The 56583-nt window shown below is 32.4% G+C and overlaps 4 protein-coding genes and 1 long non-coding RNA gene across 6 annotated transcripts; 2 read left to right on the plus strand and 3 right to left on the minus strand.

Annotated features, from left to right (window-relative positions):
- Window positions 1-4444: 4444 nt before the first annotated feature.
- LOC120274487 (putative F-box protein At1g19160) lies at window positions 4445-6878 on the minus strand. Of its 2 annotated transcripts, none has more exons than XM_039281030.1 (2): window positions 6733-6878; window positions 4445-5662 (listed from the first exon to the last, which is right to left on the minus strand). In XM_039281030.1, exon 2 carries the CDS (start codon window positions 5645-5647, stop codon window positions 4580-4582), a length of 1068 nt encoding a protein of 355 aa, XP_039136964.1. In that variant the 5' UTR covers window positions 5648-5662; window positions 6733-6878; the 3' UTR covers window positions 4445-4579. The 2 variants fall into 2 exon arrangements, with proteins under 2 accessions (XP_039136964.1, XP_039136965.1); XM_039281031.1 differs by having other exon boundaries at window positions 6728-6878.
- Window positions 6879-7771: 893 nt separating this feature from the next.
- On the minus strand, window positions 7772-8674 carry LOC120274940. Its single transcript, XM_039281476.1, has one exon. It carries the CDS (start codon window positions 8672-8674, stop codon window positions 7772-7774), a length of 903 nt encoding a protein of 300 aa, XP_039137410.1.
- Window positions 8675-21119: 12445 nt separating this feature from the next.
- On the minus strand, window positions 21120-22485 carry LOC120274941. The gene is made up of 3 exons (XM_039281477.1): window positions 22165-22485; window positions 21983-22090; window positions 21120-21575 (listed from the first exon to the last, which is right to left on the minus strand). The coding sequence occupies exons 1-3, from the start codon at window positions 22483-22485 to the stop codon at window positions 21120-21122; spliced, it is 885 nt and encodes a 294-aa protein (XP_039137411.1).
- A 5076-nt stretch (window positions 22486-27561) lies between these two features.
- LOC120274559 lies at window positions 27562-29871 on the plus strand. The gene is made up of 3 exons (XR_005540949.1): window positions 27562-27618; window positions 28519-28563; window positions 29826-29871. It is a non-coding gene; the product is annotated as an uncharacterized LOC120274559 (long non-coding RNA).
- Window positions 29872-43437: 13566 nt separating this feature from the next.
- LOC120274942 lies at window positions 43438-48750 on the plus strand. Its single transcript, XM_039281478.1, has 6 exons — window positions 43438-43996; window positions 44086-44230; window positions 46981-47074; window positions 47167-47217; window positions 47598-47807; window positions 48463-48750. Exons 1-6 carry the CDS (start codon window positions 43471-43473, stop codon window positions 48466-48468), a joined length of 1032 nt encoding a protein of 343 aa, XP_039137412.1. The 5' UTR covers window positions 43438-43470; the 3' UTR covers window positions 48469-48750.
- The last annotated feature ends 7833 nt before the right edge of the window (window positions 48751-56583 follow it).

Consider the following 56583-nt stretch of genomic DNA (forward strand, 5'->3'; position numbering starts at 1 on the left):
AGATATCATGCTAAATATGAAGAATTATATAAATATAACCATTTTTTATTTCAAGATTTAATTTATTTTTTTAAATAAATTAATAATATACTTTAAAGATAAATTATATCGAGAAAAATACTTGCCCGTTTTGCCAATTTGGTCTCTTCTTGTATTTTCAGTGTCTCACCTCTGGTGAGAGACTTCTGATTTCTCATTTTCTTTTCTTGTTTGTGTTCGTTGTTTGTCTTTTTATTTCAATAAATATGTGATTTATCCACTTTTTATTAAAAAAAATAAAAAAATTACTTGCATATCTTATCTAAATGGATAATTGCTAATATATTCTCATAAGTATTTTATTTTTTTTATTTTTATAAAACATTAGTAGAAATTCATTTTTTTAATTTTTTTATTTCTAAGATGTATAAAGAGAAAGACGAATAATAATTTTAATTTTTATATAAATTTTTAATTAGCTTTTAATCTGAAAAATAAATACATAAATATCACTTTTATGAGAAAAAAATATTGCTCAAAAAGATTACCGAATAGTTTTTATGTCAGCATCCACGTCATCATTTCTTTATCTTTTCTTTTTAAAAAAAAAAATTTAAATTTTTTTATTATCTAAATTTTAAATTTAAACATTTAATCGTAAGTGATAAACCAAAAACTCCCTCCACCCAAAGTGTTTTAGGGTTTAGTATTTATTATTTACAGTTTAAGTTTTAGATATGGTTTTTTAATATTTTTTTTTAAATTTAAGCATTTAAGGATTTTTAAGATTTAAATTTGAAGTTTATATAAAAAATATTGATGTGGATAATGATATGGATGACAAGACATCAAATTATTAGGAAAATCTATTCGCTAAAAATAATATCGCTCAGAAAACAAAAAAAAAAACCACCATGTTGTCCAAGAGAGACAAAAATAATAATATCATTGATGTCACTTTTTCTTAAAACTTAATTAATGACAATTTTTTTTGAAACCCCACCATGTTGTGCATGAAGGCCAGATACTATCATTGTTTCTGGCGTGACTTCGAGGTGGTTCACAGAGCCGAGAGTATCATCCAAGGCTTCAATGCTTGTCACTCACACCATCTTTACAGCATTGGGGAGAATTAGGTGCATCTTTATTGTCCCTTGAGATCTTTGATTTCTGTGATTGATTTATAGGACTATAATTGTTCAATTCATAGTTGTCACTTTTATTGAAACTTCATTAATGATACTGATACTGATACCTAGAGTGGGTAGCTCTAGATGCACATAGATATTTCTAAAGTACTTCTCCTTGTTGAGACAACTATCCTTTTGGATCATTGCTATCAACATATTTTGATCCAAATAGATCACCCAGCCATCAAGATTGTATGGGCACATTTGGGATTTGGCACAGAATGGAATTCACTTTGCAAAGGAAGAGCTATTTAGTTATTATTATCTAGGAAATAGTACTAATCTTATCCCAATAGAACAAGCCAGGGGTAAATTTTTAGAGTGGGTACTGAACTTTGCTCTCATTTCAATTTGATCACTAACTTTCAATTTCTTTAAAAATGGCACTTAGTTTTGATTTCATTTCATCGGCATGATAATTGGGACATTTCAGTAAGTTTCTGGTGACATGGATGCTGGAATGCTTGATGTGGAACACTCCACACAAGCGGGTGACGTTGTATGTGGCCATCCATATCAACATTTTGGCATCTACGTCACCAGAAACTCACTAGAAAACCTCAATTAATGTGCCGGTGAAATGAAATTAAAATTTAGTGCTCATTTTAATACAAATTGAAAGTTGATGCTCAAATTGAAATAAAGGCAATGTTTAGTGCCCACTCGAAAAATTTATCCCACTTCTAGATATTCAGTTTTTGTGCTTGTAGATTTCTACTGCTATAGCCTAGAAGTCCTTCAACTAATTCTTTTCTATTTAATCAAATCTAGATTACTAGCCTGACCTTTCTTTATCAGGATAAATTTTTAGGTGGGTACCATACTATTGTCATTTTTCATTTTGAGCATCAAACTTTAATTTATATTATTTTGGTCACTCAACTTTAATTTAAGTTCACCAAGAGTGTACTAAGAAAATTACTGGGAGAATTTGATGACATGTACGCTAGATTTTCCATGTTAACACTTGTTTGTCCCTCCATATGTGTATACCCGAATATGCACATTTGGCCACTCTTATTGACACAACATATGCCATATCAGCTCGTCGAACTGATAAATAAGATTAGTTACATGGATCTCTTTGATGATATGACATATCCATATATGCAGATGACGTGTGAACTGATGTTGAAATGACAAATTTGGAATATATGTCATCAAATTCTCTTCGGAATCTTTTTGGTACACTCTCGGTGAACACAAGTTAAAATTGGGTAATCAAAATAATACAAATTAAAGTTCGATGCTCAAAATGAAAAATAATTATAGAATGGTATCCACTCAAAATATTTACCCTTAGAAAGTGAGACCCATGAAGAGGAAGGAGCCTATAAGTAAGAACTAATTTTCAATAAGGGGCCCAGTGGCGGAACAGAACTTATTGGTAGAGGGGGCTGAAGTCAAAGTGTATCTGACTACTATGGTTGTCATGATGAATCTGACTAAAAAACAACTATGTTCAACCAGAAAATTTAGGGGTCGTTTAGTATTATTATCAAATCTTTATTTTTATTGCCAATTCCAAAAATTGAAAACAAAACAGAAAAAACACGTTTGACAAACTATTTTTGTTTCCAAAAATTTTAAAAACAACATCCATGTTTTCAAAAAAAGTGGAAACACAATTTTTATGCTTTCAACTATTTTAAAAATGTTTTCAAAATATTAATTTAACCCATTAAACACATTAATTATAATCTCTTTCTTATAGCCATTAATGATTTAGACAAACGTGCCAATTAATCTTCCATAATTTTTACCTTTGAATTTTTTTTTTTTATCTTAGAAGTCATTTTCTCTCATTTCTTTTTTGATATTTATCTCTAATTTTTTTTGAAGATAGTTATGAAATTTGAAATAAAAATGGTTAGAGATTTTAAATTTTCTTCCAAAATTTCCTTCAATTTTTTTCTTTTTAAATCTTTTCTAATTATCACAAAACATCTATATATATATAATGTGTTTTTTTGTCAATAATATAAATTTATAAAAATTTGACATATCGTTATTTTTATATTTTTTATAAATATATATATATATATATATATAAAAATTTGTTTACTAATACAACTTAATTTTGTGTGCTAATATAAAAAATTTATAAAAATTATAAAAATATAAATTAAGAAAATAATAAATTTTTTTACAATATATATAGTTTTTTGTGCTTTTGTGTTTTTTGTTTTCGGAAACATACGACTTTTATATCCAAACATGTTTTTGTTTTTGAAAAATTGGCAACAAACAAAAAAAAACAAAAACAAAAACAAAAACAATGCCAAACAACCCCTAAACAATCATTCATTCACTCTAACACTGTATATTATTAAATTAACCATGCCACATTATCAACTTAATTTTTTTTAAAATTATTAAATCATTTTTATAAATTTTATTAATGTTATTCAAAAAAATATTGAAAATTTGAAATTTCAATGCCACATTATCAACTTAATTTTTTCCTTAAATTTTTATAAAATTTAAAATTTCAGCAATTTTTTGAAATAAGAAAACTAGGTTTTTAATTAGTAAAAGTATCAAAAACTTAACATTGCAACCCATGATGAACTTAATTTTTTTAATTATTAAATTGTTTTTATAAATTTTATTAATATTATTCATAAACTTTTATTGAAAATTGAAATTTCAATGCCACATTATCAATTTAATTTCAGCAATTTTTTGAAAATAAGAAAACTTGTTTTAATTAGGAAAAACATCAAAAGCTCAACATGGTAAATACAAACAAAACATTATCAAACATTAATATATATATATATATATATATATATATATTACATACTGTTGATCACTAAAGAAGCAATTGAAGAAAAACTACAAATGAGACCAGAGAAAGATCAAAAGAAGATGGGCTGCATTCACATAGGCAGAATCTAGCTTATAGTTAAGGCCCTTCTTAGAGAAGGTATAAACAGTTCTGTAAAACTGAGAATCATGGATAATCATTTTACTACCAAATACTGAAAGGGTTCCTTGTTAGGCATGTTTTTAGGAAATTTGAATAATCAAAAGCTGATCTTTAGTATATATCCTAAATATGCCATAAATATGCCATTAATTTCTTATGATTTGGTCACAAACTCTAACATGTTGCCACCGTCACAATGGTCAAGCAGTTAAGGCATTGACTCCCATACAGAAGGTCAATAGTTTGATTTTCTTCTAATTTTTGGTGGTTTTTGCACATTATCACAAAAGAAAAAAAAAATGTAACATATTGTGAGCCCCATCTATTTGAATGGAAAAATTAATAAAACTCTTCATAAACACACAAAATTATTAATGAACAAGTCTGAAACAAGGCTACATACAGTAGAAAAATAAAACCAGAGGCACAAAAGAAATGCAATGTGTCCAACAAATACATACACAAAATAAAGACACAATCAAGGACCAAATTTATTCTCCAAAACATCCTCACCAAAAAAGGGAGAGAAAACAAAGAACCATTGCATGCTCCTCTGCCTCATTTCACAAACCTCCTCCAACTCACCATTGCTCATCTTGTAAGACATGATCTTATTGAGCATTCTCAGGAAAACAATATCCATCTCTGGATGAAAAGCCACAACATTAAACCCAACCTCCAGAACAACACTATGCTTCAACACCCATTCACCACTCTCATAATCCTTCAGCATCCAAATGTTCATCTCTTTGTTATTTCTCTTATCAGCATAATGCAAGCTCCCTGTTGAATTCCCAAGTAATCCATTCCTTATCAGTGGTGTGATCACAGGCATCTCAATCCTCCTACAAACCATGCTGTCAAGATCAATGGCAACCATATGTTTCCTACCAGCAACCATATGAATTATGCCATTCAAGTAAACTCTTCGACGGTGTCGGAGAAAGCTGATATCAGGTTCAGTAGGCACTTGAAACTTTTCCCAGCTGCCAGTTTGAGAAGAGAACTTCTCCAGCTCAAGACATGAAGATCCTCTGTTCGTTTGGATTCTAACTAGTTTGAAGTGAAGAGAAAACTTCGGATCAAAAACTAGGAATAGAGAGTTGAAGTGGGGTAGCTTTATATTAGTAAGTAAAGTCCAGCTTCGAGCCACAGGATTGCAGACAAAGATATCGGAAGACGGTGAACCCCGAAGCCGGCAAAAGAGCAAACCATTGCAGGAGTCTAGGATTTGGAAGTTACCAAGATAAGGAAGGAAGCTGAGGGTGGTGTCCATGAAGCCATGGTTGCAGCTTGGTATGGAGATGTAGTCATTGTTGATCTTATAGTAACCATTGTTGGGATCTAGATATCTGAAATGGTAGAAGAGACCGGCCATGGTTGGTGGAAGCAGAGCTCGGAAGTAAGCATCAGAAATGAGAAAGTGCCATGCTTTGGAGATTACCATGAACTTGCATAAAGATTTGGGAGGTAACCGAATGAGGATGTTGATCAGTATATCATCCGTCAACCTGTTCGCAGCATGAGACTTCTTTGGAACCTCCATTGTTTCTCTGCTTTGCTGGATGTTTTAAGGTTTTGATTACTTATAAAGATTGTAACGTTGAAAATGTATTAATTATAAAATTGAACCTTGGAGGATGATCAAAGGAGAAAAATTTATAAAGAAAAATGTTGCGTGTGAGTGTGAATAAGTACTAATTGTTTGAATTGGTGTGTTTGTCAGCTAAGTAAAATACAAGATGCATCAGTCTCTGAGCAGGCATGGGGAAATTGAATAAAATGTTTATATTTGATTTTCTCCGCCATGAATGTTATTAGAGAAGTTGGAATATGTATACTGCCAGCTAGCAAGTAACAGCGATGGCAAAATCTAATTAAGAAATGCGAGTGAATTATAAGTAAGAAGATGCATGCACTCAACAAGGAAAAACATAAATAATCCGGGCCGGAAAGGCAACAGTACACATACATGTGTGTGTAAAACATAATAGAATCAAGGGATAGATATCGATATATATACTTCTATAAGTTCAAAACATTTATAACAGTAATCCAACTCATTCTAGACTATCCAAATAATTTGGAAGTCTAACTCATCGCACTAGCACCGCTAGGGTTTGAGTTCTCACTAGTCTTCAGCGACAAATCTGTGCCCTTGATCGAGGTTTCCACTCCTAGGAACAACAAAACTAACCAAAGAAACTAAGAAAACCAACTTCAAATAAACCCAACTTAACTCGAGCATTCGAGGACCATGCATGCTAGCTCCAAACCTCATCTAATCCCAACCTAACTCTCAAGAGTGATAAAAGAAGTACCAACCGATAACGTCGAAGTTTTGCATTAAAAAAAATACATCTGTACATCTACGATATTTGGGGGGAAACAAGAACAACACACATCCTAGTCACTTGGAAGATCAAACCACCCAAAATTCACATTCAAAACTCAACAATTAGAAACCACGAAACTAGGTTTTAATCATACATATACAAGCATGGAATGAAATTGAATTATATGCTTGAAACACAAAGGAAAATTTTCAAGGAACTTAAAAAACTTAACAAATTTCAAGTGAACCAAGAAATTAAAAGAATATTAAGAAGAAGAATAAGGAGAATACCTCACCTATTGAGTTTGAGACAAAAACCTTCAATTCCTAGCCCTCTACTAGAAGAGAAGGAAGAAGATTGGGGGAAAAAATGAAAACATAGAGAAGATGATGGAGAACATGAAGGAAGAAGTGGAGAGGAAGAAGAAGACCATTGGTTGAAGAGGAAAAACAAATGGGTAAGAATGGCACTAACTTAAGCTTTTCAGTTATTTTAAGGATGAAGTAATGGTAAATGACTATTTTATCCATCTTAAGGAAAAAATTTTGGCAAAAAAAGAATATTTTCTGGCTCATAAAACCTCAAGTAGAATAATGAGGGTCTTTCTAGTATTCTACTAGAATTTCTCATGAGCCAATTTAAATAGGGCTAAAAAAAAGAAAATTCAATTTTTAAGGTAAAATCAAAAGACCGAAATTATTATGAATGATACTATACAAAACTTTCCATACTAAAACCCTAAAATTTTTAACCCTAATAATCGGATCATAAATCAGGTATCACGAGCACTACCTCTTTCTCCTCCTCCTCTCTCGCCATCCGCTCCTCCACCATGTAGCAATTAGTTCTTAAGTTAGTAAGTTGGACACTGTGTCCAATAGTGTCCATAGCTTATCGATGTCGAATACAGGTGCGGTATCGGTACGTCAAGCTCAACGGTGTATCCATATTTTATAACAAATATGGAAGTGTGACAGTTAAGGTGGCTTAACGATCTTGATAAATAAATTTTTTTTGCTATGCACCTTTGGAAAGATGAAAACACCTTTTTTTTCTTTAAAAAAAAAAAAATCTATAGCAAGACTAACATACAGTACTGATAAACTTAATATATATATATTATTCATAAACAATACTAGTCGTGGTTTCTCATTAAATTTTTTTTCATACATGCATACATACATGCACATGACAGTCATATAAAAATATTAATTAGGACAATGCTAAATCCAACAAAAATTAAGATAATCGGGGATACTTTGAGCTAAATAAATCACGATAAGAACAATTAATATGTCAGAAATAATACAGAAAACAAAGACATGACATGATGATCATGCATCTCTTTTATTCTCCAGATAATCCTTCCCGTTGTAGGGAGAAAATACACAAAGCGAGCAAAATCCCCATCCCCAGTCTTTCAAGTCACAAACCTCCTTCAACTCACCATTCTTCATGTTGTAAGACTTGAGTTTTTTTCCATAAATGGTTTGCTTTCTCAGAAAAATAACATCCTTGTCTGGATGAACCTCCATAATACTATAAAAAAACTCCATGACAACTCTATGCTTCAATACCCACTCTCCTTTTTCATAATCCTCAAGCATCCATACACTTATCTCCTTTATCCCCCCTACCTGTTCCATTGCCATAGCACAATGCAATCTCCCCTGGGATTTACCAAGGACGTCACTACCGATCATCATCCCTGACATTTTAATCCTTCTACAAACCAAACTCTCAAGATCAATACCGAGTATATAATTCTGACTGGAAACCATATGAAAAACACCATTCAAGTAAACTTTACCACCATTTCGACGAAAGTAATAATCTGCAGGTTCAGTAGACACTCGATGATAAGTCCAAGTGAGTGTTCTCGACGAGTACTTTGCAAACTTAAGGCAGTAATTCCTGTCATTTAGTTCGAGTCGAAGCAGAGTAAAATGAAAGGAAACATGTGGATCAAATGCGAGGAACAGAGATGAGTTACCATCTAAATTTATATTTTGAACACAAGTCCAGCTTTTAGCAACTGGGTTACAAACATAATAATTTGTTGCATGGTATTCATACCGACGAGCTAGTATGAGACCATTGCAGCTGCCACGGGTATCAAGGTCTTTACCGACGAATCTGAGAGCGGTGTCAATGGAAGCATTGATGGAGTCTGAGACAGAAATGTATGCTTGTGGGTCGTCTGTTGGATCCATAAAAAGAGTGTAAAAACCAGCCATGGGTAATAATGGTAATGAAGCTTTGAAGAAGGGTTGTTCCATTAGAAGAAGCCAAGCTTTGGAGACGGAACGGAATCTGTAGATTGATATTAGCGGAAGATAATAAAAGATGGTGATTAGTACATCGTTTGAGCACTCACATGAATGATTTCGTTTCTTTGTTGAGTTCATTTCTGTTGAACACACTCTTTTAGTTTATTAACATTAGGTTTTCTTCAAGATGATGGTGTTTTTGCCTAGAAGAAAAATATGTTTATAGTTGGCCTTTTTTTTTTAATTTTTTTTCTTTTAAATATCATAATTTATCTATTTTTAAAATAAATAAGTAAATATTGTATTTTAGAGATAAATAACTTAATCAAGATATATATTCGTAGTTGATATAAGAAATTACAAAATAACTATTCTTATCTTCTCATGTTCAAGAGAGTGCCTATGATTTTATCTCAAATAGGGTGAAAAAGAGTTATTCACCAGTGAAACAAGAGATATTTTTATCGAAATTTCTTTTTGTTATTGTGTTTATTTTTGTCTCTGCCCAATAATCTTTTAGGTTATTGGCACTGAATTTTTCTGTAAATGTTTATGTTCTTATCGAGAAGAAGAGATATCATGGTAAATATGAAGAATTATATAATTATAACCGTTTTTGAGTTCAAGATTTATTTATTTATTATATAAATAAATAATATACTTTAAAGTAAAATAACTTAATCAATATATATATATGTATATATATATTCATAGTTGATATAATATATAACAAAGTAACTAATTTTATCTTCTCACGTCTAATGATTTTATCTCGTATGAAAAAAAGTTGTTCAATTGTTAAACAAGCTATTTTATTAATTTAACTCATTCTAATAATTCCAAACAGTTTTATCGGGGCGTTTTGCGTAAAATATATAAATTATATAGAGAAAATTACTTGTATACCATATCCAAATGGATAATTGCTAATATATTCTCATAAATATTTTTTTTATTTATGTTCATAAAATATTAGTAGAAATTGTTTTTTAATTTTTATTTTTAAGATGTATAAAGAGAAAGACGGATAATAATGTTAGTTCAAGCATACACAAACCAAACAAAAAGGAGTAACCCAGTTCGGAAGAGGTGAAAATATATGAGTACAAACACGCTCACAAACAAAGATCACTACTCTCTCTAGATTGTCTTGTGCACCGACACTCTCTAGCTCCGGTTACACTTACAATCTACGAGCAAGGTAGCTTATATAGACGCCTCAACGTCCAAAATATAGTACATACCTCTTTTAGAATCTCTGCGGCTACTAATTTAAAAACCTTCCGAAATTAGCTGTTGCAAAGTTGCAACATGGCCCTGACTGCTGACTTGACTGAGTTCTGGTTACGTTGCGGATGACCTCAAGACCCATCAACCTCCCGGTCATGCTTAGTACGAGTCGATGCAACCAAATCTCCCGATCCCGACTGCCGGCAACTAGCCTACCTACTCAGTTCCTCATCACGCTGTCCCCTCGCAAGGGGCGCACGTCCTTATGCGTCTTCATGAAACTTGCCAAACTTAGTCTTCAATCTTCCAAGTTTGGTCTTCAAAGATTCTCCAAACTTGATCTTCAATTCACCTAAGTTTGGTCCTCAAATCTTCCCAATAATATATCTTCAATCAATCAATTCAATCATCAAGGATTCTTCAAATCATATCTCCTTCATTCATACCATGAATAGATATTTTTTCAAATAAGCTCTACCATATTTAGTCTTCAATCCTATCTCTCTAAGTATGGTCTTGATATGATCTTGTCTTCAAGTTGAACAAGTTACCAAGAATAATACCACCAAGATCTGAAAGATATTTGGCCCCATGTTGTAGACTTACTAAACATAGCTCCACCATGTTTAAGATGATTTGTCTTGCAAGCCAAGTCTCCATGCCATGTCACCATGCTTTCCATGTCATCAATTATGCCTTGTCATCATGGTTGCCACGTCATCTTGTCTTGCTGTCAAATCATGCCAATAAATAGTGCGGTTGCACTAACAAATAATTTTTAATTAACTTTCTAATTAAAAAAACATAAATACCACTTTTATAAGAAAAAAAAACTCACCATGTCATGTAAGCCAGACAAAAATAATAATGAATTATATAAGGGTGTATGTGAAAACAAGCACCAACCCTGTGCAAGCTTTAGATGAAGTCATCTCTGTCACTGGACTCGCTGACAAACCGACTGCGTCCAACAGGGCTGACCCCACCAGGTGCAAGGCCTCAAAACCTGATTTAAAGTAGACCAATATGACAAACCAACTATAAGGAAACATAAAAATGATACAAGAAGTACAAATACAGGTTTAAAAAAAAAATTCAAAAAAATGACAACCCCTAAACATCACTAGTCTTAAGCACAACAACCTTAGAGTCCAATACTTGAAAAGATAGAAGAAGAGAGGCTGAGTAACTCTGTTACTTAGTAAGTGGGGTGAAAACAGGTGGAAAACTTTCAAATACTATTAAATACAAAAGAAGCTTATGCATACCTTGTAAAACCAAATACAAGTACGAATACGTAAACATAAGTTTCAAATGCACAACTTTGAAAACACTTCTCAACATCGTCATTAACCAAAATATGAAATCCAGAAATACAAATCTTGTAAATATAGAAACTTCAAGACATGATTTCAAACAAAATATTTTCAAATTTACAAGTCATTTATTTATCCTCAGTAACCTTAGCTAGAGATATGATAGGTCATTTTAATTACCCTTGGTGACCCGAGATAGAAATATCATATGGTAGTTTATTATATCACCAAACGGACACGGTGCAGATGACTGTTAATTATTTCACCGAACAAACACGATGCGAAGCTGTAATTTCATTTTTCTAACAAGGTCAATGATTAACCCCCACTGACAGGGCTGAGTATAGTTCATTTGGAGACTAAAACATTTAGATACAAAATATTTGCATCGACTTTAGAATTTCTCAAGTTCACAAATACCTAGATTTACGGACAAGATCCCACTTTAGGGAAAATAACTAGATAAACAAAAATTAAATATAGAATTGAATAAATAAATTACCAAATCATTAATAAATACCGATCACTCTCTAGAATCAAGAGTAAAACCAATATATAGCCGAATGAAATAACAGAATAGGTAAATGCACCCTCCAACACATAATTATATGATTGATAAAAATCCACAATTTGAACTATTCCAATACATATAACCTCAAGATTCTCATTATCAAGCTTGATTACATGCATCCATCTACCTCACACCCATCAATCCTGCTTATCAACCTAAATACACATACAAGCCAAGGTAAAGATATGATCCAAGATAAACACTTAACTTATTATATATCTTCCTCATTGAAGATTTCAATCGACGCTAGTACAATATAATTGCAATTACCTCATTCACAAAATCACCAATACGTCCCTCTATTTTCCTTCACAAATATTTCCCAATGAACACAAGTTCTACAACCCCCTTACAACCCAAGTTTGCCAACATATGCAAAATATCTACCTTAAACACCCAATATTTAAGTTTAAATCCCTTACTATTACCTCATTATCATTAACATTTTTAATGACCCAATCCTCTCCAACATGCACATCTTCATCACATTCTTCTTTAATTTATACAACCATAATAATTCCTCTAGCCACACCTTCAGTTCATTAATGACATCATTTTCACCACCCAACTGACAATCACATGGTCATTGCTTACAATTAATTCTCAAAGTATTATATCAAACACTTGGGATGCATTATTCACACATGAGTTCCAACATAACCAATCATGACCGATTTACATATATACACCAATCCTCTAGCATTTCCTTCCACGTACCCTAATCAACCATTCTCTCCATCTAATACATGAGATCTGCATAATCATCTTGTCATAGATAACAATAAATATAACTCTCAAAGATTTTAAGTTTTAAAACACCAATTCGACAATAAATATACAGTGAACAAAGTGAACTTATGGCAAGTAAATTAATAAATACCCAGAAATACACATAACAAAAACCTTGGATGTCAAATAAATCATCAATTACATTCATGTATTTGTTCTTCCAAAACTCCTTCCAATGAATAAAATTTATAAGCAACCCAATACATTTCAAGGTTGTCAACATATATAAGGTGCTCAACCTCAAACACCCAATAACAATACTTAGCATTCACATCCATCCTAATTGCTCTAAACACACTTCCACTCCACTAACATCTTCTTTTATCATCATTTCTCACAATTAATTGATCATTGCTCACACATTGCTCTCAAAAGTATTATATCAAACACTTTGCATGTGTCAACCCAAATTTTATCTCATAGGTTCTAACATAACTCATGGATATATGACCCTGCTTTAATTTACACTCATTACTCTCTAAGCATTGTTCCTCAACCCAAATCAACATTTCACCATATTTAGTACATAAGATCCATATTCTTTCTTACATAATTCACAATAAATCTAACTCCCAAGGTCTTCAATTTTCATAAATCAAAACTAACATCAATCATGGTGTTTGCTATACAACACAAAATGAATCTTGGCAAGTAGAATAATAATGTACCAAAATATATAAATAAAACCTTTAATATCAAATAAAAATCATTAAATAAATTCATGGAGATCTCCCAATTAAACTTGGTATGATACTCTAACAAGACAAAACAAGAGTTCCAACATCATCATGCAAAATCATCTCAAAAGCAAGCCAATACATCATACAAGAGTTAAAAGAGACCAACAAGGGTTATAGCCCACTTATATTAGAATCTTCTTTTCTTCTCCTTCTTACTCCTATTGACCTAAAGAAAACAAGAGAGAAAACAAAGAGATGAAAGATCCAAAGTTCACTAGGGTTAAGATAAATAAATAAACTTTGAAATTTAACTAACCACAATTTTGCTTTCCTACAATCATCAAGGTGAAAAGGATGAACAAAGAGGGAGCTAGGGTTTGCAGTTTGGAATGAAAGGGAAATGGAAAAGAAGGGCTGAAGTTTTCAAGAAATTCTAGGGATGATACAGTACCCATTACTATAGTGCAAGTAAAAACTACAGTGTTGGCTAAAATACTACAGTAACGGACATAAAAAACTGGGTTATAACAGGGTATACATTACGAGCTAGTATGAGACCATTGCAGCATCCTTTGGTTTCGAGGTTTTTACCGACAAATCTGAGAGTGGTGTCAATGGATGCATTGATAGAGTCTGAGACAGAAATGTATGCTTTGGAGTTGTATGTTGGATCCTTAAAAAGGGTGTAAAAACCAGCCATGGGTAATAATGGCAATGAAGCTTTGAAGAAGGGTTGTTCCATTAGAAAGAGCCAAGATTTGGAGACGGAACGGAATCTGTAGATTGATCTTAGCGGAAGATGAGAGAAGATGTTGATCAGTACATCGTTTGAGCACTTGCATGAAAGATTTCTTTTATTTGTTACGTTCATTCCGCTTGAATAATTTTTTGGTCTGTTAACACTAAATTTTTTTTCAGAATAATGGTGTTTTTGCCTAGAGGAAGAATATCACGGAAAAAGATATATTTATAGTTGCCAGATTTATTTATTTAATTAAATAAATAAATTATGAAACAAAAAAAAAATTTATCATGGTTGATATAAAATATAACAAAATAACAACTTTTATCTTCTCACTACCAATAGAGTGCCTATGATTTGATCTCAAGCAGTATGATAAAAAGTTGTTCACCAGTGAAACAAGCTATTTTTTTTTTTTTTAATTTAACTCATTTAAATAGTTCTAAGTAGTTTTATGGGTGTGTTTTGCATATCTTATCCAAATGGATAATTACTAATATATTCTCATGAAAATTTTATTTTTATTTATCTTTGTAAAATATTAGTAGAAATTTTTTTTAGATGTATAAAGAGAAAGATGGATAATAATTTAATTTTATATAAATTTTTTAATTAACTTATAATCTGAAAAATAAATACATAAACACCACTTTTATAAGAAAAAAAAAACACACTTGAGTGTGCAAGCGAAACAAAAATAATAATAATAAATTAATAAGGGTGTGTATGAAAAACAAGCACAAACCGAAACCCTAAAACCGGTTTGTTGTTCGAGCTTGAGAACGATGGGCTGGTCATCTCCTCGCCGGCGATCCCTGGATGCCCTTCGGCCAACCGAAACCCTAGACCTCCCTCATGGCCTCTCCCTCACTCCTCGCTTCAAGCTCCTCTTCACCCTCTTCGGCACAGACCCTGCCGTGTGGCCAATTGATGAGTGGAAGCTCAAGCAAGCTCTCATCTCTTTAATTGAAGTCATCTCGTCTTAGGTTTAGAACTAGATTATTCCCTAATCTTCTGCTATCACAATTTGACGCGTATTAACCAACCACAAATAAAAACATTAAAACATAGTTGTGATAGGGAAGTATGGCTGTAAACGAGCCAATACTTGCATTAAAAGCTCGAAGGCTCGGCTCGTCGTTAAGTTAAATGAGCGATTTTCAAGCCCGATTATTAAACTCGTAAAATAAACGAGCCGAGCCTGAACAACATCAAACTCGGCTCGTTAAAGCTCGTGAGTAGACTCATTTATATAAATCATTAAAAACTCATTTATATGGATCGTTAAAACCTCGTTTATATGCTCATTTATATGAATCGTTAAAAGCCCGTTTATATGAATCGTTAAAAACTAGTTTTTATGAATTGTTAAAGAACTTGTATAATGTATCAATTAAACTTGTTTATAAGAATCGTTAAAAGAATTGTTTATCATTTCGTTAATAGCAGATTTATAAAAATCATTAAGGGATTTATTTATAGTATCAATGTATCATATACATTTACATGTTTATTTATAAAAATTTATGAATAAAATTATTTATAGTATTATTATCGAGCATATATATGATAATAATATTATAAAAACTATAAACTAGTTTTATTTTCCACTAGACTTTTTGAAATGATTCCCGAGCTCGAGCCGCATTAAACAAGCCTCAATGATATTTTATTTAATATAAAAATTAAAATTAAAAAAATTATCGAGCTTAAACGAGCCCAAGCCTTTAATTTTTTTAACGGGGTAGAGTCCGAGCCTCATTAATAAAACTCGAAATAAGCTCGACTAGAGCTCGAGCTTGAACATAGCCAAGCTCGGCTCGGCTTGGCTCGTTTACAACCCTAAGGAGAAGATAAAAAAATACCCTACTTCTGAAATCAGGAAAGATGATCCGCTCCTCCCTCCCACTCCTTGACCACCGGAATAAGCTAGTTTTCTCTCATTTGTTTTTCATTAATGAATAATAAATCAATAATAATAATAATAATAATAATAATAATAATAATAATAATAATAATAATAATAATAAAGAAACGGCTACTTTATCCATAGTAGCCATTTCTTTTCAGTTTTAAACTTTCTTTAAAATATCCCCAAGAAGCAATAATTATTTGTATAATATATTTATTAATAATATATTAGTGAATGACATGATTACAAATAAATATTGTTAACTAAAAATTTTGTAAAATTTATATTTTAACCAAAAACCTCAATTCATTGTAAAAAAAAATATCTTGAATTAGAAACTGAATTGTGTTGTATTTTTAAATGCTTAGAATTAATTGAAAGTTATCTACAAAATTTAGAAATAAATTTAAATATATGGATATTGATAATAATGGTTAAAGATATATGTTATAGATATATCTATTTATGGAATTATTATTTAATAAAAATTTAATATGTTATATATCTTTATGTAAAATTTTAATACACATATAATATTATTTGACATTCTAAGTATTTCTTGAGAAATAATTAGAAAACAAATAAGCAACTTAATTATATTTGTGTATAAATAATCAGTAAATTTAAATATTTATATATTTTTCCTAATTATATTTTTTCATGAAAATACTATTATAAATATTAATAGGTTTTATATAAATATAAAATTTTACAAAAAAAAAAAATGTAAACTTCTTTTGAAAAATAATATATTAAAATCCTTTCAAGCTATATATATATATATATATTAGATATGTTTGGCCCAATCCTGTGTTGGTTTGTAATCCATACAAGGTTCTCTAGTTGGCTGCTTTACACTGTTGTTACATCGGGACCTATGAGTGTTGGACAGCTTGGATTTAACCCATTGGAGGCGCGTGACATCTCTGCCACTATCTGCATGGAGATTGGTGATGCTGGCACAGGAGAAGACTTTGCCTTTATATCCTGCATCTTCTATTGGATACTGTTTTATTCGTGTCTTTTCATTAGTACTTTGACTGAGTTAAGTTTAGCTTTAGTTTTCTACCTTTATTGCTGTAATATATTAGTAGTAGCTGGTCTTTTGTTTTTTATATATGCTATGAAAAAGGGAACTGTGAGTGTGCTTAGCTCTCCCTTTTATTTGTGTAACCTTGCTCTTCTGTAAAAGTCTTTTATAGTGTGTGAAGATTGTTGTATTCGGGGTGATCAACTTTGTTCACGGAACTTGGGATTGCGGAGACCTCCCTTGGTTCGATCTCAACATCCTGCAGAAGAAAGTTTGTAGGTTGGAGGCCGCTGCAAGTGGTTGTGGACTTTCTAGTCACACCAGATAGATCTCATGGAAGAGAATGTTGGAATGGAATTGAAAGACATTACTGTCCCACCATCACTGGTAGAACTCTTTCTCCCTCATTTTCCCACCAATCTATGCAGTTATCCCTCAATTATTTGATGGTTCCCGTTTTGAAAACTCTGAGGATTTGAATGCAGGTTGGAATGTGCTTTTTGGTTTGATAGCTGCTTTCTATGTGTTTATGGTCCCAACACAGTAAGGTAGAAGAGAGTTTCAATGTCAAGGTATACCCAAAAAACCCACCATGATTTCTTGTAGTGAAACCCTACAAATTTTTGTCTTGTTCACTAGTGCCTGGTTCGTAATTATATTGTGTTCTAAATCTTTTTAAATGATTACATCAACAGATTATTTTAAATTTAAGATCAATGGATTGAAGTTTTTTTGTTTTTGTGTGTGTAATTTTTAGTAAGACCAGTGGATTTATGACGCACCAAAATATTGACATTGTGTACATAAATTACCATGTTTAACACATCCTCTATATTGTATGTTCAATTTGACTTGCTGCAGGTTGTCTTGGGACAATTTTCATTCCAGTTTTTGAAATTGCTTCTCATTATTGTTTTGGTTATATTTTATCAACTAAGTGATGCTTTAATATTTTTTTTAGTCAATTCATGATTTAATTTACCATCGCTATCATGTTGAAAACTCAAAATTATCAACTTGCTTGTTAGAACTAAGTCCATAGCAAGCATCTTTTCTTGAAATTTTCTTGATGGCGTAGGATACTTCCTACTAATAGTTTGATTAATTTATTTTACAGGTGTTGCTCATTGTAGTTTTATAGGTATTCTTTTGTATGCTTGAAAAACTCTACCCCACACACTTGCTCGATGAATTTAATTTAAATATGAAACAACAATCTTTTTTTCTTAGATCTATCATTGCTATATATTTGCTATGTGATTAAGTTATTAATGCCTTAAACACATCAAATTTATTTCATGCATCTTATTTCTCCTTTTGGCAGATTATTATGACAGTAATTTTATTTTATTTTTTTTAACTCAAATATCATTTATTTAGCCTTGAGAGTGATTCTCATCTCAATTTATAGATATACTGTGAGGTGCATTGATCATCATTACTTGTGTACATCTTATGTAAACTAGGTGTATTTGTCAGGTCTCTAAGTACCTATCATTTATTTAACATTTATTTAACCTTGAGAGTTTTTCACTTCTTAAAGTTTTCATCTTTATATGTAAATTAAGTCGATGGATAAATTGTTGTATTAATTGTTTATGTATGGTCGGTTTTATATGTATCATCCTTGTTGTGAGTTTATATTTGCAAGCCATAGTCTTTTTTCCTAAGCAGTGTAATTAAAGTTTTATTATAGCCGTATATTTTACTATAAATATGATACAATATATCTAATCAATCTGTTTGTCTCCTTGCATGCCTTGGATAAATGGTCACTATATAATTAATATTTTTATAATTTGGTTGTTCACTAGTACAGTGTCAATTGATAACTAGATTTAAGTCATGTAAAGATGTGAGTTTATATTACATGGCAAGCTCATAAACTAAATTGGAGTGTGTTTTTCTTTTAATATCCATGTTTTTTGGTTATTCTATGAAAGCTTCATGTTCATTAAAATTTTGTGGCAGATTCTAATTAAGTCTCAAAACTTTTGGAAACTAGTGATCATCAGTACTGTTCACCATTGGATAGTCTAATGGTATGACATCAAAGTGTAAGGGGGAGGTCATGGGTTCAAATCTCTTCCCCAACAGTACTGTTCATACAATGTTCACCCGGGATTTCTATACTATTCTCATACTATACATATCATCTGACATCCCGGGTTCAAGATCTTTGTTTAAGATCGTTTATATTCATAAAAAAAGCACTTTGTCAGTCTATTATTCAATAGTGATCATCATGTTAATCACGCATCATTTTTCAAGTTAAAATCAAGCAGACTAAGCCAAAGAGCTTGGTGGATATTTAGGCATAAACGAGGCGCTCGTGCGGGTGGTATTTATCAGCAGCTTTTTCATCCGATAGAAAAGGCAGCATTAGTTCAACTACATTTTATAATACTCTTGATGTTGATTAAGTTGATGACTTGTGATATTATTGTTTATTACGAGTATTTTTTAGATACGAACATTGTGTATATAAATTAATTTATTAATTAAAATAGCCTTAGTATAGATTAAAAAATAATAATTATTGTTTTATTTTTTATATGTGATGAGATTAAAAGATAAATTAATTAATATGTTTCAAATACTATTTATTTGTGATATGAATAAAAACTGGATTCTTAGAAATAGTAAAATTTTATTTTAAATCCCTTTTAAAATGAGGCATTAAATTTTTACTGTGAAATGTAAATATTACAAAATTATTCATAACATTGCTCATTTTGTTGATACAAAGGTTACTACAAAGCCGAATAAATAATTTAATAGTCAATTATAAAATAGCATAGATGATGTGAATTATAGAATGAAATTTATTTAGATATAAATTTATCAAATGCTAATATCATATGATAAAATAAACTCTACAAACACTTCGTTTTCTTAACAACATATTAATTCCAACCACTCAGTCACACCACCTAGCATATATTGTGCTACTGTTTTGGCCAAGTAGCACTAAAATATTCCAAACATACTGCGCCCACTAATACACTAATAAGACTTGAAAAAAACAACACAATCAATATCGAAAAAGAGATAGGAGTAATACTGCTGATAGGTGCATACGTCAATCGTATCTGCATCATACCAAACAATATCACAAACACTACAAGAAAACAGTCACATCACTGACGGAATTTTCCGTCACTGATGATCAACAGCGACGGAACTGTCCGTTGGAAACGTTTGTCGGAAAATTTTGTGTCGCTGATGATATTCCGTCGGAAATATTCTTTTCCGTGGGTGATGCTAGAGTATCACCGACGGAATATTCTGTTAGTGAATTCAAAATAAAAACTGAAATTAATGATAAGAAAATACATATCACCGACGGAATTCAGTCGCGGATATACTCACTTCACCCACGGAATTTCGTTGGTAAAGATCTTTAACACCAACGAAACTCGGTCACTGATGTGGTGTATTACCCACGGAATTCCGTCATTAAAAAATTATCACCCACGGAAATCTATATTTGAGTCTCTTCACCACCAAATGAATTCCGTCACTGATAGTGTATATCACCGACAGAATTCCGTCATAGATATACTCACTTCACCTACGGAATTCCATCGGTAATGATCTTTAACACCAACGAAATTCCGTCACTGATGTTGTGTATTACCCACAAAATTCCGTCAATAAATAATTATCACCCACGGTATTAGGTATTTAGTCTCTTCACCACCAAACAAATTTTGTCACTGGTAGTGTATATCACCGACGGAATTCCGTCACTGATACTCGCTTCACCCACGGAATTTCGTCAGGAAAGTCCTTTTAACACCAACGGAATTTTGTCACTGATGTGGTGTATTACCCACGGATTTTTGTCACTAAAAGAATATCACCCACGGAATCAGTCCCTTTACATCCAAATGAATTCCGTCACTAAAGCTCTTATATTATATTATTAATTATATTTATCCTGCTTGATTTCCCTGAACCAATACATATAAGAAAATTCATATGGCAAACACACAATATTAAATACTGTCAACATGTAATTAATTTCCCGTACCATACTTAGTGTACATACATCACTGATAATTAACAAGTCTTAACAAGTACTAAGCATAAAAAAGAAACAGTACCATATGTATAGCATATATTAATCTGTTTAATATTCAAAGTGGTGGTCCACCAGTGTCTTTATCATGCGAGGTAGGCTGAGAAGGTCCTATTGAAGCATTTGTAAACATACGCGCAGGATTAAACATATCCATCATTTGTTCAAGATACTTCTTGATATCCGCCGTATCACTCGCTTGCTTCTCTACTTTATCCTCTAAGTTGATCATTCTGTCTTTCACAAGAGTCACTTCTTCACGTAAATTGTCAATTTCAATTGGAGTTTGTTCACGTTCATGATTCGGACGACTACAAGCCGAGTATGATGCATCTCCAGCATTGATGGAAGTAGATATGAAATTCTTACCACGTGGCGTGATTCCAAACCCATAGAAATGAGTGCGTGTAGTACCTTGCCCTCCAATTGCATCACACCAAACTTCTGGGTCAAACTCATGATGATTGGCTTCATCAGGACCATACTTTTGACTCATTGAAGAAGTATAAGATTCCTATAAAAAAATAACAAACCAATTAGATCAACATATACATCAAAATTAATTTATAAACTAGCTAGTTGCAATTTCATCAATATACATATCAATGATCCTACATTATAACATGACAATAAAAAGTTGACAACAAAAAAAAATTGTGATGTAATAATCCCCATACAAGAAGCATATTCAGTTTTTTGGCACAAGAAGCATGCACAAATAGAAATACATGCAATTGTAAGAAAACATATGTAAATTCTCCTATATGGCCATGATGGAAAGCACACCATGATAGAATTCTATAAATACTATCTCTAAAAAAAAAGTAACACATTTATTCTCCAATAAAGTGAAAAGAAATATTAAGAACATAGACAACCACATAAGAAAAGAAGTGCATATTATCAAAGGCATACACTTACACAGACATTCTTGGACTTATGATCAACAAAATCACCTTGACCTTTCTCACGTTTGTGGGTGCGGTTGAACAATTCTCCATAGGTTGGTTTTCGGTTTAGTTGTTTTTCCTACATGACAATATTAAATAAGAGATTATAAAGACACGTGCTAGTAAAATTTAAAATATGAATTATGTACATACCATCCTCTCCGCATGAACCATAAAAGGAATTGATCCACCGGTATGCTTGGTGATGCTTCCATCTTTCTCAGTCATCCTATTTCGCTTGCCATTAATTGATCGATTTTTCCATGCATCAGTAGTCCACACATCACTAACCAATCGATCCCAAATGTCCAGTTGAATCCAACCTACATTGTAACCTTTGCACTTTGAAATTTCACTAACACCAAAATGTCTCATTGCCCGCTTCCTTTCTTCTTCCAACATACCACGCAACCGTTCCTTGCACGTAGTCTCCCAAATTGCTCTCACAACTTTTGCTTTCTCACTAGGCCACATAAATTTTCCCTACCGAATAAGACATGGGTAAAAATTTCACCATTAGATTATCATATTGCAGAAGTAGAACAAGACATTTCAGAATATCATAGAGTGTGAATTGGGCTATAAGATTAAAAAATAATATAATAATAATAATGTCAAAAGACCGTAATATTAAGAAATATAACAAGACATTTCAATCATTTTACTGTGTTCCTGATTTAGAGCTATGAATTCCACCCCTCTCATATAGTTAACTATAGTTTATTTTTAGAGTTATCTTAATGAATTTTTCATATCTATCCACATTACTTGGTAAGTATCTTCAAGTGATCATGTATATACAATTGGAAAAGAAAACTAAACAAGCTCGAAATTCATGCATGAGATCATCGTTTATTTGTCCAAGTATCTTTTACATGCATGTTTGATAATTAAATCTTCAACTATAGAAATCATATTACCAAGCCATAATCTTTTTAAACAATAAATACCCAAAAATAAACTGATGCGATTGGGATTAGAGTACTCTATTCTTTTTTATACAACCACAACTAAACAATTAGCTAATTTCTTTAACAGGGCAATAAACAATAACAGAGTCCCCAACCAATTATACTCCTGCAATAACAAGAAGTTAAACATAGGAGTTGCACTTCATGATATGAAAACATTGTTAATGTAAGCGCATGGATTATGTTATGTGTATAGCTTAAATACACATATGATTTACACCTTATTAAAATACCAAACAAGAGCATAAATCCTACGGCTAAATACAAGAAACACTTCAATGGCAGTAATAATATTGGATGTCGTCGTAACAAAAGCTCCTGCTCTGGGTGGCTTTCTTAGCTACTAGTATGTTGAAAGCAACCCATAGTGACTCACCCAGCAACAATGAAGATATAGAAAACATCAACCCCACTATCTCATAGGAGACAATAACATTGTAAATCCTTTCATCTGGGCTTGTTCCTTGTTCACCAACTCGCGTTGGGTTATTGATTCCAAATGACAATCCAATTATCAATATTCCAATGCATACAGGAACAATGCAACGAATGACATCAAAAGAACAAAATAAGCAATAATACCTAAATACTACAAAAAAATAATTTTAATTATAAAACAATCAGTGTATGATAATTTAATACAATTGATTAAGAATATATTTAAAAAGGTAAAATAACCTATTTGGTACCTCTAATATAGTCAGTCTGCCACTTTGGTCCTTCTAATATAATTTATCCCTAGGAGATCCCTATATTTTAATTTTTAAAAAATGTAAGTCCTCATAAATGCCTCTTAAAGACAAATTATATTAAAGAGAGGGATTTATATTTCTCAAAAATTAAAATACAGAGACAAATCATATTAAAGGGACCAAAGTGACAGACTGACTATATTAGAGGGACTAAATAGGGTATTTTACCATTTAAAAAATGAAGTTAAGAATGACTAAGAAAAGTTAAATTTTTATTTTTATTTTTTGAAAGAAATAAAAAACAATTGGTAAGGAAAAAAATATAACTATTCAAATCCTTATTTAAAAATAAAACACTTGAAACCCACATTCCCAAATATTTTTTTTCCATTATTCTAGCCCCAAAATTGCAAATCATCTCAAACTAATAAATAATATTATATAATTTTAAAATTTTATTTAACATAATATTATATACAAATATTGAAGTAAGTTCTTATAAAATGTGATATTTATTTATATTTACCAAAAGAAATTGATTTTGATTTATTAATGAATATTTTTATTTTATAACCAAGGATATAATTAGAATTTTTGTAAATCAAAATTCTTAAACAAGAATGCTATATTAGAGACTGATGTTATATTTTTATTACAAGGATGGCATGCACTTCACGTCACATCCTCTCCATTTTCGTGCTTCTTTAGCTACAAGGAAATGAAACCCTAACTTCTTCTCTCTAAAAGCCATAAACCCTCACTTTCTCTCTCTTAACAGAAAAGGGCAATATCCACCGGTCTGATCGGCAAGGGAGGATGCAATAAAAATGCTAAGGTTGTTACCGGAAGCCGGCAATGATGAGAAATGAGGATAAGGAGGTGCTGGTGTATCTAATGATGACGAGGTCAATGAGTGGATCAGTTGGTAACAGGAGGGATGAGCGGTGGCAGGGGCGCACCCACATGGGCGACAGCCCGAGCTGGTTGGCCAGAAAACTTTAGAAGAACCGTGTCCGATGAAGGTTAAGCCTAAGAAATTTTGTATGCATATTTATGTTTACTAATATTTTGTTTGTATTTAGCTAATATATAATGAGCATGTGCTTGAGTCGTTTGTGGGAGTTGGATAATAGGAACCCACCATGGTTCAAATTCAAGAGTTTGCAATATTAGGTTTTTAATAATTTTAGTACTTAAAAACAAGTTTTTTTTAAAAAAAATTGTGGAAATTTTAAAAATTATAAAAAAACAATGTTCTAACTTTATAATTTTTTAATAATTAAGAAAAAAATAAATTGAAAATGTGGCATGACTAAATGTAAAAAATTTTAGTAATGAAAATTTTTTCTAAATTAAAACCTACTAAAATTTTAAGGTTTAATAAAATTTTAGAAATTGTTCAAAATATCCCTAACAATGATAATAGTTGATTTCAACGCATTTATCGATGAGTTATGGTTCTGCCACTGGTTAGGGTTGAACTGAGGAGAGGTCATGGTTGGGCTAAGAACGCCGGAAAATTAAAGGGTGCCGAATATGAGAACATTGACTTTTATTTAAGCCTAGAATAAACTAAATTCTTGGGTCTGCCACTGACCGGCGGTGCTGCCCAGTCGGTGTAGACTGTGGGTGCTTCGAGTGCTACACTAGCTTCTGGCCTCGTTAGGACTGTTTACCAAATCATGAGCTCATTCATTAGGTGATCAAAGCTTTCCAAGAGCACGTTGCAACTTGCAAGCAAGCTCGGAGGGCACAGGCGTGGGTCCCAGTCGGAGAGATTTGGCTGAGGATGAGAAGGGGAAGAGAGCTAAAGAGAAGAAGAAGGAGAAGAAGCTGAAGAAGATCGATGGAGGGACGTGATCGTTGAAATGGCAGTGAGCTTAGGGGATGGGATGGGTCCTCTTTGGTAGCGAGCGAAGAAGAGAAGGATGGCGGTAACAAGGTGGTGGCGCCGGTGATGATCGGAACAGAGAGGGAGAAGACGGTGGATGATGGGAAGAGAAAGGGATAGGCGGCCGTGATGGTGATGTTTATCACATTTATAGAATGAGAGAGAAAGTGATGGAGAGAGTGTGTGTGTGTGTGTGTGGCACGGATGACAGTTGAATGTACCATAGTTAAAACAATATAAATCCTATTAGGTGACAATTGAATTTCTTTGTGTCCTTTTTTACTGTTTTTTGCAAGTTTTCTTGTAAATAACTAGGCATCATAAGTACTGGAGTCCATCAAATCATTGTTCCTACATTTGTTATTATATTACTTGTTCGTAGATTTATATATTCCTAATTAAATCCATTGTTTTCAATCTTCTCTTACTTTTTGAGAACTTATCTCCTTACATTCTTTAAGGGGCCGTTTGGTTGGATGTAATTCTAAATGCAGTGGATTTCTAGTTACATGTAATTAAAAACATTTGGTTTTCAAAATACAGTGCAGTCAAATCTTGTGTTTGGTTTGATATAACTGAAATTACTGTATTAGAAAATTTTATGTTTGTTTGAAATGATTTGTAAATCTGTAATTGGAAAATGCATGTGTATATGTGTGTATATATGCATATATGTATACAAGTATATATATATATATATATATATATATATGTATAAATATATGTATATATGTGTATATATGCATGTATGTACATGAGTATATATATATATATCTGTATAAGTACATGTATATGTGTGTGTGTATGTGTATATACATATACGTGTATAAGTATATATATGTATATGTATATATGTATATACATATACATATATACATATATGTTTGTGCATATATACATATACATATATGGGTATATATATGTATGTGTAAAACTATGTATATGAGTATATATATATATGTATATATGTATGAGTATGTGTATATATGTATATGAATATATATAAGTATATATATATATATGTATAAGTATATATACATATATGTATATAAGTATGTATATATGTGTAAAAATACCTGTATATGTTTATATAAATGTATACATGTATATGTATGTGTATGTGTATGGATGCATGTATGTATATATAAATTGATTTTCAACTCCCAAGATTTGGTATTACGCCCAATTTGGGCGTAAAACCAAGTACACCAAAAAAGCTATTGTAATGTAATCCGAATTACATCAGGGTTTGCAAATGCACTCAAACAAACAATGAATTTCATAAAGTAAAGTATTTGGTTTTACATGTAAAACCAAATACTCCCAAACAAACACACCATAAGTCACATTAGTATGCTCTATAATTCATTGTTATAGGGCGGAGAATGTATAACTTCCATACTTGCAAAACAGTAAAAAAATTTCCCAGTTAAGAAAATGCCCTGAAGTCAAGTAAGATTGGACATTTTGTGGTTTATGTATTATTAAAAATAAATAAGAAAATTTTTCCCAGTTAAGAAATAACTCAATGGTATAATACCAAAGTATAAGGAGGAGGTCATGAGTTCAAAATCCCTCCCCCGACAGTACTGTTCACCCTACTGTTCATCCGGGATTCTTATACTATTCTCATATTGTATATATACTGTACATCCGGGTTTTAGTACTGTTTGGTACTGTTTATATTCATATAAAAATGGCGCTTTCATGAACTTGATGTATTCAGAAATTATTTTATATTATTTTTACCTTAATTCCAAAGCCATAGTTTATTCATTTTATAAATATATATATATATGAACACTGTAAATAATAATTTTTGAATATTCTGTGGTACCTCATGCATTTCTCGTGATTGGCTTTTTGGTCTTATTGAAATAATCTGTTTTCTCCCTGCTGAAAGATTTTCTGAATGTAAAACAAAGAGGAACTCAGATAAGGAAATGTTAGCATGCCAAATTTCATCTTTATAGGAGTGATTGGGGCAGAAGTACAAGCAACCATGAAATGGTTGTGAGCCACCAAATGCCTTTAGCATATTTCATAATTGAATGTAAGAACATGTTGAAGGAATCATGAAGTCCTGGTCACATTTACCTCTTTTTGTGCTGATTTGTATCATAACTTATATCAGTGTTGATGTATAAACTTGCCATCCTGATTTAATGAAAGTAGACACTTGATAGAGCTTACTTGATGTCATGAAAACCTTTATTAAGGTTTTTATCTAAAATTTTGGGATATCTATTGTTTTTTGTTTGTTGCATATTTCTCTCTTCTTTGGTCAGGAATTCTTCTACTTCAAATCTTTTATATCATATCTTTTGTTGTGTGGTTTTTTTTTCAAAGAAGTCAGGTTAGTGATAATACTAAGAAAAAGAGAACTTATTGTTCTTCCAATTTGACAATCAGATTTGGGGATTTTTTTGGGTTGTTGAACTTATTGGAGGTAAAGAAAGATTCTCCTACAACCGGTCTCAAGATCTGGGGATTTCTTTGTTTGTTTACTGACGCCATTGGAGATATATATATGTTGGATTGATCTTTCCTAGATGATCTTATGTGTTTTTATCTTCTTTTTTTTGTTTTCCTTTTCTAGGTAATTTGAGGTATTGGGTAAGTTGGTGATGAAATTTAGGCTACCTCGTTTGTATTTGGTTTGATTGATTGGAGAAGTATTAGGGGCTGATGTTTCTTTGAATTTTTAGATTGGTAAGATTCAATTTTAATCCTGAATTTATTGGTTGTTATTTTGGATATTTGTTTTCATTATAAACCTATCTGCTTCTTTCTAGCTAATGGTCATTCTGTCTACATTAAAAGTCTCTAATGGCATCCAAGTTAGAAGCCACATGGTCACTTAATTAACCTCCTTTTATGGATTGGTAGATTTCCTTCCTAGCTTTCTTTTTGGTGTTCTACTGATCTGAATGTTTTGATCAATGGACTTCAGGTCATTGAACAACGTCTCGCTGAATTGTTTGGTTATTGTGAAAAAGTAAGATATTTTATATTTTGATATGTATATTGTGAAGTGCATAATCAACGACTATATTCTGATTTAGAGCTATTTTTTCAGTTCGTGATCTTTTCAATTATCTGGTCTAACAAAATTCTGCAAGTTTTGGTGTCAAATTAGTATGAATGGATTTTAAGAACTAGTGAGAGAAGTGCTGTTCAAATGTAATATTTTAGTTGTTTAAGTTTAGTGTATCTTTTCAAAGTTAGTGATGTTGTAGCTCTCAAGCAAAGTAAAAAAAGAATGGTAATTTTATGTGATTTTATGCATTGCCTGTTTTCTACAAGGAAGGAGCCACACACAGACTAAAGGTTAGCAAGTGAGACATTAAGACCCTCATTTTCAATGTACAGGTACAACTTGAACAAGTACAACTTAAACTTTATTTGGACCAAATCTGGCCATTGAAGAATTTCTAGTGATTAAGACATTTTCAAAGTGTGAAAGTTGGAACAAGAATAAAATGATACAGTAAATGAGGATTAGGTGACAAAATAAAATGATGAGTATACTATTTTATTTGTATTTTTTTGTTTTCTCTTGTCCTTTTAGGCCTTAGAAATTCAGGACTCAAGAATACTCTGTTTTCATCCCATAGTAGTAGAATTTGAGGTCTATAGTTTACATCATTAATTGGTTTAGAAATTGATTGTTGCATCTGTGTGTTTATGCTATCTGTGCTACTCACAATGGATTAGGCATTTTCTTTTTTCTTATCTGTATGCTCCATGTGTTCTATTTCTGTCTAATTAGATATTGATTGTGAGTTTGTGTTTATTTCAATGAAGAGAGAATGACCTTTTTTGTTGATTTATAAGAAATTTTTGCGATGTCGGAATATGGAATTTATGTCAATTAATTAATTGCAGTGAATATTGATGCTTAGTTTAGCTTGTTGATATGGAATAATATAGTTGGTCTATTAATATAGTATGGCTCAAATTGGTTGTTCCTGTGGTATTGTTCATTCATACCACTGACCTCTGTCAGTTGTTTATCTAATTAAGCAAGGCCACCTTGTTGAATTAAAATGGTTTAAGGTTATGGTGGGAGTTGGTAAAATCTTGAAAGCTGTGATAACTAGTCAAATTTCCAGAGCCTGAGATTTTTGTGAAAAACTGCGATAATTTTGTGACACTAAAATGCTTAGAATTGTCATTTAGTTCTTCTGCAGAAATTTACTTTGTTTTTTTTTATTTTTTCTTTAATCCAAGCACACTAAGCAATCAAAATTTCTGCAGTTAATTGCAGTCAATGCAGAGAACACATGCCATTCACAAGCACTCCTACAACAATCTCTGCAAATTGGGTAAATAAAACTCAACTCCAAATTAATCAAATTCATGCATAATCCTCAATTTCTTTTCTTTTTTTTTTCTTATTTGAATTAATTCCAACAGCTGAAATGAAGCTCTAATTTACCCTCCACTATTTTTGTCCTGTAATGAGAGGTTGAATTATCTCATGGAAGTCAATTTCATAAAACAGAAAGATACAAAGTTTATATTTCTCCATTGTGAAGTTCTTCATAGTTTGCTCAATCTAACCCCAATTTTTTAACTGGTTCTAAGTGAGCAAAAGCTGCCTTCACTAGATTGCCTGAGGTTAGATGGTTATTCATCAGTTATATTTATGGGATAAAATATGACTATACTAGTTCTCGGATACCACCACTGTGGTATTTAACTTGTTATAAATTATTTTCCTCTTTACTATTAATTATTTTTGTGGAGTTTTTTAAGTATTGTTTGGAATGATACAAAATCAAATGAAGATGGATGGAATCGCTAATTTGCTTGTTTGTTCTCTGGTTCCCATTTTAATTCTTTCCTTTACTCAGTATGGAATTCAGTGGTTTGCTAATAATTGTTTCCACTATGTTTGCTTTTTTTTTTTCCATTATGAATTTGTTATTTAGATATATATATATATATATATATATATATATATATGATGAGCTCATCGAGCTTGTAACCATGGAACTTGGCCTACGGTTGTTACACATTTATCCCTGTAGTAATCTCTGTGTTATGTTTGTTATTATATTTTTGGTTTAATTACCGTATAAGTCCTTATAATAGTGTACTTTATGCATTTTTAGTCTTTTTAATACTTTTATATATAATTAAGTCTTCATATTTGGTTGAGTTGAGTCGTTTTAGTCCACGGTAATATTTTTAGGTATAATTAAGTCTTTGCATTTTACACTTATCAATCTACACCGCGGACTAGAATGACCCAACTTGACTAAATATAAGGACTTAATTGTACCTAAAAATATTGTAAGGATTAAAAGGGCAGAAAGTACACAATTGCAAGGACCTGTACAATATTTAAACCTATATTTTTCTTAGAGTAATGAATAGTGATCTCTCAATTTAGGAAATAAAGGCAAACAAAAGTTTGGACTCTTCTAATGAGGAAGACATTGGATTTACTCATTGAAACTGAAAAGAAATCAGGTTTTGTTGCTGTTTTCCTTCGGAAGTTCACTTTTTCTAGATTTTAAATTCTTTGCATTGTTTTTCTGCATTCATATGGTTGGATATCTTAATGTATATATGTCTTGGATGTCAGCATGGTTTTTTATAATCTTAATAATGAATTGATAGCTGATCTCTCCGGAGTTGTACATTGCATGACAAATTCACTTTTGTAGAGTCTAGTGTATGAGAATTTTAATAACCATAGTTTCATTTCTGCTAGAGATTTCTTTCTGTATTAATCCTCTTCATTTTTTTATGATAACAGTGAAGCAAGATCTTGATATAGTTCTGTACACATTAAATAGATTAATCCAGTTAGTGATAAGACTCATTTTCCAATACAGTGATTGTGCAAAAATTGATGATTATTTCTAAACAAAATTCATATTTCAAATAATATTCATTGTGCAAGCTGTGACTTGAGAGGAGAGACTGGTTGTTATAGACAGTGCGAGAGGGATGAAGAGTTTATTGGTGCTGATAAAAGTACATTATATCATGGATATAACTACTGCTATAACCTAAAAGATACATGTATGTGTGTGAGAGAGAGATGACAAAATAAAACCAGAGGCACAAAGAAATGCAATTTGCCAACAAATACAAACACAAAATAAAGTTACAAATATGCACCAAATTTACTCTCCAAGACATCCTGATGCATCTGATGTGACCCAAATACGCAGAAGTGGGCGCACTGAAAGGGTGTCAACACAAGTCACGAGGTTCAAGGACTTTGTTATGTAAAATGAGGTGCTCTGACGTGTGGGTGGCAGACAAATGAAGCAGGGAAACAGAATCATGCACTAAATCATAAGACTATTGGTCATACTAGTAGTTATCATGTAATCAATTTGAATGAGTAGTGGAGCCTGGCACCAATGAGGATTGTACACTTGACAAGTTGTTACAATGCTTTAAATGAATGGGGGCACAGCCTGGGTAGGGGAGAGTATTATCCCCTTTTCTTCACACTTATTCTAATCTCCCTGGTTTATCTTCTCTTCTCTCCTCATCTTTATCTCTTCTCTTCCTATTCTCCTCCCTTATCCTCTCAAATTTAAACATCTAACCGTTGCATACGCAACACATCCTCACCTAAAAAAGGAGAGAAAACAAAGAAACCCTGGATGCTCTTGTGCATCAATTTACAAACCTCTTTCAACTCACCATTGCTCATCTTGTAAGACATGATCTTATTGATCATTCTCAGGAAAACAATGCCCATCTCTGGATGAAAAGCAACAACATTAAACCCAATCTCAAAAACAACACTATGCTTCAACACCCGTTCTCCCATTACTGAGTCTATAAGTTGTCCGGTACTCTAATTCAAGCCTTGATAAAAAAATCTGAACTTCCATCAATTCAGGGAGGTTACAATGCGGGCATTTTCTTAGCAAGTCTTTGAATCGCTCCCACGCCTCAAACAATGATTCAGTGTCTAATTGTGCATAAGCTGTAATCTCCTGACGCAACTCAGTTGTTCTTCCAGGTGGGAAATAACGAACGAAGAACGCTTCGACGAGCTACTCCCAAGTCGTGATAGATGCTTTAGGGAAAGCCTAAAGCCATTTCTTAGCTCTTCCTTTCAATGAAAATGGGAACGAGCGAAGTCTGATTGTGTCGTCAGAGACATTGTTAATCTTCAGCATATCACATACTTTGAAAATCCTCCTATGTGACCATTAGGATTCTCGTCTAATAGCCAATGGAACTGTACTAAATTCTGGACCATCTATATAAATGCAAGCTCGAGTTCAAAGTTATTGGTTGCAACTGGTGGGCACACTATACTTGACTGAGAGCCATCAAAAGTGAGACGAGCATAATATGAAAAGGTCCTATATCATTTCCCTTGATCTACCATGGTGTCCAACTGCTTTTCTCTCAACACTCACTGTCAAAGACCCTGTCTCATTCAGTAGAGCTGTTCTCAATCTAATTATAATCAATCTTTCTACACTGCTCTCAACTTCTGCCAGTCTTGTTGATTTGCCCTTTGGTGGCATACACTGAAATCAACAAAAGAAAAAGAATCATAAAACAATAAAGAAAAACAAAAAAAAAACAAAGAAGAAAGAAAAGAAATGGCTAAAGTGACAGATATTCAAGTGTTCCTAATATCACTATTCTTCCCCTGCAATGGCACCAAAAACTTGATAGGGACACAAGTGTATGTGCAAGTGTCGGTCCACAAAGAAGAAAATGAATACTAGTAATGACTCTAAACCCGAAAAATAGCCTAAATGATTGAATGTTGTGTATGTGACCAAGAGTAAGCAAGAATAAAAAAATACGGGGAATAATAGGAGAGAAGTCAAAGAAGAAAGCGATGTCCAGGCATAGTATCCCTCTAGGGTTATGAAGTACATAACAAAGGTTGTCTAAACATGCAATCCTATTTGAACCGAAAAATTTTCAGAATTATACTCAACCCCTATTTCTCAGGCGAAGAGTAACTGCATAGGTGCGGAGCTAATACAGACATCCATACAATCGCATTAACACTCTATAAAACCTTATTGTGGGTCAATGACAATCTCTTAATTAAGTAGATAATCTTCCCTCGTAGAGAAAGATTATCCCTAATTCGAATACATAGTAGAAATGCGATTTCTCCTAAAATCCACTCCACATAATTGCAAAGAGCACGGAGATTATAACTAACCCACTCGAAAAAATTGCGGGAGACAAAGTCTCTGAAGTACCCAAACTAAAAGTGTGCCCACTATCCTCTCGAATTGCGGCAAGTCTATGCTAGGTGGGAATTTCTTCTCGTCACGTAGCAATTCCAAATATGGTATAGCTATGGTTTTCTTCTCATTAGGAACCAAACATTCAATCGCACAGGCTCAAATAGATGGGATTGTAAATAAAAAAACAATTAAAGCATCAAAGATCCAACAACCAATGTCAAAATATAAACCCTAGAGTTCAACTATACCCAAACATCTACAGATTAGCCCTCCATTAATGGAGGGTAAGCATTCAAGATACAAATAACAAGAGGAAACATGAAGGCCATGAAAACCCACTTCTCAATTGCGTTAATGAAGAATCACCAAAGAAACCTTAGATAGGCCTCCACGCATGCCACCAAGGTGAGCTTGACGACTACGATCATCAATCCTCTTGAATGTTGAGCCAAATCCCCCTTAAAATTCCTCCTTAGGTGCTGGAGATTCGTATCTTATCTTCCCTCACTTCGCCTCCAAGAATCGCCCAAAAGAAAAAAAAAAAATTAGCAGCCCTAAAAACCTTCATCAAGCCTATTTATACCCGACTGCTTACAGGCTGCTTACATACATAAGGATGTGGTTGTAAGGGAGCTGGAGAAGATAGTCGAGAGCCTTACGAGACCAATTACGGCTATAAGTCACGTTCGTAAGGTCTTCTATTTGTGTTACGATCTAGCTTACGGTCGTAAGTGCTGGACCGTAACTTCACTATATTGCTTCTTGTGACTGCTCTTACAAGCGTATGCTGTGGTCAGGGGTGGAGAAAGAGGGGGCGGCCACCCCCTGCCACCGCCGGCCCCCCTCTCTCTCTCTCTCTCTCTCTCTCTCTCTCTCACACACACACACACGAGTTTTTAAATTTCCACTCTATTTCTCTCTCAGTTTTTTTTAATATCTCTCTATTAGCTTTTTATTTTTTTAAATCAATTTTTTTTAAAATTAATATATCTAATCTAAAACATTCAAAGGGCTCATAAATTAATGGTACTTGGTAAGATCTCAAGTTTCAGGACTTGTTAAAAACAATAATTGTAATAGGCCACTAGTTATGAGTACAGGCTTGTAGCCCAAACTCTCCATTCCTGGCTAAAGATACATGGCTCAACCCGTGCGCATACTCTGATCTATATAGTTCTTTTTCGCTTTTCGTTAAAAAAATCTAAAACAAAATATTTTAAAAAAATATATATTATCAAAAATTTAGTATTTGATTTATTAATATTTTTATAAATTAGTTTATGTAGTATTTTTTTAAAAAAAAATCTATGTTTTAGTTTAAGTTTTTTTAAATTAATTTATATAATATATAAAATTATATTTTCAGTAGAATTTTTATAAAAATTTATTATTTGACACCTAATTTTTATAAACTAAACTATAAAATAATATATAAATACATTTAAAAATTTGTAAAATTTTTATTAATTTTTTTTTTTTCAATTCACCCCCCTAATATATAACTTCTGGCCCCGCCACTGGCTGTGGTCATAAACTCCTCTAGATGGTCCTTACAGGGGATGTAAATCATGCTTGTAAGGCCCTCTGACTTGGCTCTAAATCCCCTTTACGAGCATAAACATGCCCACAAGGTCTTCTGGGCATATATATATATATATATATATATATCTTGAAAGGATTTTAATATGTTATTCTTCAAAAGGAGTTTACATTTTTTTTTTTGTAAAATTTTATATTTATATAAAACCTATAAATATTTATAATAGTATTTTCATGAAAAAATATAATTAGAAAAAATATATAAATATTTTAATTTACTGATTATTTTATTAAAAAATATAATTAAGCAGGTTATTTGTTTTCTAATTATTTCTCAAGAAATACTTAGAATGTCAAATAATATTATGTGTACTAAAATTTTACATAAAGATAGCATATTAAATATTTATAAAATAATAATTTCATAAATAGATATATTTAGGTATAATTCCCTAATTAGTCCCCTTATTTTTCTCTCTCTTTCTTTTTGGTCCCTCTACTCAGAAATACTTCCGACTAGTTCCTCTACTTTTAAAAATATACCCACTTACGAAGAAATGCTCCCAATTAGTCTCTCTACTTTTGAAAATGGGACTAATCAGGAATATTTTCAAGTAGAAGGACTAAAAGGGAAAAGAGAAAAATAGAGGGACCAATTCAGGTATTATACCATATATCTATAATATATATTTGTAACCATTATTATCAATATTTATATATTTAAAGTTATTTGTAATTTTGTAGGTAACTTTCAATTAAAACTAGGCATTTAAAAATAAAACACAATTCTGTTTCTAATTCAAGATATTTTTTTAAAAGTGAATTGAGGTTTTTCATTAAAATATAAATTTTACTAAATTTTTAGTTAACAATATTTATTTGTAATCATGTCATTTACTAATATATTATTAATAAATATATTGTACAAATAATTATTGCTTCTTGGGGATATTTTAAATTTTAAAATATATTTTCTGTCTCAAAAATTCAAATTTAATGATTGATCAACTGCGATTGATTTTCTCTTTGGTGGAGCAAGATTTTTGGTTGTCATTCTTGACATTATACTCCCTTTGTTCATTTTTAGTTTTCATATTTACTTAATTCACACCGATTAAGAAAAATTAGTTAAAGTTAGTTGGCTACCTATATTTTATAAAAAAATTTATTACTTTCAAAAACTACCCATATTTAAAACTCCATTAGTGGAGTATCTAATTTAATGCTTAAATCATTCTGATTTATTAAAAATTATACAAATACATTAAATTAAAGGATAAATTTGGAAAAAAAATGAACATAGAAGAGCTCCAAAACGTGACAAGTAAAAAGGAATGGAGGGAATATGATTCAAGTAAATTTAAATCATATGAAGATGTTTAGGCCCTGTTTGGATACCAGCAAATTCCATAGGAATGGTGGCCATTCCTATGGAATTTAGTACTATATAGGAATTTATAGGAATGGGTGTTTGAATAAAATTTTTACATGTTAAAATTCCTATGGAATCATATGATTCCAAAGGAATATTTCAAACAGGTGAAACCAAAATAAAATTTTCCTTTATTTTTCGTGTGGGTGCTGGGATAAAAAACCTAGGCTTTTTTTTTGACTGGCTGCCACATCCTTCTCCCCACCTCCCACTCCCTCCACCTTCATCTTCTCCCCGCCGCCCACTAAATCCACCTTCCTCTCGCCCTTCCATCTTCTCCCTGCCTTCTACTCCCTCTGCCTCCATCTTCTTCCCCATTGCGCCCATTGGAGAAGGAGTCAAAGGACCCTACTGATTTTGGTAGCAAATCCATCTCCGGTTTACTTAGCTTGTGAGCATTTGACTGGAGTTTTTTTTAATTGTTGCTATAATATGGCAAGAAAGATTAAATCTTGTGAATTTTTTCTCTCTTTCTTTGTCCATGGATTCATTCACAAGTTAAACTTCACATTTGTGCAAATAGTTAAGATGAAGATCTAGTGTTTGTGATGCTTAAAATTCGGACATCAATTGTAGTTGTATATGTTCTTTGTGAATTCTATGAAAATTCTTTGAGTGTCTATAGAATATTGTATTGTTGTTGCATGCTTCTCTGCATTCTCAGTCATTTCATTGATCTTTTTCTTTGTGAAAGTGAAAAGAAAAGGTAAGAAGTAATGTCTTGAGTGTGTACACATCATGAAAAACAAAAAGGTGAAGATATGTAAGCTGTTCCTTCTGTGCATGTCTCTTTCTTAATTTGTTCTTTTGCTTATTTTTGATGTTAGATTCGGTTCTATATATATATATATATATATAATATGATGTAATGAAATATGTGATCTTATGAATTGGTATTTGTTGAACTATTGTATTTCCAAGTTTTCTGCTGATATGGAATGATATATTGCATGGTTCTAGTTAGATCAAAACAACATTTTCTTCCCTAACAGTCCTGTTATTTCATCTATATATTATTTAAACCATGCATCCAATTATTTGTTAACAAACTTGTATGCTTGTTATTAGCTAACTGTATTTGTTGTGTGTTTGTTTGAGTGTGAACATACCTTGAAGCTTTGTCTTCTGCCATGATTAATGATCATATATATATATATATTTAAAACTAATGAAAAATAAAGTTTTGATTGGATTTGGATTTCAAAACAATGAAACGATGAAGAATGGAAAATATTAAATGAGAGATCTAAAAAAGTAGCTTGCAGTTTTCCCTAATTAAGTAATTTCAATTATTACTATTATTATTATTATTAAGATGTTAGATAAGAATTATAAATGCTTTTATATTTTATAGTTATGATTTCATAAACAAGTTGGTCATAGATATGCTTCCAAACTTTGCATTTAAAGCCTTCCCATTAATTAAGTAATTTCAAATAACATTGGTATTAAGATGCTTCAAAAATTCCTGTGTGCATCCAAACACCATTCCGTAGGAATTTTTCCTGTAGTAAATTCTATAGGAATCATTTTTGAATCCTATGGAATAAAATTTCTACATAAAATTTTACTATGCATCCAAACAAGGCCTTAGTGTTTGTCTTTTGCTTTTATACCATCGTGAACCGTGAATCATGTGATCTAAAGTTTTGCTAAAGGTGAATCTCATCTTGATGGTGTTCTTTTTATGTGAATTGTATGTTTTAAAATGAATTTATATGGGTGAAAAGCTGACCATCCACGAAGGGCTAAAATGACTATCTTCGCATCATCAAAGCAACCAGAAATCATCATCAAGGCAATCAACAATCAAGACTTTATATAGCTTCTGAATTAGGTCTCATTATTGAAGGTTGTTATTATTATTATTATTTTAATCAATGTAAGATGTGTTTATGTTATGTGCTATGTAAATAGCATTGTTGATGTCTTAGCAAAGATAGCCTATTCTATGTCTGAGCGCAAGTGCAGAGATAGTGGTATTTCCAGTCATGTACGTATACTTCTATAGTGATAATATGGCTTCCTAATTTCAAGAAAAAATAAAAAAAAATAAATAATAAAAATAAAATGAACTTATATGGCGTTTGAAACTTTGATTAGAGGTAACCTTTCCCCACATCTTGTATGGATAGAAGTAATGGAAATGAATTCTTTGATTTTAAAGAATCTCAACCACATATTGAGGGGAATGAGAGTAGTGGGGTATGAATGTCCATGTTGCTCTTTATTTTTTGTTAAGTTATTATTTAATTAATATATATTTCAACGTAATTCTAAATTAACAAATGAATAATTATATTCTAATTAATTTTGTAAATATTAAAAAAACCATTAATTAAATATTTAATTAATGTTTTTAATTATAATAATTAGATTAATATTGAATTATTTAAGTTAAATATTTAATTATAAAAATTCGAGTGAATAATATTCAAATTATTTTATAAGTGAAGAATTTTTTTTTTTTGTCATTCTTAGTTATTTGCTTATTTTGAAAAACCATTAATCAAATATTTATTATATTTTATAATTGTAATAATTCAAGTGATTAATAATATTCAAGATATTTTATGAATGAAAAAATTTATTTACCTTAGACATAACTCAAACACCATTTATTTATACTTATCAAGCAGCACTCTTCTTTATTTCATCAATACTCGAGGTCCACCTTATATATTTTAGAGCAGTATTTAGGATTAACTTGATTTATATAAAATAAATATTTACAATTTTTGTCCCCCACAAGGTTTTCAATACCTGTTTTATTGAGAATCTAAAAAAGGTTACTGCTCATCTTATTAATAAGAGACAGTAATATAATGTAATTATATTATGTGTTACATGCATGCATGATTAGTAGATGACTACTTGCTAGGTTAATTTATATCCTAACTAGTATTTTAGGTAATAAAACTAGTTATACTATACATAATTTTTTGATATGTATATAATTATCGTAATATCACGTCATCATTATCACCACCACATCTCTTGCAAGTTGCAATATTTTCTGCCATGGGGAAAAAAAGGTTTCTATCAAGTCCCAGTAAATCAACAGGTTATCTTACCATCATATACAAATACAATTGTAAAATTTTGTACTACATATATTTAATGAAATAAAATAATAAATTAAAGAATTACTATGGAATTAAATAAAATAATTTTGATATCAAACTTGCACTGTATGAACAATATATATATATATATATATAGTGGCGGTACCAGAAGAAAGGTAGAGAGGTGTTCACTCAAAAAATTAAAAATAAGTTTTGAAGATTTATTAAAAAAAAATTAAAAAAATATATATAGTCAAATTAGTTGAACAATCCATTCATTGTTATTTGGTCGATCTGATTAAAAAACAAAAAAGCAAAAAAGAGTATAGGATAAAGTCATACAGTTAATAATTTTTTTATGTAAAAATTAGTAAAAACTTAAGGGCCAAACAATAGAATTTTATAAATATTCTTCTATATATATGTGTATGTTATATCCAAGTTTATAAAATCACTAGGTGAAACAATACATTTTATCATTTTTTTTCTAAAATTATAATTTTTATTTTATATAAAACTTATTTGTAATAAATAGAGAGGGCCAAAACATTGAAAAATAAAATTTTTATCTTATATGAGACCAATATGTAAAATATCAAAATAATATTCCACACATTTATAACTATCAGTATTCATTTATAAAAACTTGTTATTTAAAAAAAATAAAATAAGGATTCAATGGATATATATATGTATATATATGTATATATATATATAGAGAGAGAGAGAGAGAGAGAGAAGTAAAGAGAGATGGGGTGCTTTCAACTATGCCATCCTCAACCTTAATATTAATATATATATATATATATATATATATATATCATTGGTTAGGGGCCCTGTATATATAGTTTACATGATTATTAAAAAAAAAGAGTCATATGATGATGCCAACAATTTCTTCGTCAATTGATATCAGACCCTTTATATAGGGTGTTTGTGTTCTGCTAGAGAGATATACTAAAATCTTAGCTCTTGCAAGATGAGGGCATGATAAATTGAGGCCCTTGTTCCATTAGAAAGAGCCAAGCTTTGGCGACGGATCGAAATCTGTAGATTGATCATAGCAGATGATAAGAGAAGATGATGTTCAGTACATCGTTTGCGCACTCACATGAAATATTATGTTTAACCTTTGATGCTTTCATTTTTGTCTCTTGTTCATCAATTTCTTAATCTATTGGTACCAAAAAAATTTTTAAAATATTTATGTTCATACTAGGAGAAAAGAAATCGTTGTAAATAAGAAGAATTAATCATAACTTTTTTTAGTTTCAAGATTTATTTATTTTTTAAATAAATAAATAATATACCTTAAAAATAAATACGGTAATCAAGGTATATATTCATAGTTGATAAAAAATATAACAAAGTAATTATTTTTATCTTCTCACATCCAAGAGAGTGCCTATGATTTTATCTCAAGCAGTATGGCAAAAAGTTGTTCACCAACGAAACAAGCTATTTTTTTTAAAAAAAAATTATAACTCATTTAAATAGTTCTAAGTAGTTTTATGGGCCGGTTTTACATATAAATATATAAATTATATATAAAAAAAAATTTACTTGCCTTTTGTTATCCAAATGGATAGTTACTAATATATTCTCATGAAAATTTTATTATCATTTATTTTTGTAAAATATTAGACTTACACAAAAAAATGACATAGTGTTATTGATAGGAATGGGAGTGGGGCGGGCGGGAATGGGATCCCGTCCCCATCCCCGCTCTCCAGGCGGGGATTCCCGATTAAAATTCCCACGGAGAAAAATCCTCCCCGCTCACTCCCCATGAGGGATCACTGCCACCAAAAACATTAATATAAAAATTTTTTCATAAATAAGCTATAATATTTCAATGCGATTTATATTACTGCGTCTAAAAGATGCTATATACTGATTGAAAATAAAAAAATATAATGTATGATGAAATAAAAATAAAAAAATTCTCAACCAAAGTTTTTTTACAACATATGTACATCATATATAAAAATAAAAAAATTCACACAAAAATATTTCTCCTATAAGTCATAATATAATGTTTGATGAAACAACAACATTAAAGGTACAAATAACATAAAGTTTTAAAAACTAAATTAAAAATTAAAAAATCCATTAAATAAAAATTCATAATGCAAAACTAGCACAATAATTTCATGCTTCTATCAATTTGTTTCTTCTTTTGTTCTTTCTCCAAATTATTTATATGAAAAAGCTGTAGGTATATATCTTAAAAAGTCATGTTTTGTTTACAGATCGGACCATCCATTCTTTTTCTCATTAATGTGATGTATACAAATAACAATTTTTATAAGTATCTATTCAATTGATATATTTAAATCGATTAGATGTTTTTGTTGGATGATTTTTGGAAAGGAGAAGGTACGTGATTTTTTTGGATTTTTAAACATAAAATCACTTAAATCGAAAAAATTAATATTTAATGATGGATTATTATACATGAGATTTGCCATCAAATGGTTGGTTGGTCGTTTGGCGTTTTGTAGTGAAAAATTTTATAGTGAACAAAATTTTTGCTTATAATCACATTTCGTGCAAAAGTAAAAATTACAATATTTGTTATATTTTTATGAAAAACTAACATCTGAAATATATATAAAGTTAATTTAACAGTTTGATATGAACACACATTCTCTATAAAATTATCTTAATTCTCACATCTGTAATTTCATCATGTGAGATAGTTTCAGAGAATATAACTTTAGAATCCGATGATTAATAAAAAATTTGAAGATCTAATAATATGTCATCTCTCTTATATGTAGCAACACATGGATATTTGAATAAAAAATCAGACAATTACCTAATTATCCAATTCATTTAAATTAAATAAATAATTAGTTTTTGTGAATATTAGAAATTTGAAAATTAGACGTTTGAATTAAAATTTTGTAGATATATTATATAATAATTTTTATTAAAAATAATTTAAGATTCTATTAAATAAATATGTTTTTAATGAAATATATAAATTTAAATAGTTAATAAGTTAGTATGAAATAATTACGAGTTCATAATAATAACTAAAAAAATATTAATAAATAAATAATTATTGATTATATATATAATATTATGTTAATGTTGAAATAATCTTTAATAAATATATTAAAAATATATATTATATTTTTTTGGAGAATCCCTCGAGGGAGCAGGGCCCCGTGCCCAGTGGGTTCCCTCAGGGGAGCGGGGCGGGGAGACCATTCCCTCCCCCGCCTCGCTAAGCGGGAGGACTTTTTCCCCGCTCCCGCCCTGAGGGACGTTCGGGGAATCCCGCCTCGGGGAACGGGGATTCCCCGCCCTTCCACTGCACTTTCTTATTATCTAGTGTAAAAATATATATATATATATATATATATATAATAATTGATTTTTTTAATTTTTTTTTAAGATGCATAAAGTAAAATACAGATAATAATTAAAATTTTATATAAGTTTTAAAATTAACTTTTAATCTGAAAAAAATAAATACATAAATATCACTTTTTATAAGCAAAAACCAAAAAAACCAAAAATAAAAACCTCACCGTGGTGTGTAAGTGAAACAAAATAATAATAATAATAAATTATATAAGGGTGTATATGAAAAACAAGCACCAACCTTGTGCAAGCTTTAGATCAAGCCGGTGTAGAGCTCGAGCTTGTGAACGATGGGCTCGTCGTCTCCCCGCCGGCGACCCCTGCATGCCCTTCGGCCAACCGAAACCCTAGACCTCCCTCATGGCCTCTCCCTCGCTCCTCGCTTCAAGCTCCTCCTCACCCTCTTCCGCACCGACCCTGCTGTGCGGCCAATTGATGAGTGGAAGCTCAAGCAAGCTCTCCTCTCTTTTCTCCGCTCCTCCCTCTCCCTTCCCCTCCCTGACCACTCCGATGACCTCGTCATCCGCCGCCGCCCCGACCTTCACAAGCGCCGGCTCTCCGATCCCGTCGCCGATGGCTCGCTCCACATCCGCGACTTCTCCTCACTCCGTCTTGAAGATACTGATGATACTGATCTTCTCCGCCGGCGCTTCTCCGAGTGGTGCTCCTCCGTCGAGGACCGGCTTCAAGGAATCGAGGTCAATGTCGAGGGGGTTAAGTTCCGTCTGACAGTTGATGCTCCGAAAGTTGATAATTTTGAGTGGATGAAGAAGTCGTGGGAGGATCATTATGCCTCCAAATTGCTCGATAGTCGTAGTACTAAACCCTAAAACTTAGTTTTTTTTTTCAACCTTTTGGATTGATTTTGTGGGATTTATCTTCAATTAATGGTGTTTGGTTCCTAGGGAATTCTTGGAGAGGTGTTGCACGGAGGCCGGATACTATCATTGTTTCCGGTGTGCCTTCGAGGTGGTTTGCAGAGCCGAGAGTATCGTCCAAGGCCTCAATGCTTGTCTCTCACACCATCTTTACAGCATTGGGGAGAATCAGGTGCATCTTTGTTGTCCCTTGAGATCTCTGATTTTTGTGCTTGATCTATAAGATTATAATTGTTCATAGTTGTCACTTTTCTTAAAACTTCATTAATGATATTGATATCAGATATTGAATTTTTTTTTTTTGGGCACAAGTTGATATCATGTTAGGTTAGTTTTGCCTTCAGTTGATTATTTTTGATGCGGGAGAAGTACCAGTGAAACTATGCGTTAATTGTCATGGATAGATGGACAATCTACTCTCTGATTGGGGAAAAAAGGAGATGTGCTTATCACATGGATTACTTCGGTGAGAGATAAGTATGGACAGAATATTTTGATTATTGAACCTAGAGTTGTTAACTCTAGATGCGCATAGATATTTCCAAGATACTTCTCCTTACGAGAATTTGACCTATCTTGTTCAGAAAACTATCCTTTTGGAACATTACTTTAAACATATTTTGATCCAGATAGATCACCCAGCCACCAAGATTGTATTGGCACATTTTGCACAGAATAGAATTCACTTGGCAAAGGAAGAGTTATTTAGATTATTATTACCTAGGGAAGATTACCAATTTTACCCTCAACAGAACAAGCCTGGTAAAGAAGTTTTTATAGAAAGAATGGAAAAACTATTCCAACCAGACTTGAAGAAGAAGGGTCAGCTAGTGATCTAGATTTGATTAAATAGAAGAAGAACTAGCTGAAGGACTTGTAGGCTGTTGCAGTAGAAATCTACAAGCACAATGACTGAATATCTAGAAGGTGAGGACTATGAAGAGGAAGGAGCCTATATCAAGTAAGAATTAATTTTCAATAAGGCCCAATTCCTCAAAATACAATTTAAGTTGCTCAATATGAAGCCAAGACAGCTTTCAAACAACGATAAAATCTTTCTTGAGCTATTTAGAAGTAGAAGTGTATTGTATTATTGCATGATTACAAAGGGAGCGATCTCGGGATATCAAAAACATCATTGGAAAGGTGAATGTACTGTTAATCACTAAAAGAAGCAATCGGGAGAGAAAAATTACAAATGAGACCAGAGAAAGATCAAAAGGAGATAGGCTACATTCACATAGGCAGAATCCAGCTTATAGTTAAGGCCCTTCTTAGAGAAGGTATAAATAGTTCTATAAAAACTGGCAATCATGGATAATCATTTTGCTACCAAATAATAAAAGGATTCCTTGTGAGGCCTTATTTTAGGAAATTTGAATAATCAAAAGCTGATCTTTAGTATATATCCTAAATATGCCATAAATATCCATGATCAAAACATCAACCAGACCTTGAGCGGAGCTTATCAATTTGAAACAACAGATTGAATGAAAGAAGGATCTATGCCCTTTAGTTTTTGCCATATAGCATTACTGGCCCTTAGCAATCTACATCATTCAGACCTATTCAGAGATACTGAAATTATAGAGATGGATGGAATATATAAGCCCATAATTCAGGTATTTAAGCCAAGACTAGATAGTACTCTTTGAAATTCCAGAAGAATGGGAAATTGATCGAGACAGAACAACGACTTCTTGGAGGAAGAGCATAAAGGTATATACAGGAGGAAAGAGGAGTTGTCCATATTAGGTCAAGTATGGAAATAGCCATCACGATCTGTTGACACTTCAGACAGGAGCTAAACATAGATCTTGGGAACCGCCGTCCAGTTTTAGTATGAAAGGCGAATATTTTTGACAAACAAAACTGGCACCCCATCATCTCATATAAATAGGAATAAGATCCCACACCTAGACCTCTATAAACTTGATCCATGCTATAAATATAAGAATTTAAATGGAGGAATAACCACCATAGCCAAGTTTGCAAAGGTTCTTATAAAATTCATTGATAAAGAGGGCATCCCCCATGATAGCATTTTAAGCATACACGTAGAAACTGACATAAATGCTGACCTGCGATTGATATTCAACCGGTATTATCTCTTATAAATAGGAATATGATCCCACACCTAGACCTCTATAATCTCAATCCATGCTATAAATATAAAAATTTCAATGGAGGAATAACCGCCATAGCCAAGTTTGCAAAGGTTCTTATAAAATCCATTGATAAAGAGGAATCCCCATGATAACATTTTAAGCATACAAGTAGAAACTGACATAAATGCTGACCTGCGATTGATATTCAGTACCAGTTTCTTAACTGAAGTAGACCCCTACATATTAACACAAAAATATGTTATCTATAACACTAATGGCATCCATCTCCAATTCTCAAAAGCCTGCATAACTAGTCCATTTATTGTATATATTCCTATCACTAATAAATATCTAGACTATCAAACCAAGACATTTCATGCATTTATAGGCACTGGGATCTTGGCTAACCCTTGTAAACCTCATGTTTTTCCAAATGAATCCTGGGAAACAAATATTAGAGTAGGTGAAGGAATTTCCATTGGATAACTAGTTATTAAACACAATAAGATTGTCACTGGGTAGAAGCCATGCCAAACCATCTCTCATTTCAATTTTCTTATGGGCCTTTATGATTGAGCTTAGTATGAAGGTCAATGATATTTTTCAAACTAACTTGCAGTTATCTCTTTTAAGCTATAGATTCCTTGCTGTCTTATGTGTGATAGTTTCTCCTTTATGATTATGCAATTTTGCACAATTTCTTGATACCCGGTCTGATTTTACATTCTATTTTCTTTTATTACCATTTTTGCATTTCTTGGTTGTGCAATTTTTGCCCAATTCTTGACATACTCTTTGAGTTTCCTTTAAATAGGAATCTCAATGTTGCTGGTGATGATAATTTAGGCCAGAAAGTGGATGAAGTTACTGGAAGTGGCATCTGGACTTCAGTGCAAGATCTGGGTTCAGTTTGAGAGTCATGAGGGACTTCTGTAATGCAATGAAGGTGTTATGTGCCCGTTCTTTTGCAAAAAGGTAAGCGGTAAATGTGCTTAACCAGAGATCTAGCTGCCCAGGCTTGCCTAGTGCTGCCAACTTTTCTATTGAATCTGTAATTAAGGAGTCCTCTTTGTGTTAATGTTTAGTTTTTGACCATGGTAATTTTTAATCACACGTGCAAAGTTTTGCTTTCACCGTGCATCAAATCATTATTGGTGGCTGTGCCTTTTTGTTTTCTTTTACCAATGAGAGTTTTTATTAACAGACATTTTTATTTCTTAATGAGCCCTCAATTCAGCTGCTAAAATCATTACTTTCAGATGCTTAACCGACTGTTCACCTGAGATTTCTTTTATCTTTCTTTTTATGCTGATTTTGTAAATGGTGGAATATGTCTTGATTAATTCTTAGTTTACCTTTTTCTTTGATCATTAGTTCTTGGTTGACAAAAAAAAAAGGCTGCCATTTAACTTGTTTAGATATATTATACAGGAGGGTTCAAATCTTAAAGTAGATTACAAGTTAACTTGGGATCGAGATGGTTATTTCCAAAAACTGCAGCAAAGGCCTGTGAATAGTCAGGTACAAGAGAAGGTTGACAGGCTGCATGCAGTGCCAACTCACATCGGTAAGGAGGCTCCAAGGCAACACACACAGCTTACCCGGACTGATCATAATGGTCCACGGCCTAAAAGATTCAGGGTAAGTTTACTTTTTCATTTTGGTTCCAGACAATTCTATTTGATACTTAGAAATGCTTGCCTAAGCACTTCTATTGCTACATATACAAATGGGAGATTACTTGTTTGACCAGCTAATAAATGTCCCTTGATTACTGAAACATGATGGTACATGTCAGCTGATAATTATTCAACCAGACCATTTGATTTTATTTTGTCATAGTAAGTGTGCCACTGAAATTAGGTTGCCTGATATTTATGGTGGTGTGTTGTATGCTACCCTAGCCCTCTGCTATGATACTGGGTGAGTTTGCACTCAATGTGTTAGTTATTTACCTGAATATCAAGGATGTTTTCACTATATGGGAAAATTACCTTTGCACCTAAAAATAAGGATTTCCTTTGGTATTAAGTACAAAGCTGATATATTAGGTGTCTCGGAATTATTTTTTTAAACAATCATTATTCTAATAACTCACCCTCAAATACTAGGCTAAAGTCTACACCGGTCAAGCTGTGGAGAAATAATTTATTTCCCGCTGTATTGGTTTTGTGCACTGTTTCCATATCTCAGTTGGCTGCAATCAAAGCTTCTCTTATTACAGAGACAGTTTCGCTCATGTTTGCATCTGCTTCAATGTCTAAATTTAAATCACATTTAATCCTGACACCTGCAGGAATGAAGATAGCTGCAAGTAATTTGTGGAGAGCCAATTTCAAGCATTCAGCACACACTTTTACTAGCAACAGAGCTTGTGTTTTGCGCAACCACTCTTTATCAATTTACACTGTAAGATCAATTGGCAAAGGCTCAGTACCAGTCCCACTGTCTGTAAGTCTGTAAGTTTGGTCTTCAATACGATTTTACGTTCCTCCTACTCATAGCATTCAGGCACATGATCACTGTTTGTGAATTTATAAATGATATGCAGTAATTTGGTTTGGCCATAAAATGACATTGTACATCGTAGTATTACTTATCAGAACATGAAATTCACTTAAATTGCTCTCTGTTGTCTATCATGTACACAAACCAAACTAATACCTAAAAAAACCACAGATTTGCCATCTTTCTAGTTGTGTTTACCAGGACATTCGAGCGTGATGGTATCCGACATTCAATTCCAGAGAATTGGGTTTGTTGAGCCATCAGATTGAATTCCATTTTCTCAAATCAGGTATTCAAATCTATGTGCTACTGATGAACAATGCTACTATAACTTCCTATTGATCCTATGTTGACTCTAGATTTTCGGCTATCGAAATACTAAGATTTTAACTGAAAACTATGACAAATGTTTTGAATCTCCATATGAGATGTTTATTTCCAAGGCTTTTGTTGCTTTATGCATGTAATTTTTCTCCATTAAAAATTAATAGGATGCTATATCTTTATATTGGCTCTACGTTGACCCCAGGCTATAAAAGTCAATCCATTATTAGATTTCGCCATGTTTTCCAGCACATGCTTATTTATGCTTTGGTGAATATATATATATATCTCGTGATCTTAATAATGAATTAAACCGTAAACTATGACTAATGTTTTGAATTATAGTGGTTTTTTCCAAGGCTTTTGTTGCTTTCATTCATATGTAATTTTGTGTGTGCATTATTAATTAAGGCTACTTTTACCTTCCAAATTTCCTAAAAGCTCAGGCCAAATGAGGTGAATGTTACATTACTCATTCTCTCTCTTAATTAATAGAATCTTGTAACATCCGATTTTGTGATATGTTGGCCACCATGCCATCGAAGTGCCTTATTTGAGTTTCGGCATCATTTTTAATGCTCGTCGGATATATACAACATGGTCTCTAAACATATTTTCATGGGTAGCGGGTACGTGCCAGAGACTTAATGCTAATACTTCAATATATTTATATTCTTGTGCTCTCAGTTTCACGAAAGTTAAAATTCAAAAATGAACATAAACGATTCACATAAAAATTAGCTATGTTAATAAACTAAAAAGGTCTGTTAAGTTAAATAATGAGTTAAATTCTATACAAAGAGATCTAGTGTTAATAAACTAGATTGTTGGCTTTTTATTAAATTGACTGAAAACGCATGTACCGTTTATCATAATTGAGTGTGGGTCCTAGAGCTTTTTGTTGCTGCCATTCACGTGTAATTTTTCCCCATGATCAATTAACAGATAATGATTCATCAGAGCATCTTTTTGACATGGCGGTTTTGTTTGATGAAAAATGTCTCAATCTAGCCCTTGATCTATGCTACAAAAGTCTTCATCTCAAATTGATAGCGTTTGGGGGAGTCGGGTGAATCTACATGAAAGAGAAAAAGAAACTAAGATCTTGTTAAATTGGATGGATAATAAGTAAGGGCATTGCATTAATATGTTTACATTGTTTTGCTCATAATTCTTGTGTTAGTGTATTTTCATTCAATCCCAAGAAAACTAGAGGATTATCTCATTCAACTCTATCTCATATAAAGTACAATAATAATAATCACATCTATCTCCTTAAAGATAATTTACAAAATTAAATCCAAAAGAAAAACAAGAATCACCCCACAAAAATCAAAATAACAAAAACAAACTCCACCGTCTTTCTATGCACATTCACATGAAAAGAGCTGACGAAAAGATTCAAAAGAAGTGTGTGCATCATGAAGGGCAAAGGCAATACTCCTTTGGTTTACAAGTTCCTCAGCAAAACCCCTTCAATGAACATAATAATTTACATAAATGAAGCATCCAGCTCATCTATAAACCTAATTAAAAAGAAAAAGAAAAAGAAAAGAATCAAACAAAGAAGAAGAAGAAGAAGAAGAAGAAGAAAGAAGAGAAGAAATTCAAATCATCATCCTCTCCTATGATTCACACCATGATAGTTTTGGGTGATGGTAGCCTCTCAACTTCTTATCACTCAACCTTCCGCCAGTAATCCTTCTTCCTCCTTCAACATTGAAAGTCCCATCATGCATGGAGGCAGCGCAAATTTCACCACCAAATGGAAGTGCAACAAATAGCAAACGCACCTTCCCAGAGCAAAGACTAGAGCTAAATGGGAATCAGAGCCACGACCAAACTGACCCAATAGTGATGTCTCCATCTCCCAAACTACTACCTTTTCTCAGCCACCTTACACTTCTCCGGCACCGAACAACCTCCGGTTGCTCTTTTAACCGACCCAGCGGTGGTGATTCGGGCACCGATATCTTTGTCAAAGGCTTTTCTTCTCAATCACGAGGTTTGATGATGATGGGAACAATCATTAGAGTTGCTATGCATGAACTTCACCATGGCGGTGTGCTGGAGCCAGACTTGGCCATGATCTTCCTCATCTTTAGCTTCTAACTCAGCCATCACAACCCAGAGAACTTATCTAAACCTCTTTGTGAGTATGGGTTCTTGTTCTTCTTCTTTGATTCTTTTGGGTGTTGATGGTGCAGATGGATCTTCATCCACATGAGAAAAGTTTCCTGTTCCACAAAACATCACCTCTCTTTAATTTGATAATTTCTCTCTTTCTCTCTATGTTTCTCTCTGGTTTATTTGGTCATGGATTTAACTTTCATTTATATATATATATATAAATCTAGGGAATGGTTTCAGCAGTCATATTTTGAAGGTATAAATCTAAATGGAAAGACTTGATCAAAGGGAAAGGTAGTGGTAGTCAGAGTGAGGACATCAATAGAAGACAAGGAAAGCACTGATTCAAACAAGAGTTTCCATCGTATGTTGTAATACTTTTCCATGTAGTTGACTTGGTGATGGAACAATATAAAATTATTATTTTAAGGGATGTGGTAGTAAGTAGGTAACTTGGAGCCTCTGCCACTTTGGCCCAATTCTTAGTGCCCTAATGTTTGACAGGAAGTCCACTATGAGCCAAACTCATATGTAATCTTTTAACATAACAAAGTGCTCATTATTTTTCTTGTTTTTATTTAGTGGAGTGGACGTCTGATAATTGAACCAATGTGAATTTCCCTACTTAGAAATATTAATGAGAGAGACATCTATATATATATATATATATGTATATGTTTGATTAAACTTGTTCTCTACTTCATTTTTAGTGTCAATCTTGAGTTGGCGTTTTAACACACTTTTGTGTTGCTTGACTAACAAGTGCAACTAGCATTAAGAATACACCAATGTGAAAACTAATGTTTAATTAGTCTATTTATTTAGCTTAGTAATGACCAGCCTTTGAACTATCTTTATATATGGCTAGATAATGTTATTGTTATTATATTATAGAAAGCTTATGTCAATAATCAAAGAGGTCAAAGCATGTTGTGACATAATCCATCTATCAACGATCGCGCCACCAGTGATATAAGAATAAATAATCATAATGTTACCTGACATGCCAAATCATTCTAATCAACAATATTAACTAATTTACTTATATCTTAAAACTAAATATGCAGATTTCTTTCGCAGAAATCTGTTTGCCCACTAACTATGTTCCAACAAGGTCAAGTTTAAATCATCAAGTGCAATAAAAATTTTCAACTTTCTCTATTTTGGTTTTAAAATATTTTATTTATCATCTCAATAGTATGCATTAGGCGAGGAATCAAATTTTTCGACTATGCACTTATATTACACTTTCTAAATTTACTATATAAAATAAATAATAAAGCCGATAAACATATGATTTTTGCATATTTTTCTTAACGATTAACATTATAGAAAACAGAAGTAAGGATTGAGAGTGTAGGAATTTGGTTTGGGGATAAAGGATCTGTTTCTTAGGTTCAAAGACGTCATGTGAGTATGAGATCAATTGGAGAGAAAGTCAATTTCAATCCTGTCTGTAAGGGATTAGTTTTCAAAGTTCTAAGAAATGTGTGTCATCCTCTTTATCATCGCAACAAATAATAATGGCATTTACTATGAATTAATGGTTGCTTGTTGTGCTGGACACTTTCTCAACAGTGGATTGGATATACTAAATATATTAATAATAAACTTAAGCATTCAAATTTAGTGTAATAGTCTTTGTCGAGGTTTGTATTTATGGCTGCAATAAAACATGGTGTTAATCAACTTAATTTTGTGCAAATATATCACCTCAAGATGAAGTGACTCTTGTGTATATAAACAATAATATTGCCATTAGAATTTTGCATGTGCTTACCAAAATGGGCGTCAATTCTAATATATATATATATATTATGAGCATCAGTACATACATGTGCAGGTTTGATAGATTATTTATAAAGCGTTGATGTAATACCGTTTAAGATTTCGATCCAACGGTTGTCTTGCGATCTGCAATAAGCGATGTCGCACTTTGTGGCGAGCAGTGATGTGTTAACGTGTAGCCGGACGTCAGGAACGCATCCAGTTGATATTTCTTGTATATATATACACGAGAAAATCGAAGATGTAAAAAGAGAGCACTTGAATTTGATAATATAACAACAACAACAAAAAAAAAGGCAAAGTAAGCAACAAAATTCCTGTTAGAGTTTACCTTGAACACAAAGCTAATAATAACTAGAAAATGCATGAGGAATGCTGAGAACAAGATATTAAAAGATTTGACTTTGAAAAACTAGACAGACACCAGAAAATAAATATCAAGGAATTTGTTGATGAAAGGTAAGAGTTTAATCCAGCAAATAATAAATTAGATCAGTTTAATATTCATCCACAACGGAAACAACACCATCAAGCATGTGCATTAACATGCAAAGTGAAAATGCTGTCAACAAATGATGACCAGAGAGAGATGCAATAGTAGCACGAAAATGAAAAAGATGTACTGTATCCAACTATTCAGGTTTTGAAAATGAATGGTTGAAAGAAACAACTACCAGATAAACATTTGAAAACATGAAGGGGCGCATGAGAGACATGAATTGCAGATATCATGCGATGCACACAAATAGGTATCAGAGATGATCTACTACTTGACAGTGAAGCTCACATCTTTCAACATTTATAATAGCTACTGCATTTGCAGTTCTCTCACACACACCGAAGATTTCTGTGACAATGATGTGGACACATTGTCAATACCACTTCTCTAGTGATGAAACTGGAGTATCAATGATGACATTTTATCGCGTTTTACAAATTTTTAACTATTTAAATTTGCAGTAACTGAGTGGTAGTAGATCCTTCAAACTATCAATTTTACCATTTGAGATAGATGTTTTCTTCATGCACTCTGCAGTGACCTGGAGCCAAAACTTCTTGGTCTATCCAACATCTTTTGGATTTTTACCAGATTTCTTGGTGAACATGAACAAAAATAACCTAGGGTTTTCCAAGAGATATCAACATCAAATTGACAAGCATGATCTCCACAGTCATCAGAGTTATGCAATTTATAATCCAGACTTTGCATGCCATCATCCATTGAGACAGCGCCAAATACATTACCTCCACTTAATTTTGATTTACTAATAATGACCAGATGAGAATCGTAATGAAGTTGAGTAAAATAAAAGAAAACTTCAAAATAGAGGCACATCTGCGCACGGAAACCATATCCATGATTGATCTAATGCATTTCAATAGAAGAACCATTAATATTGATATTTAACAACAAGCAAACCTATTTGTCGAGAATTTCTCACATTATATTCCTGAGACAGTTCAATTTCCTTCCAAGTTGGTTTGTCTCATAGATTCGTTCACGTCAAACTCAAAGTCTTTAATGAAGAATCTTAATTTAACTCACAGAACTTGTTACGAGAATAATACTTGCTAAATTGGCTTTAAAAACAGTACTTCATCAGGATATCATTTGAAACATAAAAGCGTCAGAGAGTTACGGTTAAAATTCTTGATTTCTCTCCATATCACTCTCAAATTTGAGGATACAAGATTTGGGTGTGGTTGTTTCATTCATTCCACCTATTCATTTTAATTGGAATTTGGCTATTCATAATGCACACTGATCACATCTGCCATGGCTTAGTGGTTTCGCAAGCCACTTGACATGCCATAATTAGCACATTTGTTTGGTCCTGCTGGATGCTACAGCCATGGGAATGTTCAATAGAGTCTATTAGAACTCACTCTATCAAAGGAGATTTCCATAACCATACATTTGCAAATTGATCCAGTGCATTCATGCATGACATATGAGCGGTAAGAATTCTTATTGTGACAGAAACTCTCGGAGATTTCAAGAACTGAGTAGGTACTTAGGCAAAAGCAAGATAAACATTTTGATTACAGTTTTCAATTAAAGACTTAAAGAGCTTGTATCACTGTGCTGTAAACTAAGAACTTTTTACTGATACTTGTTTCCAGTGTATTTCATTAGAAGGTATTTGTATGGCTTCCATGAGGAACTCTAGAGTCTCTAAAGAAAATTACTAAATACAAAAACTTATCAGTTTGATTTAATTTGCTACTTGTGTTATTATTATAATTTTACAAGAAAGGAAACTCATCAATCAGTCATGTAATTCTATTGCATATAGAGACTTAGCATGCTAGCTATATTATCCTAAGAACTCCCAGTACGCTAGGGATCACACATTAGCAACAAACTCTGCCATAAATATGAGAGGTCTCCAGTAGCAATCCACTGGAAGCTTCATGTCATTCAGATCATAAAAAGCAGATCCAGTCGGCAAGACACACCAAATCTGTTGATTAAAATCAGCTATGAGAACTAAAATAACACCATGCTAAAACTGGCTTAGAATAATTATTATTTTTGATTAAACAATGGGTACAACATTTATTCCCTATGTACAGAGACAATTTCCAACAAGGTCATGAACTAGAAACATTACTACGATGTTCAACAGTATCAAGAATCCTACCATTTAAAGTGACAATATGCTTCAAGTCTATATGATAAAGTTAGTTTCCTCAGAAATCCAAATCCAAAGTCCCATCACATACACTCCCATATCCTGCCCTCCCACATTCCGAGGATCACCAGAAGAACCAGAGAGGTCTGGAAGCACCAAATCATAACTAGAGTTGATACAAAGAATACGTGAAACCACTTCCATATGTTTATCAGTCCGATCCATAGCCACAGGTCGAATGTGCTCGACTTTTCTGTATATTTCTTGTTCTTCTCTAGAAAATGGGGTTCTATAAATGTAGTGTTTGAAGTCCAAAATACCGAATAACTAGAAGGTTCCCTGAATCACCAACTCTCCAAAACGATTCATACCTCCAATATCATCCATATGTCACCGAGAAAAATCAATCACATATCTCCACAAATCCCTATTTCTGACTTAAAAGTATCAGAACAATTCATAGCCTTCGCAGTTGCACGCTTACACTAGGGCCGGGCTGTAAAAATCTAAAACAGAGATCAAGGCAAAAATTTCAGAGCAAATAACAACAAAGGAAGAGAAGCAGTGCCATGTGTACCTTCCAAAGGCCCTGCAAAGGCCGCGACAGGTTGGCCCAGAAACTGCCAATTTTGGGCAATGCTCTGCCTCCCATCTCATCCTGCCAAGGCACTCCCTTTCCTCCTCTTTCTCTGCCTCCTTGAAGCCCTATCTCCACCCAGGGCTCGTTCGATTGTAAAGTGCTGATAGATCTCTGACATCAATTGGTCCGGCGGAGACGTGCAGGATCTCAGTATCAGGAGATTCAGCGTAGAAGCTCGGTTCTCCTCCCACAACAAAGTGCTTGGAACCCACAGCTCACGTTAACAGGCACCAAATCGGGCTCGAAACCACCGAATCAGTGGCCGGTTGGATGAATCTTCAGAATTCAAACCGAGCTCACAGGTTCGCCATGGGGAGGAGGCCAAGCCAAAGGGGCTTTTGACTACACAGCAACATCGCTGCCAGCATCCGGGATGGGTAGACGCATGAGC

The sequence above is a fragment of the Dioscorea cayenensis genome, chromosome 13 (assembly GCF_009730915.1).
Source record: "Dioscorea cayenensis subsp. rotundata cultivar TDr96_F1 chromosome 13, TDr96_F1_v2_PseudoChromosome.rev07_lg8_w22 25.fasta, whole genome shotgun sequence".
NCBI classification, from domain to species: Eukaryota; Viridiplantae; Streptophyta; class Magnoliopsida; order Dioscoreales; family Dioscoreaceae; genus Dioscorea; species Dioscorea cayenensis.

Excerpts from the sequence above, each read along its gene's own strand:
- LOC120274487 (XM_039281030.1), bottom strand. The coding sequence starts at position 5,647 with ATGGAGGTTCCAAAGAAGTCTCATGCTGCGAACAGGTTGACGGATGAT.
- LOC120274940 (XM_039281476.1), bottom strand. The coding sequence starts at position 8,674 with ATGGCTGGTTTTTACACTCTTTTTATGGATCCAACAGACGACCCACAA.
- LOC120274941 (XM_039281477.1), bottom strand. The coding sequence starts at position 22,485 with ATGTGGCCTAGTGAGAAAGCAAAAGTTGTGAGAGCAATTTGGGAGACT. Across the intron at positions 22,091-22,164 it reads TGGTTCATGCGGAGAGGATG|GAAAAACAACTAAACCGAAA; the intron begins GTATGTACATAA and ends ATTGTCATGTAG. Across the intron at positions 21,576-21,982 it reads ATAAGTCCAAGAATGTCTGT|GAATCTTATACTTCTTCAAT; the intron begins GTAAGTGTATGC and ends ATTTTTTTATAG.
- LOC120274942 (XM_039281478.1), top strand. The coding sequence starts at position 43,471 with ATGGGCTCGTCGTCTCCCCGCCGGCGACCCCTGCATGCCCTTCGGCCA. Across the intron at positions 44,231-46,980 it reads ACAGCATTGGGGAGAATCAG|GAATCTCAATGTTGCTGGTG; the intron begins GTGCATCTTTGT and ends TCCTTTAAATAG. Across the intron at positions 47,218-47,597 it reads CCAACTTTTCTATTGAATCT|GAGGGTTCAAATCTTAAAGT; the intron begins GTAATTAAGGAG and ends TATATTATACAG.